General features: G+C 34.3%; 3 protein-coding genes and 1 non-coding gene across 4 annotated transcripts in view; 1 reads left to right on the top strand and 3 right to left on the bottom strand.

Moving 5' to 3' along the window:
* LOC115719168 (cell division cycle 5-like protein) overlaps positions 1-3,218 on the bottom strand; it is a 5,396-nt gene extending 2,178 nt beyond the window's left edge. The window contains exons 1-2 of the mRNA XM_030648104.2: positions 2,708-3,218; positions 454-2,178 (exon numbers count right to left, since the gene is read on the bottom strand). Of these exons, the coding sequence (XP_030503964.2) occupies positions 454-2,178; positions 2,708-2,884 (1,902 nt within the window). The 5' untranslated portion in view covers positions 2,885-3,218. The remainder of the gene's footprint in view (positions 1-453; positions 2,179-2,707) is intronic.
* Positions 3,219-24,442: 21,224 nt separating this feature from the next.
* On the bottom strand, positions 24,443-36,459 carry LOC133034196 (uncharacterized). Its single transcript, XM_061109237.1, has 3 exons — positions 35,097-36,459; positions 34,963-35,054; positions 24,443-24,889 (listed from the first exon to the last, which is right to left on the bottom strand). Exons 1-3 carry the CDS (start codon positions 36,457-36,459, stop codon positions 24,443-24,445), a joined length of 1,902 nt encoding a protein of 633 aa, XP_060965220.1.
* A 22,779-nt stretch (positions 36,460-59,238) lies between these two features.
* Positions 59,239-63,047, bottom strand: LOC115719181 (protein CHLOROPLAST J-LIKE DOMAIN 1, chloroplastic). The gene is made up of 10 exons (XM_030648127.2): positions 62,830-63,047; positions 62,500-62,596; positions 62,269-62,373; positions 62,105-62,182; positions 61,507-61,562; positions 60,831-60,888; positions 60,356-60,481; positions 60,153-60,248; positions 59,874-59,945; positions 59,239-59,577 (listed from the first exon to the last, which is right to left on the bottom strand). Exons 1-10 carry the CDS (start codon positions 62,940-62,942, stop codon positions 59,515-59,517), a joined length of 864 nt encoding a protein of 287 aa, XP_030503987.2. The 5' UTR covers positions 62,943-63,047; the 3' UTR covers positions 59,239-59,514.
* An 81-nt stretch (positions 63,048-63,128) lies between these two features.
* On the top strand, positions 63,129-63,201 carry TRNAR-CCG (transfer RNA arginine (anticodon CCG)). The gene has a single exon. It is a non-coding gene; the product is annotated as a tRNA-Arg (tRNA).
* Positions 63,202-72,089: the final 8,888 nt, after the last annotated feature.

The following is a 72,089-nucleotide window of genomic DNA, read 5'->3' as shown; positions in this document are numbered from 1 at the left end:
CCGAAGTAAAGTCTATTTTCAAAATATAACTGGAAGAAAAAGAGGAGAAGAATAGGAAGCTGGCTTGCTCTCACATTGGTTCTAATAGAGCACATACTCATGCCCATAAATCTTAAGACTATTTGCTTCAAACAGACACACTATTAGAATATCGCTATAATTATATGAGATATACATTCAAATAAGTCAATTTATTGGAAAAAATCAGAAAATGGATTCAGAATTGACCATTTCAAAATGTGAAATTAGAAATAATAAGCGGGTCAATTTCAAAATTTTACTACCCAACAACACCTTTAAAGAAAGCTTCGGAGAAATCCATATCTTCTTCATGTTTTAAAGTTCAAATGCAGGTGCATATTGAATGATATACATATATATAGGAAAGAGAGAGAGAAAGAAAGCATGTCATGATTAGATAATCTACAACAGAGCACAAGAATGTAAAGATACCTCTTTCAGCTCATATTCTTCAAAATCTTCTATCTCGGGGATGGGAGCAACGGAACCATTTGCAGAACGCTTAGCACCTTTCTTCTTCTCTTTGTTCACCTTTTCATTCAGTGGATACTTAGCATTATCATGCTCCAGCAATGTCAGAAGCTCTTTTCTTATCATCTCATCAGCCTGTTCTATTACTGTAGGAGGCACAAAAGAACTCTTGTCCCCATCAGCTCTCATCAAGGAATTTTTAATTAATTCCAGTGAAGCAGCAGGAGGTCTAGGAAGCTCCCTTTGAAGCACTTTGGATCTTTTCCTAAGTAATGCTTGCAGTCTTGCTTCTTCAGCAGCCTTTTCTCTAGCCAACCTGTCAGACATATCTTCTTCAATATTTTGTTCTGGTTCTTCATTTTCATCTGGACCAGGCTGCACAACTACCTGATACTCATTCTTAGGTTGTGATAGATTGCTAAAGCCTGAAATTAAGTTCCTTCTCATATCAGCCTGTCTTCGCAGCTCAACTTTTCTACTATCATGGATCTCCATTTCTTCATTAATGCGGAGCTCATCTCTAATCGGAGTACCCTTTGGTGTCATACCAAAAGAATAGCCGTCTCTGGTTGGCGTCATACCAATTCTAGGAGTAAGGCCTGCCGCTCCAGGCGTTGCAGATGGTGTTAGCATTGGGTTTGGCGTTTGGATCTCCTTCTTCTTAGGCGTGACCCCTGAAAAATCTGAAGGGTGCAACTCGGGATTTTCTCCACCTAACAATGGTGTTTGAGACTCCCTCAACCTTGCCAAGTTTTCTGCCTCCATCATGATAGCATCACCCTTACCAGCAGGTGTTCTTTGTGGAGTCCGTAAAGGAGTAACTCCCTGTCGGGGTGTCTGACCATAATTTGCAAGAAGTGCACGTGTTGCACCATTTCCATCAGTGAGATCCTCGCCACCAGCAAGAAGATCACTAGCATAACCAATCTTTGCAATCTCTTCTAGTTCATGATCTGAAATCTGGGGAGCAGGAAGCATCAACTTTGACCTCTTCCTAACTGCTTCAGGATCATTCAATTTGTTCGCTTGCAATATAGCTGACGGGGCATCCTGCCTTTCTGCAATTTTATTCTTCGCAATGTCTTGCTTTCTCAACTGTGCTTCCACATCAATTCTTCTTTTTCCTTCAAGTTCCTCTATAGTGGTTGGGAAACTGGGTTGTTCAACAGTTCTGTCTTCATCAGTAACATCATAGAAACCTGGAGGAGGCTTCTTTTCAAAGGGAATTTCCGCATTGTAGTCTATTCCCTTCCTTTTCCTCTTCCGCTGCCTAGTGTCAATCCCAGCAGCCTTCAGTTCTCTCCTTTTCTGTAAAGAAGCAAGCCTTCTTGCCTCTTCAAGCTGCTTCTCCCTGGCTTTCCTTTTTGCCTTCTTACCCCTTGTGTTTGCTAACCGAGCTCGTGCCTCTGAAAGCATTTCCTTCTCATCCTCATCCATATCAACAGGATCTGGCCGTGCAGGCTTTGATTCAGGGTTCGGATCAATCTCTCCGGGACGTAACTTCCGTGGGTCATCACCAGGTTCATAGTTGTCATCCTTAACACAGGCAGCATCAAGAAGCTTCTCATACCGCTCAAGGCACTGGGATGGAGTACGGCCAACAATTGGAGCAATAGTTCTCCACTGCGTGGGCATGAGCTTCGCAAGATGAAGCAGTTTCTCATCCTCTTCCCTCGTCCACTCAGTCTACAAAAATAATTGAAATCAAAACATCAGTTGAATTGCACTCAAAAATGATAATCTGGAGCTGGTGAGTATTCCAGAAATAAAGACAAGATAATTGGTTCAGAATAGCTCTTTTACATGAGAGCGTAGAAAGTAACTATTTCCAAGGAAATAACATAGCACTAAATAAAATTGTAACCCATTTGATTGATCATAGAATACGTAAGGAAAAAACACTCTGATCTTCTAAATGTTTTTATTATCATTATTATTATTATTATTATTTTGAAAAAACAAAATGGCCATGGTGTGCTTGCTTTCAATGTTAACAAATATATGTTTCTGCCAGACATTATGCAATACAATAATAAAAAAATTAGAGAGCTAACTCTTAGCTCAAATCTAAAAAGTGCAGAACAGTAGGAAATGCTAAATTTTGAGTCCAAAAAAAGGCGGCTAAACCAATCCAACTACATCAATTCAAAGCTTAAGCGTTCATTTTCAACTCTACTCAACCATTTTTACAGAAGTAGGGGAAGAAATAAAATACCTTTTTGATGGAAGGATCAAGCCACTCGTACCAGCGAGCTTTACACTGCTTGGCGGATTTACGAACTAAAAGCGAAGAGATTCGAGCCCACTGGTTCTTGCCATATTTCATAACCGCGGCTTTAAGGATCTCATCCTCGGTGTTCTTCCAAACACCACCCTTGATCATAATCCTCATCTTGGCCCCTTTCTTGAGAAAAACCCTCGCACTGCTATCCTGGGGAGAAGAAGAAGTAGAAAAGAGGGAAACCCTAGGTTCGTGAAAGAATCAGAATCAGAATCAGAGATAGAGATAGAAACAGAGAAGAGTCGATTGATTAAACCCTAGCGTTTCGGTGTCTTCGTTGTTTCTCCACAGTGTCTGTCCAGATTTGTGAGGGTTTTCTCTTATCCCTCTCTCATTTCCGTCTCGTCTCTCTTGCCTTTATTTTTTATTAATTAATAATATATATTTTTTATGCTATGCATTTATATAATAATATTGTTTTCATAAACTTTTTTTTTTATTTTTTTTCTTACAACATCTATGTTATGTAGATTGTATGTTCACTTATTGATGAGATAAAGCTCTGATATAAACTTTTTTTTTTTAAAGGAATTTAGGAAGTTGCATAATTATTTGGATAGTAATTAATAATTATATTATATTTTAAAATATAATGTATATTTAAATATAAATTGATAAGGGAAATTTCAGTTTTTGGCCTTAATAATACAAGCCATATCAAAATTTATACCTTCCCTTAATTTGTACAAATTTAGTCCATTAATTACATGAACTTCCCATTTTACCCTTTTTTTCAAAAAAAAAATAAAATAGGTAAAATCTGAAATTGATCTTTCTCTCTCTTCCCTCTTCCCTCTCTCTCGTGCACCACTCTCTCTCTCTAGAAAAAACTGAAAAATTTATCAAAAAAATTCTCTCTGTCCGTCCCACTCTCTCGTCCCTCTCTTTCTTCCCTCTTGAATGGTTGTTTTCTCGGTGGGTGTTGGTGGAAAACCGAAGCACAACCCAATATCACTCAAGAATCTTACACCATTATAATGGGTAAGTTGTGTTTTAAGCATTTTGTTTGACTTTATGTAGTTTAAAATTGTTATATGTGTGTTATTTGTTGGAACTGCTGTTTTTTGGTTTGAAATTGTTGAGATCTGGCAGATCTGGTTTTCAGTCGAATTCTGGGTTTTCCAGTGATCGAAGATATATAGATAATAAGTCGATGGTTTGTCGATGATTACAAAAGGAAAGGTCAGTGACGACCATTATCGACGTTATGTCGACATAATGTCGACGTTATGTCGACATTAAGCAGCAAACATATTTTTTACAATTTGTCGACAACTTGTCGATAGTTGTCGACAGCATGTCGACAACAAGCGTTTATCTCTTTTTAGAAGTTGTCGATATTTTGTCGACACCATGTCGACAAAATATCGATGCAAATGAAAAAAAAGTCGTAAATAACATAACATAACATTAAAATAACATAAAATAAAAGGGAAATTTCATTAAAATAAGAAAAAAACATAACATAAAAAAACATTAAAAAAAAACAGAAAATAAAGTTCATAAAAAAAAAAAACAAACATTAAATAAAACTTACCACAAGCCATAACATAACAAATTATTTTTTTTTAAATTCTTTGGTTTGTGGGTGAGCCTTGCAATACTTGCATAATGTTCCAGGCTTCACCGGTTTACCGTTAAAGATGCCTAGTTTGCAACGACGGCATCCTTCGGGGAACCCTGGTGGTGGAGTCGGCCATACACCAGTTTTGCAAAAATGTGCTTCAAGTTGCCTGAACCTGAACTCGTTACCACATCGTTCTCTTTCGAAAGCTCTTTGGGCGTCAAAAACTTTCTGCATTTCAGGAGTAATTATGCCAACATCAGGCTCCTGCTTCAGCTCTTCAGGAGTTAAGATGGGGAACTTGCCTTTGTTCTTTCTTGGGGCCATATTTAGAACTTAAGAATAAGAGAAATTTTTAAGAGGAATAGAGAAGTAGAAGACAAGAGCACTTATGAATAAGAAAGGGATTTGCTTTTATAGAGCAGTAAACTGTTGGGTTTTATGCCCTAAATAAAACTCATTTCAATATAATCAGATTTACTTATTAATATAGATTAGAAATAACATTTAATGTTGCATGGTTCACATGATTTATTTCATGATTATATGTACATAATGTATAAATTCATCTGAAACCCTTTTCACATACTTGATCCTGTTTATTGTGCCGTCAACACATTGGAAAGTAAACATGACTATGTGAATAAAGTTTCCTAGATTTATCAGACACAGGGTTTTACTGATATGATAATCTACAACAGAGTTTACTTGTATTTGGAGAAATGCTATGTTCTTTCCAGAGCATTGGTTAAAGTAAAGCTCAGGTTGGATGCATGGAGTATGCATCGGAAGGGACCGATATTGAACTTTGACTTAGATTTAATTAAACTTACCGTAAAATCTATTCAAGTCAATATCGCCTAGTTGATCCTAGATCAAATGATCTTAATCCTGTTATGATTAGGCTCAATCTTGAAAGGCTATTCGTGTTCCTTGAATTGTTAGTTAAGCCTACTTTTAGGTCAGGGTGAAACGTACTTTTTGGGAACACGGTAGTGCAATTGAGTGGGAGTGCTATCATAAACATGGAATCTATAGCTTCTATCTGGCGAATAGTAAGCAAAGGATGATCACCTTCGAGCTTGACCAAACGAAAATAAATGGTGGAGATCTCATTTCACATAAGCTGAAATATCATTTATACGGGATCAAGTGTTTTAAGGATAAAATACATAGTAGGGTGTTACGGTAATTTAATCCCTTTACTGTGTAGATCATTCATATAGAGGATAATTGATCACATTAGGATTATAACAATGGATAACTAATGATGTGTCTATATGGTGGAACATATAGAGCATTCTATATACTGAGAGTGCAATTCTAAGTTCTATGCGTGGATTCAACGAAGAATTAATAAGTTAGTGAATTTTAGTGTTAAATTCTTGATCTATTTATTGGAAGCTCGGTTATATAGACCCATGGTCCCCCCACTAGTTGAGATAATATTGCTTGTAAGACTCATGTAATTGGTTTTGATTAATCAATCATAATTCACAAATTAGACTATGTCTATTTGTGAAATTTTCACTAAGTAAGGGCGAAATTGTAAAGAAAGAGTTTATAGGGGCATATTTGTTAATTATGATACTTTGTATGGCTCAATTAATAAATATGATAAATGACAATATTATTTAATAATTATTTATAGTTATTAAATAGTTAGAATTGACATTTAAATGGTTGAATTAGGAAATTGGCATTTTTGAGAAAATCAGATACAAAAGGTGTTAAAATTGCAAAATTACAAAAAGCAAGGCCCAATTCACTAAGTGTATGGCCGGCCACCTATGTAGGTATTTTAAGTTGATTTTTTCATTATTTTAATGCCATATAATTCAAATCTAACCCTAGTAGAATGCTATAAATAGATAGTGAAGGCTTCAGGAAAATTACACTTTTCTTCAGACTTTCTGAATCAGAAAAACTGAGCCTTCTCTCTCCCTATCTTTAGCTGCCACTTCTTCTTTCTCTTCCTTTGAATTTCGAACTACCTTAGTGTATGAGTAGTGCCCACACACATCAAGTGATACCTCAATCATAGTGAGGAAGATCGTGAAGAAAGATCATCAGAAAAGGAGTTTCAGCATCAAAGATTCAGAGAAAGAGATCCAGGTTCAGATATTGATAATGCTCTGCTACAGAAAGGAATAAAGGGCTAGATATCTGAACGGAAGGAGTCATATTATTCCGCTGCACCCAATGTAAGGTTTCCTAAACTTTATATGTGTTTATTTCATCGTTTTAGAAAGTTCATATTTAGGGTGTTAATAAACGTACTTGTGAGTAGATCTAAGATCCTGGTAAAATAATTTCCAACAACTGGCCTCAGAGCCATGGTAATTGATTTACTTGCAAGAAATTTGGACTTTAAAACGATTGTTTGTATGTTTTTGGATGGTATCATGTTGTATTGAGTGTTATTTGATGATTGATTGATGTTTGTAAATTTTCGTGAAAAATAATTGCGATTCTGTTTCTGGAATTATTTTTATTGGATAGTATGGGAAAAATTAAGCAAGTTAGCCTTTTACAGAACTCAATTTCGATTTTATTTGAATTAGTTATGAATTTTTGAAGATTTGAAAAAATCGAGGCTGTGCTGAAATTTTCATGCGATCGCGAAACTGTCCGCACAGTTCACAATTTTTTTTGTTTTTCTTCGATTTTTCATGCTTTTTCATGGAATTAACTTCCGATTTTTGGTATAGTTTTGTATTTATACTATTACTATTCCTAATCAATTCTAATTATCTTTTTGAATTAATTTAATATTTTTTAAATTTAATTCAAGATATTAGTGTAATTTGAATTTGAATAGAATTAGTATCTATCTTCTTGCTTAAAAATCTATCTTATTTTAAAATTTGATTATATCTTATCTTATTTTAAATTTAAAAATAAGATATTTATAATCATGTAATTTTTAAATGATATAAGATATTTTGCTAATTTTTTAAATTTTGTTATTTTATTTATTTAAATTACATTTAAAATTTGAAAAAGATATTTATTTATATTTTTTAATTTTTAATTTAATTTTTATTTATAAAATAACATTTAAAATTTAAAAGTAGTTAGCAAATTTTTGAAATGATATTTAGGTTGGTTGAAACCTAATTTTTCAAAATTGTAGGTTTAATTTTAAATTTAATTTTTTTTTTAATTTTCAAATTTTTTTTTAGATTTTCGAATTTTTTTTATTATTTAATTAATTATTTTCGAAATTAAATATTTAATTTAAAATTAAATAAATCCTACATCCAACTATCCAACTAACCTTGTTGCAGGAGTATGTGTTTTAGCTTATGTGTAAGTTTTCAAAACCTATTATTACTTGATTGCAAATAGCCATGGTTACTTTTTGCCAGATCTAATGATCTGATGGCTCCCTTGGTCAAGTTAATAATTTGTAACAGGTACATTTACAATCTTCTTTCATCTGTGTATGACCTAGTAACATGATAGGACCCATCCAAAGTGTGCCTGTGTGAGCCTATGTGTTTAATTTGATTATAGATACATATAGGTTGTTGTTGCTAAAATAAATTATCATAGTTCTTGATAGAATTTATTTAGGCCCATTTAGTTATTGGGCTTATTCAATTAATAACAGTTGTTCTTATTAAGGTTAAATTCCTCTCTTTCGGGCCTTGTGTGAGAGTTGGGAGCCATAGAAGTGGGTACGGCATACTGAACTCAGCACCCCCTCACATGAACCACCCCAATTGTGAAGGCCCATTTGCCTGATTTGAACAACTGTACTAGGTTAATTACACTAGTTTAACCTAATAAAATTGATTAGCAACATAATTAATTTTATTTATTTTGAAATTAATTTAAGAAAATTACAGTTTAAAGATTTTTTTATTCTAAGCTAAACTATATGTATTTTCTTGTATTTAATTAAATATAGAATTATAACCATCTAGATTCTTTCTTGAACTTAATTTAAATTTTTCATTAAATATTCTTATTTAAGTTGATATTTAGTTATCTACAACTAACCAACTTAAATCTGAATATCTTTTGAATTTCAAATTTCAAAATTAAGTTGAGGAATTTTAGGCATTGGTTATTAAGATTCTTTAGATATTTTTTTTAAGTTAATATCTTTTCGAATATTAACTTAAAATGGAATATTTTTGAATTAAGTGGTTACAACTTAATTTTTGATATTTAATTAAATTTAAATTTGAAAATATTTAAGTTCTAGATTTTTTCTAGTACAACTTAAATTAGATATTTTTTCAAATTTTGTGGAAAAGATACTTAGTCAAATAAGATATTTTCTAGATAGTAATTTCTAGACTACTTATTATTTCTAATATTAAATAGGAAAATATTATACATTGTGAAATTAATTATTTAAATAATTAATTTTGGTACAATTTATTTTAAGTATATTTTTTCCTAGTATAAAACTAGAGATTAATAATTAAGCCTTCTCTACACTTAATTCTTTATTTCTTGAATTTAATACATTTAATTAATTTGAAAATTAAATATCTAAGTTGATTTTTATCATCATACTTAAATATTTCTTTTTCATGACATTTAATTAAATAGAAAATTATTTTTAGTTGAAATTTATTTTTTCAACTAAATTTAAATAATTTTCAGAATATATTTTTTCTTTATTTTATTAATCAATTTTCGAAATTGCATTTCTTAAATGCTAGAATTTCGAATTTTATCTTGAAAAATAGATTAAGTTGTAAATTAATTATTTATTTTAATTAATTCTTGGATCAACTTGAATCAATGATTTTTTCATTTATTGATTAATTTAAAATAAATTGAATTAAAGTATATTATTAGAAATTGAATTAATTAGTCAAAGGAAAATCTAGATAGATGATATTTTTGCTTGAAGTATTTTTCTAGTGTATTTAATTAAATAGAAAATTAATATTTAAGTTGATTTTCATCATCATACTTAAATATTTGAAATTTTTCTTATATATTTAATTAAATAGGAAAATTATATTTTTTGTTGTAAATTAATTTTATTAATTAATTTTGGGCCAACATTAAATTAGAATAATTTTTTCAGGATTTATTTTTTATTTTAACATGCATTTTTCGAAAATTATATTCTTAAATACTTTAATTTTTCGAAATGCAATATATATATTTATAGAAAATAAAATTTGAGTTGTAAATTAATTTAAATTAATTTTGTAACAACTTAAATTGGTATTTTTCTAAATATTTATTGGAAATTATTACTAAGATGGAAAAAATTCATGTTATTTTCATATCCATCTAAGTAAAATTTATAAATATTAAATTAAAATTTATATTTGGAATTTTTTCATTCTAAATTGGAAATTTTACTTAAATAAATATATATTTAAAATAAATAGAATAAATAAAGAGAATCAAAGAAAATACAACTCACTTTAAATAATGAGCTTGATTATTATTACGATATTCGATCTCCATTGTGGGTTTTACACCGCGTTTGTTTTAGTGAGTAATCCTCCCTAATGGAGAAACGTTCATTAGCAATTTCGCACCGTTTAACCTCGCATGATAAGTAGTTTGTAAGTGTTTTGTATGGTATGGATCACCCTAATGGTGGCGACCATACTTGACTTGCAAATTATGAAACAATGGTGGAAGCTCATAAGATAGAATTGCCTTGACTCTCGCCTAAACGGGACAACGCTGAATTCCAATCTTGATCGAATAAAAGGTTGCTAGAATGGTTATCATTTTAGATGAGCTGACAACTCTATTCAATGGATGATGCTTTGACTCTCGCCTAAACGGGACACTGTATCAGTTTGTTGAAAAACCTTGGAAATTATTTAGGATTGTATGTTTTAGTATTTTCACTTGTCATTCCTACTTGCTATATGCTTATAATTTCTGAATTGTGTATGAATTTATATTGAACCATGTTATTTTCTGTTATTAAGTTGTAGTTTAATTTCGAATATTCATTGTTGGTCTAACATGTTTGTTTTTCTAATGAGATAAATCCCTAATGGATTTTCACCATTAGACATACATAATAGTGTAAGATCTCGAAAGATAAATATTGTATATGCAACATCTAGCTGTTCATCAATTGATGACACCTTAGACTAGTATTTTTACAATATGAAACAAGAAGATTACATAAATAAGATTACTTTGTCTTTCGCTAATCGAAGCATCGTTGGATTCTTATTTATAAACGAAATTATCCTCATTCCTCTTAGCTTATTCATTTCGAATTAGCTCCATAATATATCATTGGATGAATGGTCTATAAATCATTTCATGTCATTATATTTTCTCTTAAGAAATTAAATGACGCATATGATTATAATCCCAAAATTCTATTCCCAATTGATATAAATCCTCAATCTTAGAAATCTCCTACTTGTATGGGCAAATTTGACTTAGAGTTTGTATTAGTAGTGGTGGTCCAAGATAGAATTACTCATAATATTTGGTATAAATTTAAGTCTTTGACTTTAATTTTAGAATCCAAACAGAAATTTTCTTATATTTCTAATTCCAGAATACAATACAGTTACACTTTCTCAAGTGTTTAATATCTATCTTCTATTAATGGATCCACTTGCAGTATTCTAAAAACTCTTTGATGTAACTAAACCTATGTCATCAAAAGACACTACCACATTTTTTTTTAATCTATGGCATTTGTATCTTGTTCATAGTGGATTTGACAAGATCAATCTCTGCAAAGAGTTAATATGCCTATATCCACTGAAAGTAATTCATCTCATTCGCAGATGGATGTACATTCAGGGGTGGAAATGAGTTTTTCGTTGTATTCTTAAAACGATAACTCTAGATTATACCTTTTAGCAAGAAATTTGAAATGTTTGAAAAATTTCATTAATTTCTAGCAATGGTTAAAACCATTAAGGTAAGTTGTTAAAGATCTTGCGAACTGATAGGGGTGGAGAAATAGTTAGTAGATATGCAGTTCAAATATCATTAAATTGATTTTTGAATTATATCCAAACTTACCTCCCCAGAAATTTCGAGTTGCATGTTGATGATTAGTTACTAGTCGTTGCCTAATTCCTTCTATGGTAATAAAATTTCAGAATGATGTAATGGTTGTATACTTAATGTAAATCATTACCAGATTCATGGATGACCTAATCAAAAATCTTAAGAAAAGCTAGAACTGTTAACCATGGTTTGTTAGCTTTTCTAAGTGATTAGGGGTGGACCATCCCATTGTCAATAGATAAGAAAGTGTTTGTTCAAACAAATACTACTTTTCTAAGAAAATGACTAAGTCTGAAAAACAAGTAGCAAATAAAGGAGATATTTAATTCTTGATTCCAAAAGTGTTCTATCATCTTATATAACATATGATGATCCCACTGCCTCTGTTGTCTTGTCACAACCGAAGAGATCAATACCATTTAGTTTTCTTAGACATAATTCACGGTGCCTTGTCGTAATGGGAGAGTTTCTAGGAACTCACCTTCTTATGACTTGGGAGATACTAGTGATTAAAATCCATTGTGAGTTTAAACAAGTAATGGATTGTCAAGATAAGAAACTAAGAAGAAAGCCAATAGAACTATGGTTTAATCCATTCACATGGAATAACCTAAAGTTTTCTATTACAAGGACATAAAAGGAAATTTTCGTTTATAAGTCCATTCAATGGACTTAACAAAAGTTCCTGTTCCTAGTATTATAGGTTTGAGTTTATCTAAACCTATGGCTTGTGGTATACCTGGTAATTACTTACTCTAATGCAAGCAACTTATTTTAGTAAGATGCTGAAGCATTTTCTTCCTAATGGCAATCTATAGAAGCTTCACAACTTCTTAGGTATAGATTTTATTTATCTAAGGAAAAGTCTTAACTATTCCAGAAAAGATAAAGCCATGAAAGAATTTCTTATATCAACAGTGAGAGGTCTTAGATATGCTTTTGTATGCCTTAGACCAGACACCTGCTGTTGAGTGGGAGTAATGAGTAGGTATCAGATTAATCCAGGAGAAGAACATTGGAAGACAATCAAGTAAATCCTAAGATTAAGAAGAGGAACTATATGTTAGTCTATAAGAGTGTGTTTAAAACTCTTAGACTACACCACATCAAATTTCGAAATTTGCCTATGTGCTAGTAAATATTTCTGATAAGATGGTGGTTACTCTGGGGGTGGAATAGTGATTTTGGAGAAGTGTAAAAACCTATCTGAAGTCTCTAGGTCTACCAGAGAGGGACTGAATGTTAAGGTTGCAGGAAAGGTACTTATTCAGTCTAAGGAAAGTTCTATACATTTTTGGGATCATTCCAAATTGCCTTAAACTGCTAGTGTTAATTTCCTGATTAACCAAAAGTAGTTGCCAAAGATATAGAATCCAGTATCCCAAGAGAGTAGACATATAGAGAGGAATTTCACATTATCAATGATTTTGTGATTAAGGAAGAGTAATGGTGGAGAAAAGGTTGTGGTTAATTCAACCTTTCAGATCCTATTACGAGGAGTTTACTACTACTACTACACTTGATTTGTATATCAAGGTGTTGAGGTTATTTGAAACGCACTTTTTGTTTTATATTAGTGCAAGTGGGAGTTTGTTGGGTTTTATGCCCTAAATAAAACTCATTTCAATATAATCAGATTTACTTATTAATATAGATCAGAAATAACATTTAATGTTGCATGGTTCACATGGTTTATTTCATGATTATATGTACATAATGTATAAATTCATCTGAAACCCTTTTCACATACTTGATCCTGTTTATTGTGCAGTCAACACATTGGAAAGTAAACATGACTATGTGAATAAAGTTTCCTAGATTTATCAGACACAGGGTTTTACTGATATGATAATCTACAACAGAGTTTACTTGTATTTGGAGAAATGCTATGTTCTTTCCAGAGCATTGGTTAAAGTAAAGCTCAGGTTGGATGCATGGAGAATGCATCGGAAGGGACCGATATTGAACTTTGACTTAGATTTAATTAAACTTACCGTAAAATCTATTCAAGTCAATATCGCCTAGTTGATCCTAGATCAAATGATCTTAATCCTGTTATGATTAGTCTCAATCTTGAAAGGCTATTCGTGTTCCTTGAATTGTTAGTTAAGCCTACTTTTAGGTCAGGGTGAAACGTACTTTTTGGGAACACGGTAGTGCAATTGAGTGGGAGTGCTATCATAAACATGGAATCTATAGCTTCTATCTGGCGAATAGTAAGCAAAGGATGATCACCTTCGAGCTTGACCAAACGAAAATAAATGGTGGAGATCTCATTTCACATAAGCTGAAATATCATTTATACGGAGTCAAGTGTTTGAAGGATAAAATACATAGTAGGGTGTTACGGTAATTTAATCCCTTTACTGTGTAGATCATTCATATAGAGGATAATTGATCACATTAGGATTATAACAATGGATAACTAATGATGTGTCTATATGGTGGAACATATAGAGCATTCTATATACTGAGAGTGCAATTCTAAGTTCTATGCGTGGATTCAACGAAGAATTAATAAGTTAGTGAATTTTAGTGCTAAATTCTTGATCTACTTATTGGAAGCTCGGTTATATAGACCCATGGTCCCCCCACTAGTTGAGATAATATTGCTTGTAAGACTCATGTAATTGGTTTTGATTAATCAATTATAATTCACAAATTAGACTATGTCTATTTGTGAAATTTTCACTAAGTAAGTGCGAAATTGTAAAGAAAGAGTTTATAGGGGCATATTTGTTAATTATGATACTTTGTATGGTTCAATTAATAAATATGATAAATGACAATATTATTTAATAATTATTTATAGTTATTAAATAGTTAGAATTGGCATTTAAATGGTTGAATTAGGAAATTGGCATTTTTGAGAAAATCAGATACAAAAGGTGTTAAAATTGCAAAATTGCAAAAAGCAAGGCCCAATCCACTAAGTGTATGGCCGGCCACCTATGTAGGTATTTTAAGTTGATTTTTTCATTATTTTAATGCCATATAATTCAAATCTAACCCTAGTGGAATGCTATAAATAGATAGTGAATGCTTCAGGAAAATTACACTTTTCTTCAGACTTTCTGAATCAGAAAAACTAAGCCTTCTCTCTCCCTATCTTTAGCTGCCACTTCTTCTTTCTCTTCCTTTGAATTTCGAACTACCTTAGTATATGAGTAGTGCCCACACACATCAAGTGATACCTCAATCATAGTGAGGAAGATCGTGAAGAAAGATCATCAGAAAAGGAGTTTTAGCATCAAAGATTCAGAGAAAGAGATCTAGGTTCAGATATTGATAATGCTCTGCTACAGAAAGGAATCAAGGGCTAGATATCTGAACGGAAGGAGTCATATTATTCCGCTGCACCCAATGTAAGGTTTCCTAAACTTTATATGTGTTTATTTCATCGTTTTAGAAAGTTCATATTTAGGGTGTTAATAAACATACTTGTGAGTAGATCTAAGATCCTGGTAAAATAATTTCCAACATAAACATGTTGGGAATGTAGGAAAATTTAATGGTCATTAAATGTGTAACTGTACAGGTAAAATGCATGAAATGGTGTATTTGTCGACTGAATGTTGATACTATATCGACATGATGTCGACAACATGCCAATTTAGTGACACTGCTAACTTATTTGTCGATACCATGTTGACGTCATGTCGATAGCTTGTCGATAGGACACGTGTCTGACATGCAACGTGTCAGTTGGGAAGGGTTGTTGGGAACGTAGGTAAAATTTATTAACATTAAATGTGTAATCGTAAAACACGAAACGCATACACTGTGTGTTTGTCGATTAAATGTCGATGGTATGTCGATGTTATATCGATGGGGAGCATGCTTGGTGTGGTTGTCGACGTTATGTCGATAGTATGTCGACACAATGTCGACAATTAGTACCCTAATTTCTGATGTTGTGATTATCGACATTATGTCGATTGATATCGATGGGATGTCGATTTTTATTTTTTTTTGGTGTTTTTTCCTTTACTCACCTTGTTTTTTTGGTTTGCAATTGCAGGAGAGAAAGTGTTCCTTGTTGTATCGTACGATGGTGTTTGGTTATGTGAGAATTATAATTGGATCTACAAAGCAAATAGCAGCTTGACGTTGACAGTTACAACTGAGACAACCCTACAAGAACTGCGACAAATTTTATATGAAGAGTTGGAAGTTGATCCGGTAGCGTATGATTTAAAGTTGGAGATTTGTTCCTTGTACATGAAGGGAAAAATGGTTGCGCCAAAGGTTATTAAGAGAGAACGCCAACTGAGAACGTTTTTAGAGATGAGGGTAACAATGTCAAATACAGAGTTTATGCCATTATTCGTGACCAAGGTGAGAAAAGTTGGGAATTCGGAGCCTACGCCGCCTACTAATCCTCTCCCTCGAAGTGTGGTAGGGTCTTGCGTTCCCGAAACAGATGTTGGGATTGGTGTGAATGAGGAGGTTCCGACCAATTTAGAGGTTCCGACCAATGTAGGGCAAGAACAAGAAGCGACAGGATTTCATCAGTTTGAAGAGTTCGATACACCCTTCTACAATAACGATCCTATTGTAGATTTGAATATGGACGATGAACATGATTTGGCAGTCGATGAAGCCGTAGCGGGACCATCGTTGAGGTTAGAGTGTGTACCGAGTAACCAAGGTACACAGAGAGAACGACAACCTCGTAGTGAAAATCGCACTACACCTGGAACTAGCAGTAGTCGACAAGGCAGAACTGAAGAACATGCTCGTCATGCAACGTTCTCAACGTTCTCCTCTTTTGAAGTTTGTACCAAGTTCAAAGCTCCCATGTGGACAAAGGAAGATATAATGGAAAATCATGAGCTAACTACTTGTTTACAAAGTAAGGAAGCAGGGGTGATAGAGCTTGGTAATTTTTATGAAAACAAGGAAGAACTGAGACAAGTAGTGGGTAGGTTTGCACTTAATAACAATTTCGAGTGGATGGTGAAGAAGTCATCCCCTGATGTGTTGTACGTTACATGCAAGGCTCCAGATTGTAAATGGAGATTGAGGGGGAGGAAGAAGATGCATTCTGACAACTTTGAGGTCACTATATTTCACAATGAACACACATGTAACTTGAATGCGAGACGTTCAGATCACCGTCAAGCAGCACCATGGGTAGTTGGCCACCTTATTAAGGGGAAGTACACCCAAGATGGAACTAAGTACAAGGCTAAAGACATACAGAGGGACATGTTTGACAACTACGATATCAGTATGAGTTATGTGAAGGCGTGGAGGTGCAGGGAGATGGGACTTACGTATGCTAGGGGTACGCCTAAGTTTTCATACATGAAGCTTCCTGGGTACTTGTACATGCTGGAACAGAAGAATCCAGGTACCATTACTGACTTGTACTTAGAGGATGAGCGGTTCAAGTACTGTTTTATATCACTCGGTGCATGTAGAAGGGGCTTTTCTTTTTGTCGTCCTGTTTTGAGTATCGATGGCACCTTCTTGAAGACGAAGTACGGCGGTATAATGTTAGTTCTTTGTGGCATACGATGCGAACAACCAATTGTTGCCGGTTGCTTATGGTATCGTTGACAGTGAGAATAACGACTCCTGGACGTATTTCTTACAGAAGTTGAGGGTAGCAATTGGCGTGGTTGAGAACTTAGTGTTTGTGTCAGATAGGCATCAAAGCATTGATCATGCTGTTGAACTCGTTTTTCCCGAAGCAGTCCACTGTGCATGCTATCACCACATTGTTATGAACGTGAACGCCAAATTCAAGACTGATGCTTTTCACAACCAAATATATAATGTTGCTTATGCATGGTCGAAGACTGAATGCGATAGAGAGTTCGAGAAGCTTAGAAAGATGAATCCGGCCATTGCTGCATATGTGGAGAGTATAGGGTTTGAGAAGTGGGCTCACCCTTATTGTTTGGGCGATAGATACAACATCATGACGAGCAACGCCGCTCGAAAGCTTCAATAGTGTCACAGAAGAGTTCAGGAAATATCCAATAACTACTTTGGTTGAATTTATCAGGTTCACACTCCAATCGTGGTTCGCTGATCGCCTCGAAAATGCTGACAAATGTGTCACCCCTTTGGCCACGCTCTTTGAAAAAAACTTGGCAAAAATTCATGAAAATGCAAGGTACAGGCGCGTCCAACGAAATGGAGCCAATTTGTATAACGTTGGTAGGGGACCTAACGGTGAAAGAGGTGGTGATGTGAATCTAGTTGAAAGAACATGCACCTGCGGCGTGTTCACGTTATTGAAACTCCCTTGCCTTCATGCATGTGCCGCGGCATTGAAAACGAACACAAGTGTGTACACGCTTTGCTCACCTTATTATTCAAAAGAAACGTGGAGGAAGATTTACGATGATACCATCAATCTTGCTGGTGACGAGGATGATTGGGTTCTCCCAGAACACATCAAGAATATGAAAGTTGGGGTACCTGTGGAAAAGAAGCCTGTAGGTCGTCCAAGAAAAAGCAACGCTGGAAGAAGACGGGAGAACCGTTTCCCGTCTGGTGATAAAAAAGGTTTTGTACCACGAAACTTCAGCCGCTGTGGCAGTTCAGGCCACAACAGAGCAACATGCAAAGCCCGCATTTGAGGCGTCTTGTACGTATTCGTTGTAATAACATTTTTTCTATTGGGAAATTTGATATATTGTAATGATGCATATTTTGTCATAGTTATTTTTGTTGAGGTTGAATATTTTTCAAATATTTTAATTATTTTTAGGTTTAATAGTTATTTTTGTTGAATAATATTGATATTTTATATTTGAAACCACGAATAATTATCAAAATTTGAACGAAAAGAAAGTCTATATATACATAACTGTAATGTTAATTACACAAAATATACAATGTCCCAATAATTACACATATAATCAGCCGACATTTTGGTAAAATAAATCAACACACCCACGTTGACGAAACATAGCTATCCCGGTCTGGCGTCACATCGGTCAATCCACGCTGCATCATGAGATGCTCCACATACTCAATGCAATAGACGCCACAATCACCACTAAATGCAAAATAAAATGTAAAGTCAGTCTAACGTAAAACATATTTTAATACTATAGTACTTTTTTATCGCTATGTACACGGTTGTTGACTTCAGAACTAAGTCGTGAGTGGCTCGAGTCGAGTGCATTTTTGGAAGCACCGTGATGTCCCTGTTAGTTAACGCCATGATCTGGTTGTTATGTGGAAATTCCCCGGTTGCAAGGATTAGCGAGGGCAGCAGTTCTCCCCAAGTCTTCAGGATGGGTTCCATGGCGGTCCAATGACAGACGCTGGAATCACAGTCGTAGACATTACTTTTCCACAGCTCTATGTCGACTTCAAGTGTGACCCAGTGCCTTGCCTCGGGAAGGTTCAGAACGAAGTAAATAAACTCGTTACCCCTCCATCTCTCAAAGACTTGGGACTGTAATTACAGAGAACAACGAAACAATTAACAAACCATAATAATCTTCCCAAACAATTAACATTTAAAATCTTACTAAAACAATACCTTATGAACTCCTCTGCAGTAGTCCAGGATATAATCCTCCCACACAAAGTTTTTCCTCGGACCCTTGTGGCTCGTCCATGCACTGCTGATCATGCTGGTCACGAATGTGGAGAGAATGACACCCTTCTGAGGAAATGTCAGTGGATAGTCGGTGCGTCGCCTCCTCAGCATATGCATTGCTGCATCTATATGCTGCATATAAAGGGAAATGTCAGTTAGACAAAAAAATATATTAATTGCACATAAAGTTGTAAAGTGAAGTAATATTATAAAATACTTTACTTACGTCATCTGTAAGCCATTCCTTTAGTGTGAGCATTATCCAAAAGAATCCTGGACCGTAATCACCACTTCTCAAATCCCGAAGTCGGTGGTTCGGAATGAGTCCAACACACCACTTTCGGAAAGTGGTTAACAATTTCTCATCCGGTGGCTCCAGGGGATCAAAAGTCGAAGATGGCCTATGTCTCCTCTTCATCTCCGTATAGTCACCGAACCATACAGGAGGCTTTCTCTTCATCTTTCGACTCTTAACCACTGCAGGTTGTGCCTCTATTGACAGAATCTCACCCTGCGACTCGGTGTCATGTACATGGATAACAGGTTGTGCCTCGATCGGAGTCGCTGGAGCTCCCTCATAAGGATCGTAATCGTCGGGGAAGACCTCCTCCTCTTCTACTGGGGGTGAAGCAGCTGGTGGTGGGGTAGATGGATCTCTTGGGGCCTCCGTCTTGAAGCTGTCGTTGGCAGACGATTCAACATGGCCAATATGTCTCCGAGCTGCTCCATAATTACGTTCTGACCACCCTTCAGCTCTACATGGCTGGTCTCGTATGCCTTCTTCAGCTCGACATGAGCAGCATACAAACCCTGAGTGTCAGCCTCGATCCTATCCAACCTCGCCACTAAATCAGTGTACTCGGCACCCCGAACGCCTGATGAAGATGGTGCACTGGGCTGAGGTTCTGAACCAGTGGCCTGAAAAAATATATATCAAAAAAATACGGTAAGCATACAATAATTCCACAATGTAACAAATATCACAAAACAAAAACAATAAAAAATAAAGACATAAAAAAATGTTCCAAAAATTGGTACCTGAGTGTCTGTTTCCTGAGTGTACGGGACACGAGTCTACGGTACCCGACTACCCGCCTCGGCCTCTCGTGTCATCCACACCATCATCAACCGGGTTCTCCACACCATCGTAAGATATGGTCCTCACAAATGCCTCCTCCTCTCGTCCGTGGAAGTAGCCCCTTCACCACTTCAAGATTCGTTTATGGTTCAAAAATATCAAAATAAAACCATTTAGCATTTATTACAAGCATTTATGTTAAATAATTATTCTGAACATAAGTGAAAATCATACCCGTCTAGAAAATAATGCGCTGACGTCTTTCTTCCCAATATCGCCTTTGCTCGTCCAGCTAAGCATTCTGGGGAACCGAATCCCGTGGTTCGTGCCATACCTCTTCCCAACCTCCAAAATGGCCTCGTACGCCCAATATTGTACTGCAGGTGCGAAGCCATATGCTGTGTATTTGCACTCGTGCTGAACATCCGAACTCAGCTTCTTCTCGTAGTTGGCCTTCTGTTTCAACATGTCTTTTTGAAGTGAGTGCATGAGTCTGGCGAATGAGTGCTTCCCCCAAGGAATCCGGAAGAAGAACTCGAGGTCTTCCACATATCTAAGTATGTGAGGAGTAATCAGCGCATTTGCCTCGCGGCCCAGAAGCACTGACTCCACAAACAAGCACAAGCCGAGCTTGTACAAGTCTTCCGGGTTCTGACAGTTTGTGAACCTATCTTGGAGTGCTTCTGTCTTCACACTATCAGACCGGTTGAAATATCTGTTGATCAATCGGTCTGACCCCGAGCGCGCAACCTGCGCAGCCTTCTCCTCTTCTGTTGGCCCCGAGGAGAAGTCCAGGCCTGTAATGAGTGCAAACTCCAGCACCCCGAATCTGACCTCCTTCCGACCAACATAAAACCGCATCCTCAACTCCTCCTGAGCATCCACTTTTATTTTGTGGAGCATCAGCTGGTGAAATAACACCGAGGAGAATGTCCAGGGTACGGCATTCCAGAAGCTCCCGAAACGGCTTTCCTTCGCCGTGTTATTAAGGTTGAACTCCTCAAACCGAGCTTTGATTTTTGCAAAAATTCCAGTGCCTCTATATGTGACGCGGCCAGTAAAATGCTCGGGTGCTGGAATAATGAGTCTGGGAGCCATCTGAAAAATCAAAGACCAAAAAAATTTAAATGTAAAAAAAGTTAAGAAATGTCGACATAACATCGACATCATGTCGATATTCTGTCGACATTATCAAACATTCATAACTGGTCGACAAATCGTCAACATACAATCGACATGCTATCGACATTATCATAAGAGCAGTGACAAACGACCAACATCGACAACTTATCGACATACAGTTGACAAATCGTCGACAATCCAACAGTAAACTACCACAAGAATCAACTACACTTATTATCGACAACCTATCGACATACTGTCGACAAATTGTCGACATTCTAACAGTAAACTACCAAAATAATCAACTACAACTTATTATCGACAACCTATCGACATATAGTCGACAAATTGTCGATATTACAAGGCAAAACTACAAAACATCAAACAAAGGTAAACCATCGACAAATTGTCGACAACCTGTCGACAACAATGTTCAAACACATAAACAGAAACCTATACATATCGATATCCTATCAATATCCTATCGACATTTCATCGATAATGATGTAAAAACACACAAACACCATTGAAACATATCCAACATATACAACATGCAATAATTGACATCTAGATTCGCATATACAATCTAAAACAATGTTATCTGAAGCACATACACAAATTCGCATTGAAATTTCTAAAATTTAAACAGAAAAAAACTTACCGTTGGATTGGATTGGTTCAGTGGTTTGTCGTCGTGGTCGTGGATTGCCGTGGGTGTTCGTCCTCTTCGTCGTCGTCGGTCGCCTTGGGTTTCGTGGGTTTCGTGGGTTCGTGGGTTCCTGGGGTGAGGACGGTTCGTGGGGTGAGGCCGTTTTGTGGGTTGTGGGTTCGTGAGGGGTGAGGAGGACAGAGAGAGAGAGAGAGAGGGAACGTCTGGTTTAGAGAGAGAGGAGGACTGGTTCGTGATCGTGAAGAGAGAGAGAGAGAGGGAACGTCAGAAAGAGAGAGGGAACGTCTGAGAGAGGGAAAGTTTAATTTAGGAGTATTTTAGGAATCTTTTAAAATTAGAGGAATAAATTTGTACAAATTATAAAAGCGTATAAATTTTGATATAGGTTATATTATTAAGGGCAAATAATTATCTATATAAATTCTCATTATCTTATTTGGTAAAATATTTAATAATTGTATAAAAAAAAATATAATGTAAAGGAACTTAGGAAATAATAATAACACAAAATCCCCAGGGGCGTGTTTGGAGATCACTATGTAATTACTAAGCTTAAGTCGTGTAATTATTAGAATAGTAATTATACTATATTTTAAAATATAAGGTGTGTTTGGATATAAGATGATAATTATATATGAATACTTAATATCTTGTTTGGTAAAATATTTAGTAATTACACAAAATAAAAATAGTAGTTAATATTTAAAATAAAAAGTTTTAGTACATCGGTCGGTTTGATCGGATTATAATATATTTTTACAAACTCAATATAAATGTTAGGTTCCAAATAGGGAAATTATACTAAATGGCCCCAAATTATATGAATATGTTAGTATATGTCCTCATTTTAAAAAATTATAGCAAATGATCCTTTTTTTTTTAAACCAAAGCGTTATATATAAATAAGACTAGATCTCGCGGTCATTACAAATGATAGTTCTAAGTATCGAGGATAGCTCCACGAAACCTATAATGTTCCGGGTGAAGGCCCATTTAGCCACATTGTGGGCAGCAAAATTACACATTCTAGAAATAAACGAAAAATTACAAGATAAAAAACACATAGAGAGTTTATTACAGACATAAACATAATTATCAATATTCCAATCATACTGACTTTCTTTCAGCGCTTTGATAACCTTTTCTGAATCACTCTCCACCAAAACATAGCAATGCTTTCTTAAAAGTACCGACTCTAAAGCAAGAAGGCACGCAGCCGCCTCTCCAATCAACGGGTCACGGAACTTGAGTTTGGAGGTAACAGCCCACACTACCGTCCCAGTATGATCTCTCGCCAAGGCCGCAATGAACATGGAGTCCACCAACCTTGACATCACAGTTGATTTTGATCCAGTCATCCGGCAGAGGGGTCCAACTCGGAGAAGCTGAAGTACTCGTCGGAGGGAATAAGCAAGATGCGTAATCTGTATAACAGTGAGAGATAGAATTAATAGCAGTCACAAGGTTACTCGGTTGAGAACTATGTACCTTGTTATTACGGGTAGTCCATATAGTGTCCACAACGATAGACGCATACAGGTACAATTTTTCAGACTCCACCCCATTCAACCTAAGGTTCCACAAAAATTTAACCCAGACCCAAACTCGACCTCCAGAGCCAAGGATCGGGAACACCCCCCAAGGGGAGGATCTCCAAAGATGGTAAGCAAAGTTACAATAAAGGAACAGGTGTTCCATCGATTCCGTAGCCTCCCCACATAAAGGGCACGTGTCATCATCAATAGGGATTCTCCTCGGGAGGAGACCGTGGATCGGAATAGCATTAGAAAGGATGCCCCACCAGAGATATTTGTGTCTTTCTAGAATTTTGGAGTTCCAAAGTTTGTTCCATAAGGTCGGCGCCACCACATTGGCAGGGGCTCTCTCCTCCGCCTGAATCAAATAAGCAGACTTAGTAGTGAATTTACCGCTTCTTTCCTTGGTCCAGATCCACCTGTCTCTCCCCTGGCCACAAGGCCTCCCCCCTTTGAGGATATTCGTAATGGTAACAGAATCAAACAAGGTCCCGAGCCTAGAAAGGTCCCAGTCCCCCTCATTCGTGAGAAGCTTCGCCACCTTATCCACCCTTTCTTGACACGAATTGATGGGCTTCGGGTAAAACCCATCTCCATGAACAATCCACGGATCATTCCAAACATTTGTATCTTCACCATTTGAGATAAACTTGCAAGCGCACTTTTTGAGGATAGGAATAGTCTTGACCAATTTTTCCAGAACCAAGAATTTGAATCTTTATAAGTAGCCTCAAAAAAAGGCTTACTTTTCAGGTATTTAGCTCTCAACACCCTGCAGCAAAGTGTTTGATTCTCAGTAAGGAGTGCCCATCCCCACTTAGTTAGGAGAGCCTGATTAAATTCCATGGATTTACGGAAGCCAAGACCTCCTCTAGATTTGGGTAGACAAATACCGTCCCATGCTTTCAGATACAATCCCCGATTTCCTTGTTCACATCCCCACCAAAAGTCTCTAATCATTCCGTCAATTCTTGAAGCAAGATTCTTGGATAGCTTGGTAGTTTGCATAGTGTACACAGGGAGGGCCAGGCCCACAGATTTGATAAGCGTTGCACGACCCGCTTTAGACAGTAATTTTAATTTCCAACCATGCAACTTTGACAAAAGATTTTCCATGATGAAATTGAAATCTGCATCCTTGCGCTTAGATCAAAAAAGAGGGAGTCCCAAGTAATTAATGTTCGTAGTCGCCAAGTTAAGCCCCAGCTCCTGCATGATCCCCCTTTTCATACCCTCACTGGTATTGTTGTTGAAAAAGATAGAGGTTTTAAGCTTGTTAACACATTGTCCCGACCAACTGCAAAACTTCTCAAGACATCTCCAAAAACCTTTGGCCTCATCAATAGTTGCTCTACCCACTAGAATGAGATCATCAGCAAAGAATAGGTGGGATAAACTAGGGCCATCTCTACTAAGTTTGATGCCTTTAATGGTGCCAATGCCCATGGCCTTCTCAAGAATCCGAGAGAGAATGTCTGCAGCCCAAATAAAGAGGTACGGGGACAGGGGATCTCCTTGTCGTAAACCACACTCAGGAATGAGACTGCTAACCTTACTCCCATTGAGAAGGATGTTTAAGGAAGTAGTGGTAATACACTAGAAGACCCACTTACGGAAAAGGTCTGGAGCTTTAAAGCTACTAAGCACGTGATCTATGAAACTCCAACTGAGCTTATCATAAGCTTTAACCAAATCAATCTTGATCGCGAAAAAACCTTCCTTTCCCTTCTTGCATTTAAACGTGTGAATAATCTCCTGGACCAGCACATTGTTGTCATTGATGCTTCTTCCGGGGACAAAAGCAGCCTGGGTAGGGCAGATCAGTCTAGGGAGAACCGATCTTATTCTATTGGCTATAATTTTAGAGATGACCTTATAAACCATGTTGCAGAGGGAAATATGTCTAAATTGGGATACTTTCTTAGGGTTGGCCTGTTGGGTTTTATGCCCTAAATAAAACACCATTTCAATGTAATCTATTTTATTCAACATCAATAAAGAAACAGAAGTATTTTTCATTCATTTGTGTATGTTTTGGTTCACCTTATCAATTGCTTGTCTATTTAATTTATAAATTCATTTGAAACCCTTTTCACATACTTGATCTTGTTTATTGTGTTGTCAACACTTTGGAAAGTAAACATGACTATGTGAATAAAGTTTCCTAGATTTATCAGACACAGGGTTTTACTCATATGATAATCTACAACAAGAGTTTACTTGCATTTGGAGAAATGCTATGTTCTTTCCAAAACATTGGTTAAAGTAAAGCTCAGGTTGGGTGCATGGAGTATGCATCGGAAGGGACCGATATTGAACTTTGACTTAGATTTATTAAACTTACCGTAAAATCTATTCAAGTCAATCTCGCCTAGTTGATCCTAGATCAAATGATCTTAATCCTGTTATGATTAGGCTCAATCTTAAGAGGTTATTCGTCTTATTTGATTTGTTAGTTAAGCCTACTTTTAGGTCAGGGTGATACGTACATTTTGGGAACACGGTAGTGCAATTGAGTGGGAGCGCTAACATAAACATGGAATCTATAGCTTCTATCTAACGAATAGTAAGTAAAGGATGATCTCCTTCGAGCTTGACCAAACGAAAATAAATGATGGAGTACTCATTTCACATAAGCTGAAATATCATTTATACGGGGTCAAGTGTTTTAAGGATAAAATACATAGTAGGGTGTAACGGTAATCTAATCCCGTTACAATGTAGATCATTCATATAGAGGATCATTGATCAAATTAGGATTATAACAATGGATAACTAATGATATGTCTATATGGTGGAACATATAGAGCATTCTATATACTGAGAGTGCAATTCTAAGTTCTATGCGTGGATTCAACGAAGAATTAATAAGCCAGTGAATTTAGGTTATAAATTCTTGATCTGGTTATTGGAAGCTCGGTTATATAGACCCATAGTCCCCGCACTAGTTGAGATAATATTGCTTGTAAGACTCATATAATTGGTTTTGATTAATCAATTCTAATTCTCAAATTAGACTATGCCTATTTGTGAATTTTTCACTAAGTAAGGGCGAAATTGTAAAGAAAGAGTTTTAGGGGCATATTTGTTAATTATGATACTTTGTATGGTTCAATTAATAAATATGATAAGTGACAATATTATTTAATAATTATTTATAGTTATTAAATAGTTAGAATTGGCATTTAAATGGTTGAATTTGAAAATTGGCATTTTTGAGAAAATCAGATGCAAAAGTGATAAAACTGCAAAATTGCAAAAAGTGAGGCCCAAATCCATAATGTCATGGCCCGCCACTTTTATAGGAATTATCCTCTGATATTTTCATTATTTTAATGTCAAATAATTCAAATCTAACCCTAGTGGAATGCTATAAATAGATAGTGAAGGCTTCAGGAAAATTACACTTTTCATTCAGAAAAACCTAAGCCTTCTCTCTCTATACCTGGCCGCCCACTCTCTCTCTCTCTCTCTTCTTCATTAAGATTTCGAAATACTTAGTGATTAGAGTAGTGCCCACACACAGCAAGTGATACCTCAATCATAGTGAGGAAGATCGTGAAGAAAGACTTTCAGCAAGAAGGAGTTGCAGCACTAAAGAATCAAAGAAAGAGATCCAGGTTCAGATCTTGATGATACTCTGCGACAGAAAGGATACAAGGGTGAGAGATCTGAATGAAAGGAGTCATATTATTCCGCCGCACCCAATGTAAGGTTTACTAAGCTTTATATGTGTTTATTTCATCGTTTTAGAAAGTTCATATTTAGGGTGTTAATCAACATACTTGTGAGTAGATCTAAGATCCTGGTAAAATAATTTCCAACAACTGGCCTCAGAGCCATGGTAATTGATTTTCTTGCAAGAAATTTGGACTTAAAACAATTGTTTGATGTTTTGGATGATATCATGTTGTTTTGAGTGTTGTTTGATGATTGATTAATGTTTGTAAATTTTTGTGAAAAATAATTGAATATCTGTTTCTGGAATTATTTTTATTGGATAGTATGGAAAAAATTAAGCAATTTACTTTTTTACAGAACTCTATTTCGATTTAATTTGAATTATTTATGATTTTTTGAAGTTTCGAAAAATATCGGAGTCGTGCAACTACACACGCGCGCGCGCACGAGGGTTGTCCGTACAGCTCGCAAATTTTTCGTTTTTCTTCAATTTTTCATGCTATTTCATGGATTTAACTTCCGATATTAGTGTAATTTGAATTTGAAAATAGTAAATATCTATCTTTTTGCTTAATTTTCTATCTTATTTTTAAATTTGATTATATCTTATCTTATTTTTAAATTTAAGGTCAGATATTAAATTTTTTAAATTAATTTTTTTATATAATTTGACCTTATTTAAATTTAAAATAAGATAACTATAATCATGTAATTTTAAATAGATATAGGATATTTTGCTAACTTTTAAATTTTGTTATTTTATTTATTTAAATTAAATCATAAAATCTGAAAAAGATATTTATTTATTTTTTTTAATTTTTATTTAATTTTTATTTATAAAATAATATTAAATTTTAAAAAGTAGTTAGTAAATTTTGAAATGATATTTAGGTTAGTTGAAACCTAATTTTTTAAAATTGTAGGTTTAATTTTAAATATTATTTTATTAATTTCGAAAATATTTAAATTTTATTTTATTTTATTTTTTTTCGAAAATAATTTTTTTTTTATTATTTAATTATTTTTTTTTCAAAATTAATTATTTAAAATTAAATAAATCCTACATCCAGCTATCCAGCTAACCTTGTTGCAGGAGTATGTATTTTTAGCTTGTTTGTAAGTTTTTAAAACCTATTATTGCTTGATTGCAAATAGCCACGGTTAACTTGTTGACAGATCCAATGATCTTATTTTAACTCATGGCTCCCTTGGTCAAGTATATAATTTGTAACAGGTATATTTACAATCTTCTTTCATCTGTGTATGACCTAGCAACATGATAGGATCCATCCAAATTGTGTGCCTGTGTGAGCCTATGTGTTTAATTTTATTATAGATGCATATAGGTTGTTATTGCTAAATAAAATATCATAGTTCTTGATAGATTTTATTTAGGCCCATTTAGTTTTGGGCCTATTCAATTAATAACAGTTGTTCATTTTAAGGTTAAATTCCTCTCTTTTGGGCCTTGTGTGAGAGTTGGGAGTCATAGAAGTGGGTACGACATACTGAACCCAGCACCCCCTCACATGAACCACCCCAATTGTGAAGGCCCATTTGCCTGATTTGAATAACTGTACTAGGTTAATTAAACTAGTTTAACCTAATAAAATTGATTAGAAACATAATTAATTTCATTTATTTTGAAATTAATTTAAGAAAACCATAGTTTAAAGAATTTTATAGGGTAAATACCATTTTGGACCCTCTGTTTTACAAAAGTTACCAATTGGACCTTGTGTTTTGTTAAATGACAAAATGGACCCTGTATTTTCAAAAATAGTACAAATAGGACCCTGAATTGATTTTTTGTCAAAATAAAGTTTAATTATAATCCGATCTAAAAGTGCTATATGACAAAACTATTTACATTTTTTGTATCTGTTCGTATTAAACATTGTCTTCAAGTTGGTTGTATTAAAAAAAAAGTTATAAAAAATTAAGCTCAGGGTCCTATTTTTACTATTTTAGAAAATACAGGGTCTATTTTGTCATTTAACAAAACACAGGGTCCAATCTGTAACTTTTGCAAAACACAGGGTCCAAAATGGTATTTACCCAATTTTATATTCTAAGCTAAACTATATGTATTTTCTTGTATTTAATTAATTATAGAATTATAACCATCTAGATTCTTTCTGAAGCTTAATTTAAATTTTTCATTAAATATTCCTATTTAAGTTGATATTTAGTTATCTCTAACTAATCAACTTAAATCTGAATATCTTTTGGATTTAAAATTTCAAAATTAAGTTGAGGAATTTTAGGCATTGGTTATTAAGATTCTTTAGATATTTTTTTTAAGTTGATATTTTTTTTCAAATATTAACTTAAAATGGAATATTTTTAAATTAAGTAGTTACAACTTAATTTTAATTTAATTAAATCTAATTTGAAAGATATTTAAGTTGATTTTTTAGATTCTTCTAAAACAACTTAAACAAGATATTTTCAAATTTGTTCCATATTTATTCGAATTTATTTTTCGAATTTAAATAATAATTGAAATTTAATTAAAGTTGATTTTTTATTTAAACCAACTTTAATTTGTAATTTTTCATTATTATAATACAGAATAAATGATTATACAAATATTTTAAAATAATGAGCTTTACTCAAGAGACATTCGATCTTCATTGTTGGTTTTACATCGCGTTTGTTTAGTGAGTAATCCTCCCTAATGGAGGAACGTTCATTAGCAATTTCGCACCGTTTAATCTCGAAAGATAAGTAGTTTGTAAGTCTTTTATATGGTATGGATCACCCTAATGGTGGCGACCATATTTGACTTGCAAATTATGAAACAATGGTGGAAACTCATAAGATATAATTGCCTTGACTCTCGCCTAAACGGGACAACGCTGAATTCGAATCTTGATCGAATAAAAGGTTGCTAGAATGATTATCATTTTAGATGAGTTGACAACTCTATTCAATGGATGATGGTTTGACTCTCGCCTAAACGGGACACTGTATCAATTTGCTGAAAAACCTTGGAAAATAAACTATGTTAGATTTAGTATTTTTATAACATATGTGATTATTTGTTATTTTCTGAACATGTGTATGAATTTATGAACAAAAACCTTACTTCTGTTTTATTGATGTGTTGTAGTGCCATTATGAATAACCCTCACCCCGATCCTCTCTTAGTTAATATCTTAGCAAAAGAACTCTATAGTGTGAAAATGCATCCTGGTAGTTGCATAAACTCGCACCTGTTGATGATGAATCTGAAGTTCCAAAAGGAAAATCTACTAGGAATTGATTTATCAAGAGAACAATGGATCCAATTCATTCTTAATAGTCTTCCTCCGGAGTATAATGAATTTGTTGTTTCTTACATGATCAACAATTTCAACTCCTCCGACATGGACAAACTTGAAGCAGAATCACGAGCCCATGAACGGAATCTGATTGCAATGGGTCCCCCTGGGTTTGCAATTCATAATCAGAGGAAAAGGATTAAGCATGAAGGCTCTAGCAAAGCTGCTTCTTCAAGTACAATTTTCAGACATAATCTTCTATGTTCGAATTGTAATGAAAAGGGACATCAAGAAGAACGATGTCCCCGACTTCTAAACAATTCAAACGAAGGTAATGCTTTTGTCTTTGAATCATGTGTTTTAGAGAATGACAAATCCGTTTGGATTGTTGATTCTGGGTCTACTAACCATGTATGTTCTTCACTGCAGCTGCTTGAAACTTGGGAAAATCTGCTTCCAGGAGAGTTAAAGCTTAAAGTTGGTAATGGCGAGTTAGTGTCGGTCAAAGCTAGAGGAAAAGCCCGCATCAAGTTTCAACAAAGATTTTTAATTTTAAAAAATGTTTTATTTATTCCAAACTTTAGTAGAAACTTTATTAGTGTCTCATGTTTGCAAACACAATCTTATATATTGAATTTTTCGAGTACTAATTGTTCAGTTTCTCGTAATGGATTTCAAATATGTGTTGCTACCATGGAACAAGGGCTTTATGTTTTAAGACCGAATACACAAATCTCACTAAACAGTGAAGTTTTCAATGTAGCTAAGCCTAGAAACCTCAAAAGAAAAGAGATTGATAATGATGATCAAACTTATCTATGGCATTTACGTTTAGGTCATTCTATCAATAGGCTAACCAAAGTCGGTCCATTGAAAAATGTCGTCCTAGGTGAATTGCCACAGCGTGCCAAATACCCCCTAGGGTTAGTGCATTCTGATGTTTGCAGACCTCTGAATGTGAAAGCCCAAGGAGGTTATGAGTATTTCGTCGCTTTCATTGACGATTACTCTAGATACAATTTTCTTTACCTAATGCAAAAGAAATCTGAAACGTTTGAAAAGTTTTAGGAGTTTCATGCTTTGGCTCAAAACCAATTAGGTAAATCATTAAAGATCTTGCGAACTGATAGGGGTGGAGAATATATGGATATGCAGTTCAAAGATCATTTAATTGAACTTGGAATTGAATCCCAATACACTGCCCCAGGCACTCCACAACAAAATGGAGTTGCAGAAAGAAGAAATCACACTCTTTTGGAAATGGTTAGGTCTATGCTAAGTTATTCAACTCTGTCTACGTCCTTCTGGGGATATGCTATACAGATGGCTAATGACATTTTAAATGTTGTTCCATCTAAAGCAGTCCCTAAGACACCCGTCGAACTTTGGAATGGTCGTATACCTAGTTTACGCCACTACAGAATTTGGGGGTGCCCTGCTCATGTCTTGAGAAAGAAAGAAGGCAAACTTGAATCACGTACCGAAGTATGCATGTTTGTCAGAAATTCTAAAGAGACCAGGGGTGGACTATTTTATAGTCACAAGGATAATAAAGTGTTTGTTTCTACAAATGCTACTTTTCTTGAAGAGAACTATATTAAAGACAACAAATCGAAAAGCAAAGTTGTTCTAGAGGAAATGCTTTCAGATATAACTCCTTCCAATGTTCCGTCCTCATCCACTGAAGAAGAGGACAATCCCACTCCCTCAGTCGAACTAACTGAGAAATCTACTACTAAAGTTTTTGTTCAGAAGATCACCGCTCCTCGTCGTAGTGGGAGGGTTTCAACAAAACCAACTCGTTATGGCTTGGATGGTGAAATCAATATGGTCGTTGGTGACGGTATTGAAGACGATCCATTAACCTATAAACAGGAAATGGCTAGTCCGCAACGGAAACGATGGTCAGCCGGCATGGATTCAGAAATGGATTCCATGAAAAAAGAACAAAGTCTGGGAATATGTAGACGCACCTGACGACTATCATCCGATAGGATGCAAGTGGGTTTACAAGAAGAAAAGAGGAGCTGGAGGCGAAGTCAAAACTTTTAAAGCTAGACTTGTAGCCAAGGGTTATACCCAAAGAGAAGGCGTGGACTATGAGGAAACTTTTAGTCATGTTGCCATGCTCAAATCCATCTGAATTCTTCTCTCCATAGCTGCTGCTTTCGATTATGAAATCTAGCAAATGGATGTCAAGACTGCCTTCCTTAATGGGGTACTTGATGAAGCCATCTATATGGAGCAACCAGAAGGCTATGTTCTTCCAAGGCAGGAAAAGAAAGTTTGCAAATTAAATAGGTCTATCTATGGACTTAAGCAAGCTTCTCGCTCATGGAACAAAAGGTTTGATGAAATCATCAAGACCTATGGCTTTCTTCAGAATGAAGATGAACCTTGTGTTTACCAACTCAAGGAAGACCAAGTAGTAGTATTCCTGGTCCTTTATGTTGATAACATTTTGATTATTGGAAACAATATCAAGAAAATGACTCAAATCAAGGAATGGCTCACCACTCAATTCGATATGAAAGATTTGGGTGAAGCAACCTATGTTCTTGGTATTCAGATTATCAGAAACTGGAAGAACAGATCCCTTGCTCTCTCTCAAACAACCTACATTGACAAAGTTTTAGAGAGATTCTCCATGAACAACACCAATGGGGCAAACATGTCTTCTAGATATGGTATTCGTCTATCTAAGGAACAGTCTCCTACTGATCCTCAAGAGATAGAGGACATGGCGAAAATTCCTTATGCTTCTGCAGTTAGAAGTCTAATGTATGCAATGTTATGCACTAGACCTGACATCTGCTATGCAGTTGGAATCGTGAGTAGGTATCAGTCTAATCCAGGACATGAACATTGGAATGCAGTTAAGTATATTCTGAAATACTTAAAGAGTACAAGGAAACTTGTGTTAGTCTACAAGGGTGGTGCTTTAAATCCCATAGGCTATACTGATTCAGATTTCCAGGCAAGTCTTGAAGACAGGAAATCCACATCTGGGATGGTGTTTACTCTTGGGGGTGGAGCAGTGGTTTGGAGAAGTGCAAAACAAACTGCGATATCGGACTCGACGATGGAAGCCAAATACATAGCTGTAGCCGAAGCTGCTAAAGAACTTGTCTGGCTAAGAAAGTTCTTCACCAGTATCGGTGTTGTGCCTGGAATAGAAAAGCCTCTGGTCCTACTTTGTGATAATAATGGAGCAATAGCCAACAGTAAGGAACCTCGAAGCCACAAGAGAAGCAAACACATTGAAAGGAAGTATCACATTATCAGAGAATATGTGGCAAGAGGGGACGCACTAGTTGAGAAAGTGGACACAGAAGATAACTTAGCTGATCCATTCACCAAAGTCTTGGCCGTGACTGCATTTGAAAAGCACCGTCAGAATTTAGGATTAATTGATATGTACTGATTAGTTTTATATTAGTGCAAGTGGGAGTTTTTTGGGTTTTATGCCCTAAATAAAACTCCATTTCAATGTAATCTATTTTATTCAAAATCAATAAAGAAACAGAAGTATTTTTCATTCATTTGTGTATGTTTTGGTTCACCTTATCAATTGCTTGTCTATTTGATTTATAAATTCATCTGAAGCCCTTTTCACATACTTGATCATGTTTATTGTGTTGTCAACACTTTGGAAAGTAAACATGACTATGTGAATAAAGTTTCCTAGATTTATCAGACACAGGGTTTTACTGATATGATAATCTACAACAAGAGTTTACTTGCGTTTGGAGAAATGCTATGTTCTTTCCAGAATATTGGTTAAAGTAAAGCTCAGGTTGGGTGCATGGAGTACGCATTGGAAGAGACCGATATTAAACTTTGACTTAGATTTATTAAACTTATGGTAAAATCTATTCAAGTCAATATCACCTAGTTGATCCTAGATCAAATGATCTTAATCCTGTTATGATTAGGCTCAATCTTAAGAGGCTATTCGTGTTCTTTGATTTGTTAGTTAAGCCTACTTTTAGGTCAGGGTGATACGTACATTTTGGGAACACGGTAGTGCAATTGAGTGGAAGCGCTAACATAAACATGGAATCTATAACTTCTATCTGGCGAATAGTAAGCAAAGGATGATCTCCTTCGAGCTTGACCAAACGAACATAAATGGTGGAGTACTCATTTCACATAAGCTGAAATATCATTTATACTGCCATGGCCGACCACTTTTATAGGAATTATCCTCTGATATTTCATTATTTTAATGCCAAATAATTCAAACCTAACCCTAGTGGAATGCTATAAATAGATAGTGAAGGCTTCAAGAAAATTACACTTTTCATTCAGAAAAACCTGAGCCTTCTCTCTCTATACCTGGCCGCCCACTCTCTCTCTCTCTTCTTCCTTAAGATTTTGAAATACTTAGTGATTAGAATAGTGCCCACACAGAGCAAGTGATACCTCAATCATAGTGAGGAAGATCGTGAAGAAAGACTTTCAGCAAGAAGGAGTTTCAGCACTAAAGAATCAGAGAAAGAGATCCAGGTTCAGATCTTGATAATACTCTGCGACAGAAAGGATACAAGGGTTAGAGATCTGAACGGAAGGAGTCATATTATTCCGCTGCACCCAATGTAAGGTTTACTAAACTTTATATGTGTTTATTTCATCGTTTTAGAAAGTTCATATTTAGGGTGTTAATCAACATACTTGTGAGTAGATCTAAGATCCTGGTAAAATAATTTCCAACATGGCCACCTTCAGAATCAGAATGACATTAGTTGCATTGATGCCTCTATGCATGTACCCGGATATGAAGAAATCCTCCACAGCCTCACAGAAATCATTACCTACTGAATTCCAGTAATGTTAAAAGAACAACACTGACATACCATCAGGACCTGGAGCCTTTAGACTACCCATGGAAAAACGCGTCTGTCTGATTTCTTCATAGTTAGGGACAACTACCAAATCACTTTGCTCCTGGCTAGAAAGGTGGTCCGAAATCAGACTGTCTAAGCTCTCCAGCGGCCCATGGACCGAATTTTGAAATATGCTTCCCAAAAAATCAGAGAATTCTCTGCGAATGTCTTCTTTGTTGCTCAGCCACACCCCGTCTTTGTTCAAGATGGATTCAATTGCATTCCTTCTATTTCTAATAGTGGCAGTGGTGAAGAAGAATTTAGAACACTTATCCCCCTCCTTGATCCAGGACACCCGTGAACTTTTTTGCCAGTATAGAGCTTTTTGTCTCAGAGCTTGGTTTAGGAACTTTCTGATTTCCAACTCCTCGGCCCAAACCCTTGACCCATAAGGAAGACCCTGAATGGAGTTCAATTGGCCTTCCAAATGAGCAATGCGGTTATCCAGCTTTCCAAATTGCTCTCGACTCCACTTACTAAGAGCTAAGCGCGTGGCTCCCACCTTCTTGAAAACCCTAGTTGGGGCCAAACAATGAGCCACAGAGCCCCATGCATGTTCTACTATCAGCTTGCTACGGGGGTCTCTAGTCCACCAGGCCTCAAACCTGAACGGCTTAGTGGCCTTAGTTTCTTGGTTAAGGGTACTGATACAAACGGGTCGGTGGTCCGAGTTGCAAGTGTGGTAAGACCGGACAACCGCTTTTGGGAAAAGCCTAAGCCAATCCCCATTAGCCAAAGCCTTGTCGAGAGCTGATTTGACATGAGCCTCACCATCACGGTGGTTGTCCCAAGTGAGACAATCTCCTTTAACTGGAAGATCAATTAAACCTGATCGACCGATTAAATCAGAGATGAAAGGCAAGAATTGATCCCTCCCTCTCGAGCCCACCCTTTCAGAGTTTTTTAGTACAAAGTTCACATACCCGAGAATCAACCAAGGTCCACCAAATTTGCTCCCAAGGCCCATCAATTTCGACCAAAAATTCTTCTTTTCATTAAAATACGGCGGACCATACACACAAGAGAGCATCCAGGGGTGATGCTCGGGGTCCGAATACACAATACCCGAGATATGATTTTTAGAGTAACTCACGGTCTCAAAGGAAAACTCGGCCTTCCAGGCAAAAAGAAGGCCACCTGCACCACCAACCGCAGGAACAATAATATTAAAATAAAAATGCAAGTTTTTCAGAGAACGTACCAAGTGAGCGGGGTCGCTTTTGAGTTCGGAGATGAAAATGAAATCAAGCGAACACGATCGAACTAGGGCTTTCACTTCAAGAACCATAGAGGTCTGCCCCAATCCTCTACAGTTCCAAGCAACGCCTCTCATGGCGCCTGTGGAGGAGGGCCGTTCACCTCCTCCACAGGGGTAGTAAAGTCCACAGGGTCACCCACAGCGGAGCCCGTATCTTCAATAAGGACTAAATTCTATTTCGGGATGTAGATATCTGCTAGCCGAGCCCTAGCCTTCCAAGCCGTGAGTCTCTGAGATTGACCAGCAGAAATTGGTTTGTCCATGTGATGGGTTACCTCCATAAAGAATTCAGCGGGGTTTGAAGAGCTCCCATCACCCATGGACGTCTCCTCCGGGTCACTTGATCTCTCCAACTGGCTAGTCCCGTCCGGCCCAACCCCACGCGGAAAATCTCGAACCACACATTTCACTCTTCTCATATTCCATTTAGGCAAGATCTTCAAGGAGTGGGATTCCACATCAAGTTTCCTCTTTTTCACCAGGGTGGTTCTTTCATTTGTCTCCGAAGTCGATTGCACACCAATGTCAAGGAGACCCGCTTTCCTTTTCATTTTTCCATTTAATGAAAAATTAGAAAACTCTTGTAGATATCCTTCTTGAGCTTGAAAAAATTTAGCAAGAGACCTCCTCTCATCAAGGTGTTCAGAGAGGTCTTGTCCAACAATAGAAAGCTTGGATCCATCAGCTTCATCAATAGCATTTTCATTAAAATTCTCAACTACCTCTTTTAAATGATTTTTCTGCACTAGCCCACAAGAACTAGGCTTCGGCCCCACCATCCCTTTTCCTTTAGTATTCGACCCAGGAATAAGCATGATATCACCATTTAATTCATTTTCAATATTGTTATTTCCAAGCCCACTACCAAGTCCAAGAGCCATATCACATGACATAAACCTGGGCCCACTTGAAATGTTCACATTCGACCCACCCACCTTAAGCTCCACCTTGCTATTTCCAACACTTGGTTTTTATAACACTTCACCCTAAAAACCCCACTAATATTTCCATTCAAATTCAAATCACTCTCTGAAAATGGCAAAAGGTCAGGTGCCTTTCTACTACTCAGATCCTAAGATAGGGACATATCATCCAACTGAGAAACAACCCCCTTCAAGACATCAGCCTCCTTCGGCCTCCACGCCGTTCGTACCTGGGCGCCTCCCCGTCGCCTCGAAGCTCGACCTCGCATAGATCTCGAGGCATCCAAGCGAGTTAACGGAGCCACCCCAGCGCTCGGCACCGTCCCACCTTCAGATCAGTGCCGGCAGTGAGTTGTAGTTTAATCTTGCCACATGGAGCAATGTAAGCTCCACTGAAACCATACATGAGCTATTCACATAGTTCCAGGTTTTCTAAAGTTAAACCCATCCTGAGTAGGGCTTGCTTGACTAGGATGTTTAATGATGCTCCGTCGTTAATCATTACCCTGGCCACCATCATATTACTTAATTAGACCTCAACAACTAGAGGATCGTTGTGAGGGTAGCTAACATGATAAGAGTTTGATTCTGTAAAGGTGATCGACTCACATCCGTAGCATTGTGACTTTGGAGGACGTTTTGCTACCTTTAGGACTTCAGCTCTTGGTTCATGTTAAAGTGATCTTGCATACCTTTCCAAGGCCTTCCTTGAATTTCCAGCTAGGTGAGGGCCTCCAATCACAATATCTAACCTGCCTACAACTGGTGCAAGCTGGAGAGGTGCATTTCCCCCAATTGGAGCTTCAAGTCGTACATACCACTGAAGAGTAGCATGTTTCTGTCTGATGAGAAATTCTATCTTGTCCCGCAATTGATTACACTTGTTAGTATTATGATCGTAATTGTTGTGGTAACGACAAAATTTGTTCATGTACCTCTTCCCTAACTCTTTGAAAGGAAGAGGTTTGTGATACGACAATGTTGACTATGTGTAGGACTAAACATTTTGAGCGGGTTCGACCCGAACCCGGCCAACCCGCCCGGACCCGACCCGGTCAACCCGTAATTTTTTTTTAAAAAAAAATATTCGGGCGGATCGGGTTCAACCCAATGCCCTCCGGTTGGGTTCGCGGGTTGAGTTTTTGGGGACACCGGGTTTCAGGTTGAACCCAAACCTGCCCGCCAACCCGCATATAAATACATTATATATATTTTTTTATTTTTTTTATTACATATTATTATATTATATATTAGTTTTTGAACTTCACCACACACACTAGAGAGAGACGACAAATATATTATAGTATATATGTGACAGTGATATAATGTGAAAACCTAAAAAATAGAAAGAAAGAAGGTGATGAATTTTTTTTAATATGTAATTATAAATTTATAAATAAGTTATTACATTAATTAATTTTTTTAATATGTAATTATAAATTTATAAATAAGTTATTACATTTTATAGAAATTATAGATTATAGTTAATAAATAAAAAATAAAAGAAATAATTATTTGAACAAAAAATAATTTTTTTAAAGAGTTGACCGGGTCAACTCGCCAACTCGGTCAACCCGGCCAACCGAAACTCACCGACCCGCTAACCCGCCAATCCGTTCCCTATTCGGGTTCGGGTTCGGTTTCATTTTTTTAAACTTGAAACCCGTGAACCCGAAACCCGCAAACCTGAAACCTGATATACCCGCCCGATGTTCAGCCCTAACTGTGTGGCCATATATATATCTCTTCTCTTGGAGCCAAAAGAATGGAGTAGGTGGTGAAGCGAGGCTCATAATCTCTTAAGGGCTTGCCCCTAGTTTAAGGCTTCTTTCCTCTGGGAGAGTTCCCTTGCTTGCCACCATTGTTGGCTCTTTTTCTCCATTCGAACCTCCCTTTTTCCCATTGCCTTGCACCTTAGTAGTTGGGGCTTCAATGTCTGGTGACTTCTACTTGCCACCCTTTGAGCCCTTTGCTCGGGTGACAGCTTCTTCAAGTTTGATAAACCCATCTGCTCTATCTAATAAGTTTTTCACGGTGTAGACTGCCTTGAGACGAAGGTTAGACCACAAAAGACTCATCTCCTTAAGCCCGGCTACAAGTTCCATAACCCTTGCATCCTTGCTAAGACTTTTGGTCTTAGAAGCTACCTCTAAGAATTATTGTATGTAGTCCTTGAGGGGCTTGTCAACCTGTTGCTTGACATCCACCAAATCATTGGGCTCGATTTAGAGTTGTTGGGAAGGAGCGAACTAGTTGCCAAAAGCATCCACTAGATCTTTCCATGAGTCAATTGATCCAAGGGAGAGCTTAAGGTACCACCGTTGTGCTAGGCCTGTTAGTGTAGCAGGGAAGATTCTACACCTGTCATCATCTCTCACACCTTGCAGATCAATCTGCATTTCAAAGTAATTGTAACACCCTAATAATTAGGCACGCCACGATAACTAATTATGAAACCCTAATCCCCTAAACTGGGATTACTAGAAGGATAAGCGTGGGAAATTTAAATTTTGATTCGAAACAAAATGAAAATTAAACTTGTAATAACTTTAACTTTACAAAATAACCAAAAGATACATGTCTCGGGATCCCATAAATATTATTACAAAATATTACAAGTCTAATTCACGAGCTTACCTAAGCGGCAAAATCAGAGTTACACAATACATCACTAGTAGACCCCAACCCGCTTGGTCTAGTGTGGCCCAAAGATGTACATGCACCGCCAAGCTCTCACTCTCATAGCTGATCACTAACTGATTTACCCTTTCCTGCACAGTAGAGCACCCGTAAGCCAAGCCCAGCAAGACAGTAAAAGATATTAATAGTCATGAATAACACATCACATATATAATAATGACATTTCACATTCGTCTATTTAATATAGACCTGCGTGTTAAGCTCACATGCCCATTTATGTCTATGTGGCATAGACTCACGTGTTACACTCACACATTTATTTATGTCTACATAGCATAGACTCATGTTTTATGCTCACACGTCTATTTACAATAAGGCCTTAAAAGGGTTTATTTGGGTTATAGTTACCGAGTCTAACCTGATTATGCCTTGCCCGCATAACCCTATTTGTATATACATAATTCATACATTACGTTCTTTCAGTGGTTTATCCTGATGATGTATATCAGGTCTAACCTAGTTATGCCTCATACACATAACTCGTGACATATATGCGTATATTCAATTTATACTATAATATATTAAATCTTAGGGTAATAACCCTAACTCGCATACCAAATAATTACTCAAATAACATATTATAGCATGCTTAAAATAACACCTATAAGAGGGTAATAAACTTAATTCATGCTTTCGCTTTATTAGCAATATTATTGTACATCATTGCTCTCTTACCTTCATATAAATTCTAGGGTAATATCCCTAAACCGTATTATTATCAAACTCAAGGTACTAATTTACCGAGTGTAACTTAATTATGCCTTGAGCGCATAATTCTTTATTCTAACATATTTAGCATGGCATAACACTCAAAATCATTTAATTACTAGGGTGATAATCATAGGCCATATAACTACTCATTTTAGGGTAATAATCCTAATCCCGGTTCTTAACTAATCACACCCATAATATAAAACATGAGCGCCGCCGCGCTTAACTCTACGTGCTAACTACTGTCTTACCTGATGTCTCGCAAATGTGGAGATTCTAATTCCCCGAGTGCTCCTGATCAAGTGGCGGTAATCCTAGTCACAATTTTTGGAATTTTAATCCCTAAATCCAATCTCACATAATTATAAAATTAGCATTCAAATTCCAGATAATCACGTAGAGCTCAGAACGAGCTTTCCGATGATATAAAGAACGTCCTAAACGAAGTCCCGAGTCAAAAGTTATGACGAAAATAAAAACCTAAAAAAATATAATAAACTGCCAATGCCATGGTCGCGACCAAGCTTGCAATGGTCGCGACTAGAGCCCAAACAGGGGCTCATCCTCTCTGGTTGAGTGCTAGGTCGCGAATACTAAAAATAGGTCGCGACCACTAGGTTTAAAAACCCAAAAAATGCCCAGAAAATCATATTTAACCCAATTCAAACTTCGGCCAAATTATCTCAAACCTACCCAATCATGGCAAGACACCAAAACACATAATTTCAAGCTCTTAACTTCAGCAACCATGCATCAAAAGTTCAGGTTTGAAAACAACCCTAAAAACTCACTAACAATTATATATGCATAGCTCATAGATTAACAAGTTCAAACAACCAAAAAGCCATAAATTGCTTCAATTCTCTACACATGCATCAAGAACACTCACAACCTATAAACATGCTCTTCAACTTCAATTTTAGCAGCAAAAATTAAAAATTAAAACAGTAGGAAACTACCTCAAGCCTCAAGCACAATCAAGCCTGAACACCTCCAAATTTCAAGCTTGAAATCAAGACCAATTCACAAAAATTTACAAATGAAAAAGAGGTTGAGAGAGAGAGAGAGAGAGAGAGAGAGAGAGAGAGAGAGAGAGAGAGAGAGAGAGAGAGAGAGAGAGAGAGAGAGAGAGAGAGAGAGGTTAGTTCTTGCCAAAGAAAATTAGAAAAATAAACATTTAATTTCCTCCAAATTCCCTTTTATTTAAAATACACTAAATGGTAAAAAAAGACCAAAATGCCCTTAGGGCCAAACACCACATAAACATGCATAAAAGAGCAATGTTGTCATTTCCTTCACATACCACATTATTCAAATAACTTTCAGAATATTCATATATCAATAAAATGCCAATATAAAATCCTGAAAAATGTATTTCAGCCCTGAACCCAGTTCGGCCCAAAATGCCCAATTATGACTATACCGCGCCGACTTGTCAGAAAATACCTGAAATGGGACAAAAAAAGTAAACTATATAATAATATAGTCCATAAGCACGTCATAATATTAAAATTACAATTTTACCCTTCTTAGGACAATTACAAAAATGCCCCTGGCTCACCAATGGAGTCTTAACATGTCACTTATCAAACTAATTCACATATAATAGATTATATAATAATATAATTTCATAATAATACATAATCAACTAGTTAGGGTTCACTAATCCATTTCCTTAATCTTAGGATATTATAGTAGTGGATGTGAGAAAGTGGATCTTCCTTCTCAGTGTATTAATGCCAGGAAGGGTTCTTGAACTTCAGAGGAATGGGAAGAGCTTTGATTCGTTTGGAGAGTGGTGAGCGTTGTTCTCTATAAAGCTCAAATTCATACAACTTAGGTGTCGTGATCCCCTTCACTAAAGCAGTCAAGGTGTCAAATTTTGCCTGATTGACCCCATGAGTGGTGGTCTGCATCCCAGATGGAGCTTCTGTTACTCGGATATGGTCTTTGTTGGGTTTTATGCCCTAAATAAAACTCATTTCATATAATCAGATTTACTTATTAATAAAGATTAGAAATAACATTTTATGTTGCATGGTTCACATGATTTATTTCATGATTATATGTATATAATGTATGAATTCTTTTTAAGTCCAGAACATATGAGTTCGTTAAAGATTATAGTGTTGTCAGCACAGTGGAATATAATCTTTATTATATGTTCATAAGTTTATTCCCTGATTTGTCAGAACACTGGATTTAGACTGACATGGTATAATCAGCGATAGGTATTCTTACACCTTGGAAAAGTGTTATGTCCTTTCCAGGATATCACCTGTTGATCCTAGATCAAATGATCTTAATTCTGATATGGTTAGGTTCAATCTCAAGAGTGTTATTCGTGTTCTTTGATTTGTTAAGTTAAGCCTACTTTTGGGTCAGGGTGATACTTACATTTTGGGAACACGGTAATGCAATTGAGTGGGAGCGCTAACATAAATATGGAATCTATAGCTTCTATTTGGCAAATAGAAGTAAAGGATGATTTCCTTCGAGCTTAACCAAACGAAGATAAATGGTGGAGATCTCATTTCACTTAGGTGAAATATCATTTATACAGGGTTAAGTGTTTTAAGGATAAAATACATTGAAGGTGTAGCGGTAACTGTAGTGCCTTTTCAATGTAGATCATCTATGTAGAGGATCATTGATCACATTAGGGTTATAACAATGGATAACTAATGACGTGTCTATATCATGGAACATATAGAGCGTTCTATATGACTGAGAGTGCAATTCCAAATTCTAAGTGTGGATTCAATGAGGAATTAATAAGTTAGGGAATTTACTTGGTAAATTCGGTTCGACTTATTGGAACCTCGGTTATATAGACCCATGGTCCCCATACTAGTTGAGACCATACTGCTTGTAAGACTCAGTTAATTGATTTTAATTAATCAATTATAATTCTAAAAGTTAGACTATGTCTACTTTATGAATTCTCACAGTTTAAGGATGAAATCATAAAGAAAAGAGTTTCTAGGTTTAATTATTAATTGAGAGACTTTTCATGTCTAATTAATAATTATTTTAAATGAAAATATTATTTAATAATCTATTTTAGTTATTAAATAATTAGTTTTGGCATTTAAATGATTAGAATTGGAAAAATGGCATTTTTGGAGAAATAGAAATAAAATTGAGAAAAGTACAAAATCCAAGTGAGGCCCATTTCCCTCTATGGCCGGCCACTCCCTTTGCTTGTTTCCCAATTATTATTTTCATTTTTAATTGCCATGTAATTGCTAATCAAAGCCTAGCAGTAATAGGAAAGTGGTGGATCACACTAAATAAGGCAGTTAATCAATTACACAGTAAAAGAGGAAACTGTTTATTTGGAAAGTTGTGCTCTCCCTTTTCCCTATATAAAGCAACCTTTGTTCTGTTTGTTGGAATTTATTTTACCAGGATCTTAGATCTACTCACAAGTATGTTTATTAACATCCTAAATATGAACTTTCTAAAACGATGAAATAAACACATATAAAGTTTAGGAAACCTTACATTGGGTGCAGCGGAATAATATGACTCCTTCCGTTCAGATATCTAGCCCTTGATTCCTTTACGTAGCGAGCATTATCAATATCTGAACCTGGATCTCTTTCTCTGAATCTTTGATGCTGAAGCTCCTTTGCTGATGATCTTTCTTCACGATCTTCCTCACTATGATTGAGGTATCACTTGATGTGTGTGGGCACTACTCAAATCACTAAGGATTTCGAAATTCTAAGGAAGAAGAGAGAGAGTGGTCAGCTAAAGATAGGGAGAGAGAAGGCTCAGTTTTTCTGAATAGAAAAAGTCAGAAGAAAAGTGTAATTTTTCTGAAGCCTTCACTATCTATTTATAGCATTCCACTAGGGTTAGATTTGAATTATATGGCATTAAAATAATGAAAAAATCAATTTAAAAAAGCTACAAAGGTGGCTGGCCATACACTTAATGGATTGGGCCTTGGGCTTTGCAATTTTGCAATTTTAACACCTTTTGTATCTGATTTTCTCAAAAATGCCAATTTCCTAATTCAATCATTTAAATGCCAATTCTAACTATTTAATAACTATAAATAATTATTAAATAATATTGTCATTTATCATATTTATTAATTGAACCATACAAAGTATCATAATTAACAAATATGCCCCTATTAACTCTTTCTTTACAATTTCGCCCTTACTTAGTGAAAAATTCACAAATAGACATAGTCTAATTTGAGAATTATAATTGATTAATCAAAATCAATTACATGAGTCTTACAAGCAATATTATCTCAACTAGTGGGGGGACCATGGGTCTATATAACCGAGCTTCCAATAAGTAGATCAAGAATTTAGCACTAAAATTCACTAACTTATTAATTCTTCGTTGAATCCACGCATAGAACTTAGAATTGCACTCTCAGTATATAGAATGCTCTATATGTTCCACCATATAGACACATCATTAGTTATCCATTGTTATAATCCTAATGTGATCAATGATCCTCTATATGAATGATCTACACTGTAAAGGGATTAAATTACCGTTACACCCTACAATGTATTTATTCCTTAAAACACTTGACCCCGTATAAATGATATTTCAGCTTATGTGAAATGAGTACTCCACCATTTATGTTCGTTTGGTCAAGCTCGAAGGAGATCACCCTTTGCTTACTATTTGCCAGATAGAAGCTATAGATTCCATGTTTATGATAGCGCTCCCACTCAATTGCACTACCGTGTTCCCAAAATGTACGTATCACCCTGACCTAAAAGTAGGCTTAACTAACAAATCAAAGAACACGAATAGCCTTTCAAGATTGAGCCTAATCATATCTGGATTAAGATCATTTGATCTAGGATCAACTAGGCGATATTGACTTGAATAGATTTTACGGTAAGTTTAATTAAATCTAAGTCAAAGTTCAATATCGGTCCCTTCCGATGCATACTCCATGCATCCAACCTGAGCTTTACTTTAACCAATGTTCTGGAAAGAACATAGTATTTCTCCAAATACAAGTAAACTCTTGTTGTAGATTATCATATCAGTAAAACCCTGTGTCTGATAAATCTAGGAAACTTTATTCACATAGTCATGTTTACTTTCCAATGTGTTGACGGCACAATAAACAGGATCAAGTATGTGAAAAGGGTTTCAGATTAATTTATACATTATGTACATATAATCATGAAATAAATCATGTGAACCATGCAACATTAAATGTTATTTCTGATCTATATTAATAAACAAATCTGATTATATTGAAATGAGTTTTATTTAGGGCATAAAACCCAACACTGTTCTCTTGCATGTCTTTGTAAGCATCATAAGCCACGAAATTCAAGAGAGAAAAAGAGAGAAAATTTCAAAATCCTTGTGAGATGAGTAGTGCCCACACACTTCAAGTGGTACCTCAATCATAGTATGTAAGACTATGGAATTTCTGCATCAAAAAAGGAGAAAAGAAGATCCAGGTTCAGATCTTGGTGATACTCTTCTACAGAAAGGAATCAAGGGCTAGAGATCTGAACGGAAGGAGTCATAATATTCCTCTACACCCACTGTAAGGTTTTCTAACTTTATATGTGTTTATTTTCATTGTTTTAGAATTCATATTAGGTTGTTAATCAACATACTTGTTAGTAAATCTAGATCCTGGTAAAATAATTTCCAACAACTGGCACCAGAGCCATGGTAATGATTTACTTTCATGTAATATGAATCAAAACGATGTTTGCATGTTTCTGTGTTGATTTGGATGGTTTCATGTGGTTTATGTGTTAGTTGATGAATGTTGATGTTGTACAGTTTCGTTTTCCATGAAAAATATTTTTTTGATTTTTGAGAATATTTTATTTGGATTCCTTGTGAAAAAATAAGCAATGTTGTTTTTAACGGAACTTGATTCTGATAAAAATTGAGAAAGTTATGAATTTTGGAAAATCGAGATTTCGAGTATGCATGGTGCTCAATCGCGCGCGCGTGACACGCCTGAGTGCACCCTGCATACGCCCGTGAGCCTCGCCCGTGTCTCCCCTGCGTGCGCTGAGGTTTCCTGCCCACGCACCCTGCAGGCGCCGAGCTTCCTCGGCGTGAGCCCTGCATCCGCGCGCGTAAGTGGCTGCTGGCAGCGTCCTGGGCTGCTGCATGCAGCCTCCTGGGATGTTTTCCCCTAAAGTTGCGATTTTTGGGATTTTTTCCCAAAAATCCAATTTTTTCATGGGATTGTTTCCCAAAATTTATTTTTCCTATTTTAAATATTTCTAAATTGAAATGTTTCCAATTTTAAATATTTTCAATTTGGAATTTTTCCAATTTTTAAATATTTCTATTTTGGAATGTTTCCAATTTTAAATATTTCCTATTATGGTCAGATTTAAAAATTTGTTAACTTCTTTAATATTTATTTATTATTTAATTATAAGATTAGATATTTTGATATTTAAGATATTTTAAATTAAAAGATAACTTTGTCTTTTTATTTAAAATATTATATTAAAATTAACTTATATGACAAATTAAATAATTAATAAATTTGAAATTAACATAGATATTTTTATAGATATACTTACCATAATATTTTTCAAATTCAAATTTGTTATTTTGTTAAATATTTAATTATTTGTAAATTATAAGTTTAAAAATGATATTTTTTCTATATATATCATTTTTTTCTTATTAGAAATTTATAAATCATATCTTAAATATTTAAATAACATAGATATTTTTGTAGAGATTTGAATATTGCTTAATTTGAGATATTTTGACATATAATTATGGTAATTATTATTCATTTATTATTTTATTCCTAAAATAATAATTATCTAACCAAATCTATTTTAAAATTGGTTTATTTTATTAAATTATAAGATCTGAAAGTGATGTTGAAGATTCTTTCCTTTCAAATCATTGATCTTATTAGATATTTAATTTAATTTGATTCAAATAAACCTAGATATTTTAAAATTAGTTTCCTTTAGTTGGTTAGTTTAAGAATAATAATTTAATTATATTAATATCTTATTTTCACATCTGTTACATGGACAATGTTTGTTTATTTATATTGTTTATTCAAAAACTTTTTTTTTAACAAACCTATTATTTATCTGATCTAAATTGGTATGATTAACTTGTTGACAGATCTAATGATCTGATTTTAATCATAGTCCAATTGTCAATAGATCTTATAAATAATTTGTAACAGGTAAATTTTGTACTTCTTTCATCTGTGTAAACCTAGTAACATGATAGGACCCATCCAAATCATTTGATCTGTGTGAGCCTATATGTTTACTTTTGGGCTTAGATGCATATAGGAAGCCCATTTAAGTTTTTACTAAGTAAATGGACTAGGTTGCTAAAATAAATTTTGACATAAGGAAATTTATTTAGGTCCAATTAGATTTGGGCTTATTCAATGAATAACAATTGTTTATTTTAAGGTTAAATTCCTCTCTTTTGGGCCTTGTGTGAGAGTTGGGGGCCAATAGAAGTGGGTACGACATACTGAACCCAGCTCCCCCTCACATGAACTACCCCAATTGTGAAGGCCCATTTGCCTTATTTAAATAATTGTATTAGGTTAATTATATTAGTCTAACCTAATTAAAATTGAATTAGCAACATAATTAACTTTTAAAATATATTAAATTTATTTTTCATGTAATATTTTAAAGTTAATTTTAGAAAAACACTTAGTCAATGATATATTCTAGATAGTTATTTCTAGTACTAGTTATTATTTCTAATATTAAATAGGAAAATATCATTCATTGTGAAATTAATTGTCTCATAATTAATTTTGGTACAATCTAAGTTTAGAATATTTTGCTAGTATTAAACTAGAATTAATAATTAAGTTTCCTCTTTACTTAATTATTTGTTTCTTGAATTTAATACATTTAATTACATTGAAAATTTCAATATCTAAGTTGATTTTCATCATGATACTTTAATATTGTTATTTTCATGTTATTTAATTAAAGTTGAAAATTATTTTAAGTTTGAAATCTTATTTCAGAATAACTTAAGTTTGAATAATTTTCAAAATATATTTTATTTTATTTTATTAATCATTTCCCAAAATTTTGAAATTGCATCACCTTAATGCAGAAATTTTGAATTTTATTTGAAAAATAGATTAAAGTTGAAAATTATTTATTTAATTTTGGACCAACTTAAATCATTGATTTTTTCATTTAATGATTAATTAAAATAAATGAACTAAAATATATAATAATTAGAAATTGGATTAATTAGTCCATGAAAGTCTAGATAGATATTATCTGTTTTGCTTGAAGTATTTTTCTAGTGTATTTAATTAAATAGAAAATTAATATTTAAGTTCATTTTTTAATCATGATACTTAAATATTTGAAATTTTTCTTAGATATTTAATTAAATAGGAAAATTATATTTTTTGTTGAAAATTAATTTTTTAATTAATTTTTGGACAACATAAAATTAGAGTAATTTTCCAGGATTTATTTTTATTTTATTTTAAAGCATTTTTCGAAATGCAATATATATTTATAGAAAATTAAATTTGAGTTTTAAATTAATTTAAATTAATTTTGAAACAACTTAAATTGAATAATTTTCTAAATATTTATGGAAATTATTACTAAGATGGAAATAATTCATATTATTTTCATATCCATCTAAGTATAATTTATAAATATTACATTAAAATTTATATTTAGAATCTTTTATTGTAAATTAGAAATTTTAATTAAATAAATATATATTTAAAATAAATTGATTAAAATAAATATTAGAAGAAAGTACAATCCTTCATTAAATAATGAGCTTCTTTATTATAAGGATATTCGATCTCCATTGTTGGTTTTACATAGCTATTGTTTTAGTGAGTAATCCTCCCTAATGGAGGAACGTTCATTAGCAAGTTAGCACCGTTTAATCTCGAAAGATAAGTAATCTTGTAAGTTTTTTATATAGTTTATGACCACCCTAATGGTGGCGACTGTATAAGACTTGCAAGAATATGAAACAATGGTGGAAGCTCATAAGATAGAATAGCCTTGACTCTCGCCTAAACGGGACAACGCGGATTCCAATCTTGATCGAATAAAAGGTTGCTAGAATGTTGATCATTTTAGATGAGCTGACAACTCTATTCAATAATGGTAGCTTTGACTCTCGCCTAAACGGGACACTGATATCAGTTTGTTGAAAACCTTGGAAATTATTTAGGATTGTATGTTTTAGTATTTTCACTTGTCATTCCTACTTGCTATGTGCTTCATAATTTCTGAATTGTGTATGAATTTGTATTGAACCATGTTATTTTCTGTTATTAAATTGTAGTTTAATTTCGAATCTTCATTGTTGGTCTAACTTGATTTGTTTTTCTAATGAGATAAATCCCTAATGGATTTTCACCATTAGACTAACATAGTAGTGTTAGATCTCGAAAGATAAATATTGTATATGCAACATCTAGTTGTTCATCAATTGATGACACCTTAGACTAGTATTTTACAATATGAAACAAGAAGATTGTATAAATAAGATTACTTTGACTCTCGCTAATCGGAGCATCGTTGGATTCTTATTTAAAACGAAATTATCCTAATTCCTCTTAGCTTATTCATTTTGAATTAGCTTAATAACATATCATTGGATGAATGGTCTATAAATCATATAAAGTCATATTTTCTCTTAAGAAAGTAGATGACGCATATGATTATATTCCCGGAATTCTATCCCTAAATGATATAAATCCTCAATCTTAGATATCTCCTACTTGTATAGGCAAATCATAGAGTTAAATTAGTAGTGGTGGTCCAAGAAAGAGTTACTAATTATACAGTTACACTTTCACAAGTGTTTAATAACCATTTTCTATCAATGGATTCAAACTGTATGAGTTTAGTATTCTGTGACCAGAATCCACTTGCACTATTCTAAGAACTCTTTGATGTAACTAAACTTAAGTCGTCAAAAGATACAACCACATATTTTATAAATCTAAGGCATTTGTATCTTGATCATAGTGATTTTGACAAGATCATTCTCTGCAAAGAGATAATATGCCTATATCCACTGAAAGTAAGTTCATCTCATTCGTAGATGGATGTACGTTCAGGGGTGGATGTGAGTTTTTCGTTGTATTCTTAAAACGATCACTCTAGATTTTACCTTACGCAAAAGAAATTTGAAATGTTTGAAAAATTTCATGAATTTCTAGCAATGGTAAGTGGTTAAAGATCTTGCGAACTGATAGGGGTGGAGAAAAAGTTAGTAGATATGCAGTTCAAAGATCATTAATTTGATTTTGAATCATATCCAAACTTACCTCCCCAGAAATTCGAGTTGCATATTGATTAGTTACTAGTCGTTGCCTAAATCCTTCTAAGGAAATAAATTTCAGAATGATGCAATGGTTGTATACTTTATATAAATCATTACTAGATTCATGGATGACCTAATCGAAATCTTAAGAAAAGCTAGAACTGTTAACCTTGGTTTGCATGTTTGTTAGCTATTCTAAGTGATTAGGGGTGGAGCACCCCTTAGTCATTAGATAAGAAAGTGTTTGTTTAAACAAATACTACTTTTCTAAGAAAATGACTAAGTCTGAAAATAAAGTAGCAAATAAAGGAGATATTTTTTCTTGATTCCAAAGTGTTCTATCATCTTATTCGTTACAAGATGATCCCACTGCCTCTGTTGTCTTAACACAACCGAAGAGGTCTATACCATTTAGTTTTCTTTGACATAGTTCACGGTACCTTGTTGTAGTGGGAGAGTTTCTAGGAACTCACCTTCTTATAACTTAGAAGACACTAGTGATTAAAATCCATTGTGAGTTTAAACAAGTAATGGATTGTCAAGATAAGAAACTAAGAAGAAAGCCAAGAGAACTATGGTTTGATTTATTCACATGGAGTAACCTAAAGTTTTATGTTACAAGGACATGAAAGGAAATTTTTGTTAATAAGTCTATTCAATGGACTTAACAAAACTTCCTGTTCCTAGTATTGTAGGTTTGAGTTTATCTAAACCTATGGCTTGTGGTATACCTGGAAATTACTTACTCTAATGCAAGCATGAGATGCTGATGCATTTTCTTTCCAATGGAAATCTATAGAAGCTTCACAACTTCTTAGATATAGATTTTTTTTATCTAAGGATAAGTCTTAACTATTCCAGAGAAGATAAAGCCATGAAAGAATTTCTTAAATCAACAGTGAGAGGTCTCAGATATGCTTTAGTATGCCTTAGACCAGACACCTGCTGTTGAGTGGGAGTAATGAGTAGGTATCAGATTAATCCAGGAGAGAAACATTGGAAGACAATCAAGTAAATTTTAAGATTAAGAAGAGGAACTATATGTTAGTCAATAAGGGTGGTTTTGAAACTCTTAAACTACACCACATCAGATTTTGAGACTTGTCTTTGTGCTAGAAAGTCTGTTGATAAGATGGTGATTACTTTGGGGGTGGAGTAGTGATTTTGGAGAAGTGTAAAAACCTATCTCAAATCTCTTGGTCTACCAGAAAGAGACTGAATGTTAAAAGTTGCAGGAAAGATACTTATTCAGTCTAAGAAAAGTTCTATACTTTTGTGGCACCGTTCCAACTTGCCCTAACTACTAGGGTTACTTCCTGAATAACCAAAGAGTAGTTGCCAAAAAGTATAGAATCCAGTATCCCAAGAGAGTATACATATAGAGAGGAATTTCACATTATCAAGGATTTTGTGATTAAGGAAGAGTAATGGTGGAGAAGAGGTTGTGTTTAATTCAACCTGTCAGATCCTATTACGAGGAGTTTACTACTATTACACTTGATTGGTATATCAAGGTGTTAATGATTATTTGAAATGCACTTTTTGTTTTATATTAGTGCAAGTGGGAGTTTGTTGGTTTTATGCCCTAAATAAAACTCATTTCATATAATCAGATTTACTTATTAATAAAGATCAGAAATAACATTTTATGTTGCATGGTTCACATGATTTATTTCATGATTATATGTATATAATGTATGAATTCTTTTTAAGTCCAGAATATATGAGTTTGTTAAAGATTATAGTGTTGTCAGCACAGTGGAATATAATCTTTGTTATATGTTCAAAAGTTTATTTCCTGATTTGTCAGAACACTGGATTTAGACTGACATGGTATAATCAGCGATAGGTATTCTTACACCTTGGAAAAGTGTTATGTCCTTTCCAGGACATTGGCAAAGTTTACCAGTATCGGATGTATGGAGTATACATCGGAAGGGACCAATATTGAACTTTGATTAGATATATTAAAACTTACCGTAATATCTATTCAATTCAATATCACCTGTTGATCCTAGATCAAATGATCTTAATCCTGATATGGTTAGGTTCAATCTCAAGAGTGTTATTCGTGTTCTTTGATTTGTTAAGTTAAGCCTACTTTTGGGTCAGGGTGATACTTACATTTTGGGAACACGGTAATGCAATTGAGTGGGAGCGCTAACATAAATATGGAATCTATAGCTTCTATTTGGCAAATAGAAGTAAAGGATGATTTCCTTCGAGCTTAACCAAATGAAGATAAATGGTGGAGATCTCATTTCACTTAGGTGAAATATCATTTATACAGGGTTAAGTGTTTTAAGGATAAAATACATTGAAGGTGTAGCGGTAACAGTATTGCCTTTTCAATGTAGATCATCTATATAGAGGATCATTGATCACATTAGGGTTATAACAATGGATAACTAATGACGTGTCTATATCATGGAACATATAGAGCGTTCTATATGACTGAGAGTGCAATTCCAAGTTCTAAGTGTGGATTCAATGAGGAATTAATAAGTTTAGGGAATTTACTTGGTAAATTCGGTTCGACTTATTGGAACCTCGGTTATATAGACCCATGGTCCGCATACTAGTTGAGACCATACTGCTTGTAAGACTCAGTTAATTGATTTTAATTAATCAATTATAATTCTAAAATTTAGACTATGTCTACTTTATGAATTCTCACAGTTTAAGGATGAAATCATAAAGAAAAGAGTTTCTAGGTTTAATTATTAATTGTTAGACTTTGCATGTCTAATTAATAATTATTTTAAATGACAATATTATTTAATAATCTATTTTAGTTATTAAATAATTAGTTTTGGCATTTAAATGATTAGAATTAGAAAAATGACATTTTTGGAGAAATAGAAATAAAATTGAGGAAACTACAAAATCCAAGTGAGGCCCATTTCCCTCTATGGCCGGCCACTCCCTTTGCTTGTTTCCCAACTATTATTTTCATTTTTAATTGCCATGTAATTGCTAATCAAAGCCTAGCAATAATAGGAAAGTGGTGGATCACACTAAATAAGGCAGTTAATCAATTACACAGTAAAAGAGGAAACTGTTTATTTGGAAAGTTGTGCTCTCCCTTTTCCCTATATAAAGCAACCTTTGTTCTCTTCTCTTTCATGTCTTTGTAAGCATCATAAGCCACGAAATTCAAGAGAGAAAAAGAGAGAAAATTTCGAAATCCTTGTGAGATGAGTAGTGCCCACACACATCAAGTGGTACCTCAGTCATAGTATGTAAGACTATGGAATTTCTGCATCAAAGAAGGAGAAAAGAAGATCCAGGTTCAGATCTTGGTGATGCTATGCTACAGAAAGGAATCAAGGGCTAGAGATCTGAACGGAAGGAGTCATAATATTCCGCTGCACCCACTGTAAGGTTTTCTAACTTTATATGTGTTTATTTTCATGGTTTTAGAATTCATATTAGGTTTTTAATCAACATACTTGTTAGTAAATCTAGATCCTGGTAAAATAATTTCCAACAATCTTCTCTAGAAGTTCCCACATCCACTGTTCTCCTCTTATTCAAGAGTTCACGCAAGTCTCTTTGTCTTCCAGGTCGTTCTTGTACTCCAATCGACCTAGGTCTTGTAGTTGTCTCCTGACCACGGGCTCGTGAAGGCAACTCTAGTGAGGCCTCCAAAATGAACTCAGGATCGTCTTGGGACGAATCGCTGTGAGAGTGCTCATTATGAGCATTGTAGTGGCTACTTCCCTCCAAGTAGTCTTCAGTAGGATCACAAGTGCAAAGAGAAGTGAATTTTTCACTTAGGTTCAATTCCTCTCCATGTACTCGAGGGAAGTACTTGTACTGTTGACCATTGGGCCATGGGCAAAGTAACAGTACAACTCCCCTCTTTCATCTCGAAAGTGCTTCTAAGTATGAAGTGGCTCATTAGTCCTTACTTATCAAATTTTGTAGCATTCGGTTTCAAAGTAGCGTCACCTACTACTTCCTTTAGCTTAAGTAGCACGTCCTTCTCCCTCTGCGGGGTCTCAAGGCCTGGTCTCATGAGAACATTGGGGAGGACTTAGTGGAGGAGTCCTGTTGGTTCTCTCATTGTTTCTAGGTCGTTCAACGTTAAGGGATGGCCCATTAATTGGTGCCCTCTAGCTTGAGTCCTTTCAGGCTCTTGCTCGAAGTTACCTTCCCTTGGGAGATCTCCACACCTTGTGTTTGCCTAGTGCTTTCTCAATTACCAGGTGTAGTAGTGGTGTTTCGAGCATTAAGAGTTTTTCCTTGAGCACTAGTTCCCACGTGACCAACGGGTAGACAAGGTGTCTCTTTCACCAACTCAGAAATACCTCTTCGGGAAGTAGTTCCACGATTAGAGCGATAAGCCTCTCTAATCCGTTGAGACAAGTTGGCTCTCTGATATTCCTGCTCAACGTGTTGGCTTTCAATTTTCTTCCAGTTTTACACAAACCAGTGTTAAAACCGTTTGTGTTGCTTATCGAGAGAGTCTCGCAGCTATTGTTACAAGTCAGCCACAATTTGGCTAAGTTGGGCTACTTGAGGATCGACCTCCTCAGGGTCTTCTATATCCACGTGTGGCTCCCCAGGTGGGATCTAGTCATTGTTGCCAGCCCCAGGAGCAGTTGGTGGTGGCCTTGGAGGACAAGTTGAGGAGATGGTTTTGAGGCCTGCTCCTGGCACTTTGGGCACAGAAGTAATCCTGGTTCCAACTCCATCAATTGGCGTGTCCCCAGTTGTTTGGCCAACTGCTGGAGTTTTTCTATCAACACTTGTAGAACGTGATGCAACCATCTTCATTAGTAACTTACTTGAGTTGTGGCTCTCAATGAAAGCACCAAAATATTGACTCAGAAATTCAGATTAGACTTCTAAGCCACACCCGCTTGCTAGATTGGTGAGAATGAATAATTTGTTGAGTAATTAATAAGGGACACACAATAATTTATAGTAGTTCACCCCCTATATCGTGATAGTAATAGGACTACGTCTACTTTTAGTTTTTATTTCTCATGAGATTGTAATTACAACAATAGACTAAGTGTTAGAAACTCAAAAATCTAGAGACATAAAGTCTAAAGAGAGAAGCTCTAACCTTGTGGGTAGTTTTCTAAATGTAAAAAAAGAGTTGAGAAAGCTCTCCTTTTATAAGTGAAGGAGGCCCACAAAAATAGAAAAAAATAAAAAAAAAAATTGTTTTCCACCATTGATGATGATTTAACGGTGAAAATTAGCATCTGGTAGCGATGGCCAATTTTTGGCACCCGACGGGTTCCACTGAGTGTTACCCAGAGCTTATTATCATAACTCTCTTGGGGGTAAATTTTGACAATGATAGCTTTAGAATTACGCATGGGGTGTGAGACATGACTTGATAGATAATTTAAATAGCTTCAAAATGAAAGTTGAACCGCGTCAATCAGATAAACATTGAGTGAGTTATGTCAATTATACTGAAGGCAATTTAGGTCCCAGCACCCAGGTTGACAACCAGTGCCCATGTTGACATCCCAACGCCCACGTTGACATCTACGTCAACCTGGACATTGTATAAGTGTAGAAACATCTAAGGTGTGTCCTTTAAGATGCCTATATGATAATTTGACACCACTTAGTCCATTTATATGTTTTGGGGAAGCTGGTCACCAGTTCTCAAAGATGTTGCTGTTTTACAATAATGGAAGACTCGAAACTTTTAATTTCTGAATAAGTTAATTTGTCAAAAAATTGAAGTTGGGAATTTGACTGTTCTAACTTCATGGATCATTGTTCTTGTGAAATACCAGACGAACGGTCAAAACGACATCAGATTTGGATAAGCAAAACCCGAGAAACTGTGCCATTTATTGACCTGGGTGTTGGGCCCTTTGAACCGAGCTTTCAAGATTCTATTTTTGATACTTCTAAGGCTACCAAACTTGAGGAGGAGGTCTCTTCCCCCATTTTTGACCATGCTGGATTCAATGGTCGTATCGGATTTGGCATTTGAGCATTTGAAGGTAGCATCCCCATGTTGATTGTCCAACTTGGGCAGTGGGCCCAAAGACTGTGTCAACTTTGGGCGGTGGGCCCTATTTTTAGGGACTCAGGTTTGTGGTTTTCTCCCCAAGTTTACTTCGATCTTTGTTATTTTTTATGACGATAAAAAATGGCTGGAGCACTTCTTGTTGAACCGAATTGGAAGTTTTGCCCCTTTGAAAATTCCATTTGGTCCCCGAAAATAGTTGAATCTCAATATTTTCTAAAGATGGAGATGATGCTCGAAAAAATTCCTGAAAAACTCTATTTTTGTGGCCTAGGTTGGCAAATTGTAAACCTGGACGCAGGGCCAGCCCCAAGTGTCAACCTGGGCGCTGGGCCTTGTTATTTATGCCCAGGAATTATTGTTTTTCCTTTGGAATAACCTATTTCCCCATTTTGATGAAGATAGATTCAATGGAAAAGTCAGATTTTTGATCGGACACTTGGAAGGTGCCTACATTGTCAGGTTTTCAACCTGGGCGTTGGGTGCTCAAAAATCAACTTTCTCTAAATATGATTCTAATGCCTCAAATATGTTTGTGGTATGTCTAGTTGATGTCTCAATGCAAGTTTTGGCCACTTTGCACTAAGACAAATTTCAAAAACTAAAACCCTAATTGAGGATGTCAACTTGGGCACCAGGTGGAAACCTTAGGTGCCCAGGTTGGCTTCCAGTTTGCATGTTCGTGTAATTTCAGCTCCCGAGCCTTGAATTAGATTGCTCCATGTCTTCATGGTACAAATTACTGAAAGATAGTGGGTTGGAAAGTTATTGAAGTTCGAACTTCCATCCCGGAGATCCCAGAGTCAGCCTGGGTGCAGGGCTAGTGTCCCCTCCTAAGTCGACTGCTATGACTCGGGTCTACTCAGCTCCGTGGCATCATCCTTGATGCCACGTGTCAAACATTGATGTCCACATCACCAAGGAATGTTTCTGAGTTAACAATGCTTATCCCGCCCAATCATCCTCTAATTCATTATTTCATTTTCACTACCAGATTAGTTGTAGGATCATTGATCCGCCTTGAATTATCTCCTTTATTTGGAGCTATTGATTTATGTGCATTCTTTGGCACTTTCTTAGATCCCATCCTAGACTGTAGGCTAGTCCTCAACTTTTTGTTCTTGTGATTCCCATAGACGATGCCAGTTGTTGATGCTAAAAATTAGCTCAACAAATTTTTTTTATTTCAACTTCAAATTCTTTACACCAGGATTAATCCAGTCACAAATTTTAATTATGCTAGTTTACAAAATTTCTCCTAGGTTCATATTGGTTCCCTTCTTTGCTTCCTATTTTCGAGCTGGGTAGTATGTAGGAGATGTATTCCGGCAGAGTTTAGACTGGTCTGGTGTGTCAAGAGTTGTTTTTGAATGATGGGATTCCCTATTTATAGGCGAGAATAGATGTGAAACAACTCTCTTCCTCTGTTGCGACTAATCTGCGCTAACTTGCCCTTCTTATTTTCTCGTTCTCTTCCTTTTTCGCTCTGCTCTTTAAGCTTCGTTCCTCTTGATATATGAGCTTTGATTCGCTCTTTCAACTCTACTCTACTACTCAACTTCTCATTTTAATGAAACAGTGTGTTTTATGTTATCCCTACCAATTATTTTTATACTCACGAGATTATTTTTATCCCTTATAAAATATATATATTATGCTAACAAAATTTATACTACTATTACACATAACAAAATAATTAAATAAATATCATCTAAGAATAATAATATATTATACAATAAAAAAAGAAATATACTGTATAACAAAAATATGTATACCATCACCCCATATTAACTCAAAATATAGACATAACATTAAAATAAAAATAATTTTAACAATACTAATATATAATATAGAGATACGGATATACTTATTAATTTTAAAAATATATATATATATATATATTTATTATTAAAAGTGTAAAAACTTTGAAAATTGTATATAATAAAAAATAATTTAAGTGATAAATAGTGTAAAATAATTATTTCTGTACAAATTTTAAAATGAGAACATATACTTATAGAGTAGTATATTTTTGAGTAATCCTATAATTTCTCCATGATGTTTAGTTTTCTACTTTAGTTTAGCATGCTCTTTTTTCAATAAATTTATTCATTGTCAAACAAAAAAGAAGAAGAAAGTAACATTTTTTTTTTATTTATTTTAATTAAATAATATTTCAATTATTGTTAAACAAAATTAGGTGGACAAATAATATAATATCACAACCTGCCTTGTTATCACAATCTGCCTTGTTAGCACAAGGAAAATATAATGTCAGTTATTTTACCGCCACAAAAAAGTTTGGATGTAGAAAAATATAAACGCTAAATTATAAAGTATTTATATCCCGAATAACTCTAAATAATAATAATAATTTACACAGATTGGAAAAATGATTGAAACCTCATTTGACAAAATTTAAGTGAAAATTAAGTGAGAAGAAAGCTGGTATTCCGTCCATGGTAAGAGCTGTCTCGGTCTCTTCCTAAGTTATCTATAGTAGGAGGCCATAATGGAGAGCATAACGGCAGTTGATGAGGTGATCAGAAGTTCCTACATTGGTAAACATTGTCAACAGGTTGTAGGGAAGCACATACAGCTGAAAAATAGTCAGCTCCATTATTTTATAGTTTACAATTAGAATCATTTTGATAAACTAGTTTTCACAACTAATTGCATGCAACAATTTTCCACGACCAACATGATTGTGAATGTCTTTGTCTAAGAGTTGATTTAGAAGCAGACAGATAACATGTAAGGATTTTAACAAAATAATGAAATATAAAATGGTAGGATTCTTACATTTTATAACATGAAGTGAGTTTATGCCAAGAAGAAAATGAAAATACCTGGTTATTGTAAAGAATTGCGGGAATGTAACCGCCCACATATTCGATCAAATTCAGAATACCAGTATATGCCTGCAGACACAGACACACATGAAACTATTAACTATAAATGAGGAGGTTAGTACTTAACGATGAGAACAAGAAAAGCTATACTAAAGATGGTTCTGACATGATAATAGACAATCTACTAAATGTAGAAGTCCACTAGTTTACTAGAAAAACAGAAGACGTTATCATTCTATGGAAAATATGCATCAACAAGTTAAACAGATATCACACCAGAGAGGCAACCAAGATACAGCCAAAAACTAGACAAAGGGAGCGAAGCAGCCGTTTCCCCATCCGCAGTCCCCTTCCCGAATCTTCACCATCTTCCTGCAGAAAAGAACAACTTGAGTATCAACCAATTTGCAAGTCAATGCTTCTGTCTTCTGACCCACATAATTTGAGTAAAAATGTCTTCATTTTGCAATTTTACTCACTGTATATGTCGGCGATACAGCTGGTTCAAAAGACTTCAGCTTCTCAAATAGCCGATAAACAAATGCAAAACCTAGAAATTGCAAAGGCTTATACTCGGCATTGCGCTTGATGAAAATCCAAAGCATCTGCGCAAAGGTAAGAAAAAGATTAGGATGCAAAAATTGTGATTGATACAAGCCATAATCTAACGGTTAATGTACTTGTAGATGTAACTTGTAAGAAAGGCTGGAATAGTCAGTCATCCAACAATATAGATCCTTTAGAAACAGTCTTAAGTGTCAATTACTTCTGAAAAAAGTAAAATGCTCAACTTCAAGCTCTCTAGAGTGTATTGGAAAATGTGTCTTTGTCTAAACCGTAAGAACTAGATACAATGTGGTCCAATATTTATAATCATTACTATCTGCCAACAGTAATCACTAAAACAAATACACATGCAGAAAACAAATCACTCTCTAAATCACCACTACTTACAAAGACGGCAGATATTGCAAGGTTGATGCGTATATCTTGCACAGAAGACTTGGTGAATCTGGAAAGAAATCATTATACAATTAGAATGTATAAGAAAATCACAGTCCTACACAAAAATGTTTAAACAGGTTGCTATGCCAGACATGGGAGATTAATAAAACTTGAGGTCTAACATTTAAAGATCCACGAGTTGTCAACATAGCATACGAAAAGCCAATGCGGATTGAGAAATAAGTTCAGTAGTATATTCACAACGATTGTGCACAAAAAATTCCTATGTAAAAGCAGATTTGGATGCACATTTTGCCCCAATTTTGCTAAGAGACTGTATTCATATTGCATAATTGTCAGATCTCCATTCTCTTGAAGCAAACATCTGAAGCAAAATAGATTTAATATGGTTCTGGTGATGGGAAGTGATTGAGGAACTAGCTGGGGCCAAATTAGAAGATAGATACCTTGGCACATATCTAACATGAAACTTATGATTTTTGCCTAAGACAAAATTGTCTAGCCATTCACTTCCTTTTTGCAACTACATGGAAGTTGGTAGACTTCCAGTTGTTAAAATATATATTCTCAAATAAATGAACACAGCGAAAAAGTAAATATTTATAGAGATATAATATACAGTACATATATATTTATTTATATACACATATTAATAGACACTAACCTTGGTCCCCACGGTACAATTGGCTGCTTATCAGCATATTTAACATCCTTCGAGACCTGCATTTTCCGTTCGTTTTATAAGGATAACTAATACAAGTTGAAATAGATGGTAATGGTAGTGTTTTATTCTTTGATAATATCTTCAAAGACAAAAGCTACAAAAAAATACACATTCTACACATTGTATTTGTAGTACCCAAAAGGCTATAAATACGTATGACACTAATGAAAAAGGAAAGTTAGTTTTTTTTAAATCTTCACACTGTATAGATGAAATGTTAACAGCAGACGAGGTTACAATAAGAACAAGCAATAGAGAATCTAGAATTGTTTGAAAATGCAAATGAAGAGAGACCTAACCGAAAAGAGAACTCATGAACAAAGTAGAGTAGACATACACACAGATAATGCATATGCTGCATGATCTTGCTTTCGATGTTGTTAGTGTATTCAATTGCAGTTTCTTGCAGAAAATAACTTGACACATTGCAAATGCCATAAAGAAAAGGAATACGCGTTTTCTTTTTTCCATAATTTTAATAGTTTCAAATCAAACTATAATGGAAAACCAACAAATTAGACAAATTATCACACTGTACCTTGAATGAACCAAATGTCATGCCCTTTTTCCGATTCTGTAACTGTGCCATCATGACCTTGTCATATGCCTTTTCCAGCTACACAAACAAAAAAAAAAGGTACAATTTTAAATAGATGAATATCATTTCATTTACATAATAGCTTAAAGAGAGTTGTAACCTACTCTGGCAGCAGTTGCCTCATCACCTCTGCTCTCAGCATCCTTAAGCTTTCGCTTATACTTAGCCTTTATTGTATCAAAACCCTCAATTGGGTTAACACCAAGAACCTGAAAAACAAGAACAGTGAAGAGAAAACCCAATTGTGCGCACATATAGAAATATGTATATATATAAGCCCATTTGTCAATCAATGTGAACAGGTGCATATATTATCATATATGAGCTCAAATCACCTCATATGGATTTAAGTCACTGTCTGGACTAGAACTTCCAGCTGCAGAAGCAGCACTACAAACTACCCTTCCCTTCCATGTTAATGTCCTCTGAAACCTGGCCAATATTTCTAGTGTCATTCATTTAAAACAAAAGGTAAAATAAAATATAAAAACAAACAAACACTAAAATATTATTGAATGCATCTTATTCTTATCCACCAAATAAACAAAAGAAACTGATAAGAAAAACTACTGAAACACTATCAATGCAAGAGTCCAAGAACTAATAACAACCTACGTCATAAACAAACGAAACGATAAGATAACTTTTTCCCGAGAAAATTGTACCTGAGGAAGGAAGATGGAAAAGTGGAAAGCGAAGCATTTGGAGTAGGATTCCGTCGGGGAAGATGAAGCTTGGGATTGGGGCAGCGAAGGGAATTGGAGATTGCCAAAGCCATTTGCTTTGACTCGAAAATCAATTTGGGAGAAAGTCGGGGCTCCAAGGTTTAATGGAGTTTTAAGCCGTCGTCCCCGAAGTGGAATTCGCACATTTCTGGTTTTCGCACGTGTCAGGAAGAAAATTACTGAATTAATTATTATCAGATAATATATTTAACAAAAAAGTAGAAAATATGTTATCAACTGTTCGCGTGGCCTAATGGATAAGGCGCTCGCCTCCGGAGCGGGAGATTGTGGGTTCGAGTCCCACCGTGAACGAGTATTTTAGGTTTTTTTATTTTTTAAAAAACAATTTAAAAAATAAATAAACAAAGAAATTAAAAATGAGAAATATAAGTCCGAATATGAGTAATACTTAAAATTAGACCATAAAAGCTAATTTGTGAAGAATGATTTGTTACGTTTGAGTTTGGAGAACTGATTCTAGTCTAAAATATCGCTTTTGAGACCCAAACCAAAATTTTATAAGCTCCCAAGTTCAATTTAATATTAGAAGATTTGAAAAATATAGATTTAGGACTGATTTAGCACAATTGTCTTTATGAAAAAATCAGAATAGTTGTCTTTGTGAAAAAGCAATCGTAGTTGTCTTTGTGAGAAAAGCATTATACTTTGTCTTTGTAAGAAAAAGCTACTGAGTGTTTGGTAAATATAATTTTAAAACAGCCGTGAGTTGAAAAAATTGTATATAAGTGTTTGGTAAGCTAAATGATTAAATAGTTGTTAAATATATAATTACTAAAATAGGTATGACATTTGTTATCTAATTTATTTAAATAGTTTTATACATATTAATATATTTATTATATTATAAATTAGGATAATTTTTTTTTCTTATAATATTTAAATCTTTTAAATATTTATATAATAAAATAATAAATTAGACTTTTAATAATAATAATAATAATAATAATAAGATTGTTGAGTAGTTTTTTATCAGAGAAGGGATTTTTTTTTTTTTTTGAATAAGGATGAGATTGAAAGAATGTAAAAAGCCCTAAAATTATTTGGTAAATAGAGAATTTTAAAATTAGATGAGGACAGTCAGGTCAAGTGAAAAATTCATTAAACTAAAATTGTAGCTTCCCTTAAAAGCTAAAATCCCTAAGCTAAGGTGGGCCAACTTTTCCTAAAAGCTATAAATTTCACTTAAATTTTTGAAAAAACTATTTTTTTTTTAAATTTTACCAAACACATATTAACTCATAACTTTTTCTGAAAGTGATTTTAGTTTTTTAAAAAGCTCCCCAAACGGGGCCTTAGGATAATGAGAAAAGCTCTATACAAACGGCAAAAGTTCAATTTAATACTTTGTGTGTTTCATATATGTTTGATATTTTTTAATGTTGAAAAGGGTTGAACTTCATATCGTTTGATAAGCGACAGCAGTCAATAAATTTATAAATAAAAAATTAAAAAAAAATCGCTACAATTATAGTAGTTTACTCTTTTTATTGTTAAGGTAATAGAGTTACGTCTACTTAGAGCTTTTATTATCATAAAAAGTTAATTGTCTTACAAGAGAATTCAAGAAAAAATGGCAAAATCTAGCTTTGCTTCATAATTAATAGAGAGAGAAAGTGTGAAGAGAAAGAAGCTCTGACCATATAAAGAGAAAGTAAAATGTGAAAAATGAGTTAGGGGAGAAAGTAAAGCTCTCCTTCTATAGGGGAGGAAATCAAATTAAACTACAATAAAATAACAAGAAAATTTGTACAAAATTCGCTCAGAAATCCTACACTAGCTCGCGAGTCAATTTTGAGGTATGAAACTTCAGAATTGCGGCGGATGTGTGAGACACACTTAGATGCGCCTTAGAAATAACTTTAATTTGCAACTGGAATCACATCATTATGATAAAAAATGAGAGTTATGACCATTTTTAGAGCAACGTGCACTGTAGAAAAGTGACTACGAGAACAACCTGACTTTTGGGTGCCCAGGTTGACGTTTATGTCAATTTAGGCGCCCAAGACTTAGGAACAAAATAAGATCGATGCCCAGAACGGAATTGTTGTTTGAAGGATAGAACACTGAGCCCTAGGCCAATGTCAACCTGGGTGCCTAATGTGCTTGCACACTGGCACCTAGTGATGCCTAGGGGCTAAGTTGTTACTCGAACTATATTTTCTCTTAATTCTAATTCTCATATCTTATTTTTAGAGCAAAACAAAAATAATGCTTGAGACAAAATTTCAATTGGATCAGCGAAACCACTAAAACCGTGGCTACGTCAACCTGGGTGCCCGGTAATTGGGTGATGTTAACTTGGGCACCGAAATTTTTATCGAGGGTCTAGATGGCTTCGTTTGCTTCCCAAAAGTACTTGTTGTTGGGTTTTATGCCCTAAATAAAACTCATTTCAATATAATCAGATTTACTTATTAATATAGATCAGAAATAACATTTAATGTTGCATGGTTCACATGATTTATTTCATGATTATATGTACATAATGTATGAATTCTATTTAAGTCCAGAACATATCAATTTGTTAATGATTATAGTGTTGTCAACACAGTGGAATATAATCTTAATTATATGTTCGAAAGTTTATTCCCTGATTTGTCAGAACACTTGATTTACACTGACATGGTATAATCAGCGATAGGTATTCTTACACCTTGGATAAGTGTTATGTCCTTTCCAGGACATTGGCAAAGTTTACCAGCATCGGATGTATGGAGTATACATCAGAAGGGACCGATATTGAACTTTGATTAGATATATTAGAATTTAACGTAATATCTATTCAATTCAATATCACCTGTTGATCCTAGATCAAATGATCTTAATCCTGATATGATTAGGTTCAATCTCAAGAGTGTTACTCGTGTTCTTTGATTTGTTAGCTAAGCTTACTTTTGGGTCAAGGTGATACGTACATTTTGGGAACACGGTAGTGCAATTGAGTGGGAGCGCTAACATAAATATGGAATCTATAGCTTTTATCTAGCGAATAGAAAGTAAAGGATGATTTCCTTCGAGCTTAACCAAACAAAAATAAATGGTGGAGATCTCATTTCACTTAGCTGAAATATCATTCATACAGGGTTAAGTGTTTTAAGGATAAATACATTGTAGGGTGTGTTGGAAATTATTTTACCAGGATCTAGATTTACTAACAAGTATGTTAGATTAACAACCTAATATGAATTCTAAAACAATGAAAATAAACACATATAAAGTTAGAAAACCTTACAGTGGGTGCAGCGGAATAATATGACTCCTTCCGTTCAGATCTCTAGCCCTTGATTCCTTTCTGTAGCAGAGCATCACCAAGATCTGAACCTGGATCTTCTTTTCTCCTTCTTTGATGCAGAAATTCCATAGTCTTCCATACTATGATTGAGATACCACTTGATGTGTGTGGGCACTACTCATCTCACAAGGATTTCGAAATTTCTCTCTATTTTTCTCTCTCAATTTCGTGGCTTTTCATCCATACAAGAGAAGAGAGCAAGGTTGCTTTATATAGGGAAAAGGGAGAGCATAACTTTCCAAATAAAACAGTTTCCTCTTTTACTGTGTAATTGATTAACTGCCTTATTTAGTGTGATCCACCACTTTCCTATTATAGCTAGGCTTTGATTAGCAATTACATGACAATTAAAAAAAAAAAAATAATAATTGGGAAACACAAAGGGAGTGCTCAGCCATAGAGGGAATATGGGCCTCACTTGGATTTTGCAGTTTCCTCAATTTTATTTCAATTTCTCCAAAAATGCCATTTTTCCAATTCTAATCATTTAAATGCCAAAACTAATTATTTAATAACTAAAATAGATTATTAAATAATATTGTCATTTAAAATAATTATTAATTAGACATACAAAGTCTCTTAATTAATAATTAAACCTAGAAACTCTTTTCTTTACGATTTCATCCTTAAACTGTGAGAATTCATAAATTAGACATAGTCTAACCTTTAGAATTTTAATTGATTAATTAAAATCAATTAACTGAGTCTTACAAGCAGTATGGCCTCAACTAGTATGGGGACCATGGGTCTATATAACCGAGCTTCCAATAAGTCGAACCGAATTTACCAAGTAAATTCCCTAACTTATTAATTCCTCATTGAATCCACACTTAGAACTTGGAATTGCACTCTCAGTCATATAGAAACGCTCTATATGTTCCACGATATAGACACGTCATTAGTTATCCATTGTTATAACCCTAATGTGATCAATGATCCTCTATATAGATGATTTACACTGTACAGGATTAAATTACCGTAACACCCTACAATGTATTTTATCCTTAAAACACTTAACCCTGTATAAATGATATTTCACCTAAGTGAAATGAGATCTCCACCATTTATCTTCGTTTGGTTAAGCTCGAAGGAAATCATCCTTTACTTCTATTTTCCAAATAGAAGCTATAGATTCCATATTTATGTTAGTGCTCCCCTACTCAATTGTATTACCGTGTTCCCAAAATGTACGTATTACCCTGATACAAAATTGGGCTTAACTAACAAATCAAAGAACACGAGTAACACTCTTGAAATTGAGCCTAACCATATCAGGATTTCGATCATGTGATCTAGGATCAACTTATGATATTGAATTGAATAGATGTATACGGTAAGTTTCAAAATCTAATTCAAAGTTCAATATCGGTCCATTCCAATGCATACTCCATGCATCCGATACTGGTAAACTTTGCCAATGTCCTGGAAAGGACATAACACTTTTCCAAGGTGTAAGAATACCTATCGCTGATTATACCATGTCACTAAATCCGGTGTTCGACAAATCGTGAATCAACTTTTGAACATATAATAAAGATTATATTCCACTGTGCTGACAACACTATAATCTTTAACCAACTCATATGTTCTGGACTTAAAAAGAATTCATACATTATATACATATAATCATGAAATAAATCATGTGAACCATGCAACATAAAATGTTATTTCTGATCTTTATTAATGAGTAAATCTGATTATATGAAATGAGTTTTATTTAGGGCATAAAACCCAACAGGGTGTTACAGTAGTTTAATCCCTTTACAGTGTAAATCATCTATATAGAGGATCATTGATCACATTAGGGTTATAACAATGGATAACTAATGACGTGTCTATATCGTGGAACGTATAGAGCGTTCTATGTACTGAGAGTGCAATTCTAAGTTCTATGTGTGGATTCAACGAAGAATTAATAAGTCAGTGAATTTAAGATATAAATTCTTGATCTACTTATTGGAAGCTCGGATATATAGACCCATGGTCCCCATACTAGTTGAGACTATACTGCTTGTAAGACTCAATTAATTGATTTTGATTAATCAATTATAATTCTAAAGTTAGACTATGTCTACTTTGTGAATTTTCACTAAGCAAGGGCGAAATTGTAAAGAAAAGAGATTCTAAGTTTATTTATTAATTAAGAGACTCTATATGTCTAATTAATAAATATATTAAATGACAATATTATTTAATAATTAATTTTAGTTATTAAATAATTAGAATTGGCATTTAAATGGTTGAATTTAAAAATTGGCATTTTTGAGAAAATCCGATGCAGGAATGATAAAATAGCAAAATTGCATAAGTGAGGCCCATTATCCAAGCCCATGTCCGGCCACACTTTATGTTTTATCATTTAATTTTTCATTATTTTAATGCCAAATAATTCTAACCTAAACCTAGGTGGTTACCAATAAATAGATAGTGATGGCTCTCATTCACACTTGAACTTCTATCTTTTCTCTATAGGCCGAACCTCTTCCCTTCTCTTTTCTTCCCTAAATTTTCGAAATTCTTGAGTGAATGAGTGAGTGCCCACACACATCAAGTGGTATCTCAATCATAGTGTGTAAGACTGTGGAAAACCATCCAACAAGAAGGAGAATCAACATCAAAGGAAGGAGAGAAAGAGATCCAGGTTCAGATATTGATAATGCTCTGCTACAGAAAGGAATCAAGAGCTAGATATCTGAACGGAAGGAGTCATTGTATTCCGCTGTACCCAATGTAAGGTTTCCTAAACTTTATATGTGTTTATTTCATTGTTTTAGAATTCATATTAGGATGTTAATGAAACATACTTGTTAGTAAATCTGGATCCTGGTAAAATATATCCAATAACTGGCCTCAGAGCCATGGTAATGATTTACTTTCATGAAATATGAATTAAAACGATGTTACGTGTTGATTTGGATGGTTTCATGTGGTTTATGTGCTTATTTGATGATAGTTTAGAAATCGTAATATATGTTACTGAAATATTTTTTATTTCGATCTGGAATTATTTTTTCTGGAAAGTAGACGAAGAATTAATAAATTTAGGCTTTTACAGAACCTAATTTGGATTTTTTATGAATTAGTTATGATTTTTTGAAGTTGAATGAAAATATTTGAAATCGGGTGGCACACACGAGCGCACGAAGGGATATCTCGGCATTTCCATGCGATTTTAGACAGCCTGACCGAGGAAAATCAGACACGGGCTGTCTGAAGACGCGTCCTGCTGAGCTCCCTCGGTCAAGTAGGCTGCGTGCAGCCTCAAAGCTCGGCCATCCCCTTCATTCTGCGCGCGTAGGGGTATGCAATGCATACCCCTGTGCACCAATTTTATTTTCGTCATAACTTTTGATTCAAAAATTATTTTTCATTGAAACAAAAGCCAAATTTTAGTAGAATTTTGTGTAGAATCTAAATTTTCAATTAAAAATCTAATTTTCAGAATAAAATTAATTTTTACTAATTTTTTAATTAATTAAAATTAGTTTCTGATATTAGTAGGCTTTGAATTTTGAAAATTTGATTTCTCACAAAGGAGCCTTATGGTTAATTTTGAAATTTTAGATTATTTTATTTATTTTAATTTTTAGATCAGATATTATTTTAATTAAATTTTAAATGATCTTACTTTGATATTAAAATATTATCTTTTAAAAATAATCTTGTTCAAATTTCAAAATTTTCTAACCATATCGTATCTTTTTTCAAATTTGTTATTTTCAAAATATATTTTATTAATTAAAATTATAATATTAGGAATATGTTAGGTTTAACATTTTATCTTATTAGACACTTTTTTTAATAAAATTATATTTTGGCAAAAATAACATGAAGATTTGAAAAATTGGTTAGTTTAGTTTGAATAGATATTTTAGGGTTTCAAACCATAAATTTTTCAAACTTATTATTTTATTATTTTTTTTAAATATTCTAACCATATAAAATATCTTATTTTTCAATTAGTTTATTTATGTAATATTTAAATTTATTAAATTATAAAACTCAGAATATAATAATGGAATATCTAAATTTAAAATTCAAGATATTTTATTATATTCTCTTATTAGAAATTTTAAATAAATTTAAATTTTGAATAAACTTGACATTTGAAAAATTGGTTAGATATTTTTTGATTTTTTGTTAGAATTTAAGAAATTTAGGAGTTTGTTGAATTTTGAATTTTTTCAAATATTCTCTAACAACCTAAATTTGAATTCTAGTGAAGATATTAATTTTAAAATTTAATTTTATTTTAAATTTTAAAATTGAGATATTTTAGCTTACTTTCCAGATATTTCAGATCAGTTATTTGTTTGTATTGTTTGATTATATTCTTATGTATTTAAAATTTTTTTACAAACCTATTATTTATTTGATCTAAATTGTTATGATTAACTTGTTGAGAGATCTAATGATCTGATTTTAATCATATTTCAATTATCAATAGATCTTATAAATAATTTGTAACAGGTAAATTTTGTAATTTCTTTCATCTGTGTAAACCTAGTTACATGATAGGGCCCATCCAAATCATTTGACCTATGTGAGCCTATATGTTTGCTATTGGGCTTAGATGCATATAGGAAGCCCATTTAAGTTTTACTAAGTAAATGGACTAGGTTGCTAAAATAAATTTTGACATAAGTAAATTTATTTAGGCCCAATTAGATTTGGGCTTATTCAATGAATAACAATTGTTTATTTAAAGGTTAAATTCCTCTCTTTTGGGCCTTGTGTGAGTGTTGGGGGCCAATAGAAGTGGGTACAACATACTGAACCCAACTCCCCCTCACATGAACTACCCTAATTGTGAAGGCCCATTTGCCTTATTTAAATAATTGTATTAGGTTAATTATATTAGTCTAACCTAATTAAAATTAAATTAGCAACATAATTAACTTTTAAAATATATGAAATTTATTTTTTCATTTAATATTTTAAAGTTAATTTTAGAAAAACACTTAGTAAAGGAAATTATTCTAGATAGTTATTTCTAGAACTAGTTATTTTTTCTAATATTTAATTAGGAAAATATCATAGATTGTGAAATTAATTTTTTAATAATTAATTTTGGTACAATCTAAGTTAAGTATATTTTTCCTAGTATTAAATTAGAATTAATAATTAAGTCTTCTCTATACTTAATTATTTATTTCTTGAATTTAATACATTTAATTAAATTGAAAATTTAAATATTTAAGTTGATTTTTATCATGATACTTAAATATTATTATTTTCATGTTATTTGATTAAAATTGAAAATTATTTTAAGTTTGAAATCTTATTTCATATAACTTAAATTTGAATAATTTTCAAAATATATTTTATTTTATTTTATTAATCTTTTTTCCACAATTTCGAAATTGCATTTCTTAAATGCAGAAATTTCGAATTTTATTTGAAAAATAGATTAAAGTTGTAAATTATTTATTTTAATTTTGGACCAACTTAAATCAATGATTTTTTCATTTAATGATTAATTAAAATAAATGAAGTAAAATATATTTAATTAGAAAATGAATTAATTAGTCAATGAAAATCTAAATAGATATTATCTGTTTTTGCTTGAAGTATTTTTCTAGTGTATTTAATTAAATAAAAAATTAATATTTAAGTTGATTTTCATGATACTTAAATATTTGAAATTTTTCTTATATATTTAATTAAATAGGAAAATTATATTTTTTGTTGTAAATTAATTTTATTAATTAATTTTGGGCCAACATCAAATTAGAATAATTTTTCCAGGATTTATTTTTATTTTATTTTAACAAGCAATTTCGAAAATTGTATTCTTAAATACTTTAATTTTTCGAAATGCAATATATATTTATAGAAAATTAAATTTGAGTTGTAAATTAATTTAAATTAATTTTGTAACAAC

The sequence above is a fragment of the Cannabis sativa genome, chromosome 2 (genome assembly GCF_029168945.1).
Source record: "Cannabis sativa cultivar Pink pepper isolate KNU-18-1 chromosome 2, ASM2916894v1, whole genome shotgun sequence".
Taxonomy (NCBI): Eukaryota; Viridiplantae; Streptophyta; class Magnoliopsida; order Rosales; family Cannabaceae; genus Cannabis; species Cannabis sativa.
This window is presented reverse-complemented; position numbering and strand designations above follow the sequence as displayed.

Coding starts and splice junctions, on each gene's coding strand:
- LOC115719181 (XM_030648127.2), bottom strand. CDS start 62,942: ATGGCTTTGGCAATCTCCAATTCCCTTCGCTGCCCCAATCCCAAGCTT. Junction 62,183..62,268: donor ATGAGGCAACTGCTGCCAGA/GTAGGTTACAAC, acceptor TTGTTTGTGTAG/CTGGAAAAGGCATATGACAA. Junction 59,578..59,873: donor CAATTCTTTACAATAACCAG/GTATTTTCATTT, acceptor TTACCAATGTAG/GAACTTCTGATCACCTCATC.
- LOC133034196 (XM_061109237.1), bottom strand. CDS start 36,459: ATGAGAGGCGTTGCTTGGAACTGTAGAGGATTGGGGCAGACCTCTATG. Junction 35,055..35,096: donor AAAGGCTCCAGGTCCTGATG/GTATGTCAGTGT, acceptor GGAATTCAGTAG/GTAATGATTTCTGTGAGGCT. Junction 24,890..34,962: donor ATGTCATTCTGATTCTGAAG/GTGGCCATGTTG, acceptor TGGGTCTTCTAG/TGTATTACCACTACTTCCTT.